The sequence below is a fragment of the Geotrypetes seraphini genome, chromosome 1, assembly GCF_902459505.1.
Source record: "Geotrypetes seraphini chromosome 1, aGeoSer1.1, whole genome shotgun sequence".
Lineage (NCBI taxonomy): Eukaryota > Metazoa > Chordata > Amphibia > Gymnophiona > Dermophiidae > Geotrypetes > Geotrypetes seraphini.
In genome coordinates this window covers 267,965,383-268,037,471 of record NC_047084.1, presented here as the reverse complement: position 1 = coordinate 268,037,471, position 72,089 = coordinate 267,965,383, and positions in this window count along the sequence as shown.

Below are 72,089 nucleotides of genomic sequence, written 5' to 3'. Positions count from 1 at the left end.
TACATGAAGTGGACTTTTGCAACATCATTTCACAAAAATATACTTTGCAGTAAAAATTTTCTTCCAAAATCCATTGCATGATAAAGTTCATTTAACCTTGCCATTTATGAGCTGCTGTTATATAAATTTATACAAAGCAGTCAATTATTGATGCTAATTTAATAGGGGTTATACCTTGAGAATGTATTTGGTGAAACATATCGGTGCAATATCCCTAGCCAGAGACCACAAGCTAAGTACCTGCTTTAAAGCTACTATGTATATATAAGATAATTTAAATGCAATTCTCACACTTATAATAATGATATGAGATCCAGTGTCGACAAGACAAATAAAGCTTTGGGCAGTGAAAGATTTTGAGCCCAAAGTGGTGCTGCTGAGGATCTGCTGGAAGTAATTTGTAAGTGGTATTGGTTGTGACAGGAGAGTTTTTGGGTACTGTCACATGAAATATACTATATGAGATTAATACCCTCTTAAAGTATTTTGGTGCATACCTATATAATGGTGTAATTGCAATATATTTTACATTGCATACAAATCATCATAGCTTCAGAGAAAATAATTACCGTATAAAACCCAATAACATAGAACAATTTTCCCAGTGCGGCCTTTTCCCAATGCACAGCATCTAGTCAGTACCAAACTAGCATTGTTCAAAGATACATATGGTATTTACCATCTATCACCCTCAACAGGACCCACTGGGCCACACTTGTACTCATGGCAGCAGTGCTCAAAAACAATCTATTCCAACCCACTTATTTTTCAAATTCCCCATTATCATAGCCACATCTATTCTGGGCCCAATACCCCAATTTTCCCACAATACATCCAGAGGATGTAATAAGAGCAGTTAATATAGCTGGTTTAAAAGAAGGTTTGGACAAGTTCCTGGAGAAAAAGTCCATAGTCTGCTGTTGAGAAGACATGGGGGAAGCCACTGCTTGCCCTGGATCAGTGGAATGGAATGCTTCTACTAATTTGGTTTTTGCTAGATACTTCTGACTTGGATTGGCCTCCGTGAAGATGGGATACTGGGCTAGATGGACCATTGGTCTGACCCAGTTAGGCTATTCTTGTGATGTTATGTTATGTTCTTAAAGTTGTGACTGTCCTACCCCTTCACCGCTAGACAAAAAGAGAAAGGAAACTGACCCCTTTACCCATTCCCCAGCATACAGAGAAGAATCACTCACTCACAAAGAAACTGAGGAGGAAAAATAGCATTGTGATTAGTGGATGGGATTTGATGTACTGCCTTTCTATGGTTACAATCAAAGCAGTTATATATTATATACAGATACTTATTTTGTACCTGGGGAAATGAAGGGTTTAGTTGCTTAAAGTCACAAGGAGCTGTAAGAGTCTTGAACCAGGTTCCCCTGCTTCTCAGACCACTGCACTAACCACTAGGCTACTGCTCAGATACTGTCCTTCACTAACCCACTCCCTTCCTGCCACCTCCTAATCAATAATACTCCAAAAGCTTGCCAATTCTAAACTAAATCTTGGACTTATATACTGAGTCATCCCTGAGAAACAAGGCTCGACTCGGTTAACACAAAAATTCACCTCACATCGACTCCACCCACCACACTAGCCATTCAGCCAATCCTTATTTTCACTAGGGTCTGTCGCTAATTACCTAAATTACCTCCCAGTCTCACCTTCCTCTTCTAGTCCCCCATCCTGTCTATCCAACCCCTTTCCCCCCAGTCTGATTCCCTGCCTCACAGCAAAGGTTGGGGGTCAGCTGACCATTTAAACTAAGGGGCCACCCATATTGTCCACTGATACTCATAATTGACACTGAGGAAGGGATATCAGAAAAGATTTGTGCATTTGAAGATGGCATCAAAATCTTGGAACGATAAAAACAAAAAACTGTGGATGATGATGTTCTAAACAATGATTTATTTATCACTTCTTCCAAAAGAATGAATACAAATAAATACAAATATAATAGTCTACATATGTAGTCCTACCAGACCCTACATGCTCCATGTTTTGGTGAACACACCTTCCTCAGCGGTCCAGCTGGATACAATGGTCTCAGAAAACAAATGTAGACTAAAAACAGTAAGTGTCTTTAAAGAACTCTCCAAATAACGGCACACCCCTAGTAATCCACAGTTAATTAGGCAGGTGATCTTCTGGTAACAAATCCTAAGGAGAAGAATATGATGTCTGTTTTAGAGTAGGCGAAAGACCATCAGATATAGAATCATTACCTAAAGTATTTATTATCCATATGAAACTCTCTACTTGAATGTTTATAAATGAATTAAACAAGTTCAACACTTTGGTAGACAAAAAATTGGCAAGGTCCTCTGCTGTAAATATAGCCCAACAATATATATTACACCTCACCATGGTGTGCAAAAGTTCTTTAGATGGACAAGTATTATAAATATATTGTGAAAAATAAGCTGGTTTAGCAAGTTTTAATATACACACCTGAAAATGTTTAATCTTTTCTTTGTGTTGTCTAAGAGCATCTTTTGTTATAGATCTCATCCAAAGGAGTTCCACTCTACATGCTTGTCTCTTCAGAAGGGCCAAGCCTTTGTGAAACCAAATATTATGGTGTCTGCCTTGAGAAACAAGATTCCCAAGGTCGGCAAACATTAGATGAGGCTGTACAAGTGAAGAGTTCCACATTGTCGCCTGGTTGTCAACTGGTATTGAAGGGATCCCTTCAGGAAGGCGGCATTTAGAAATTAAAGAGGTTCTTCTACTTAAAGGTGTTAAGTTTGGGCTGCATGAAGGAGGAGCACTCCCACTATTTTGTATTGCAGGTCATTCAGATTAATGCAAGATACCTGAACCCAGTTGATGTGGACTAGATTCAATTGATCCATATTGGCAGTGAAGTCGTAATGGGTATATAACATGCTGTAGAACTGAGAGGGAAATTCTACAACTAGGTGCCCTGAGGCTGCACAGTAGGGGCCTATTCTAGACCAGCATCTGGGCGCCCAGTTTCCATTATGTAATATCAGAATATCCTGGTATTGATCCACCTAACTTAACATGCCCACAGTTACACCATCCATAAATTTGGAATAACTGTTGTCACATCATTGTGGTTCGGGTTACCAGATTTTTGGGAACAAAAATCTGGACTCATGGCCCCGCCCCCCAGGATCGCCCCGTCTCACCCGGCCACGCCCCATTCTGCCTGAGTTATGCACCCCCAGCCCCGCCCCCGCCCCCTCAACCTGTTTGCTCATTGGAATGGCATCTGCGCATGTGCTGGTGTGATGCGATGACAACACATGCATACGTGTGACATCACCACATTGCATCCGCACATGCGCAGATGCCATCCCGACGTCACTTTTTGATAGAAGCTTTTCAAAAACCGGACAAAGTGCCCGGACAAAGAAAAGGAGGACACGTCTGGGAAAATCCAGACGTCTGGTAACCCTAAATATGGTGAGCCATGTGCAAAACGTGCAATATCCAGTATATTATTCAATACAAAACAATAAATCAGTTTATAGACCGCATAACCAAATAGTTCTATGCAGTTAACAAAAAAGTTATAAAAAAAATACAAATGGATCTGAGAGCAGAGAATCTAATTGCCTATGAATTTATCAAAAAGATACGTCTTCAGTTGCCTTCTAAACTGAAGCTAAGAATGGGAAGTCAGGCACAAATGTCTGAAATCATCATCGTGCAGAACAGCTTGAAAGGATAGTTGTCGTTCATGAAATCTTTTAAACTTACAGCCATTGGCTGGAGGAAAGACAAGAAGAACATGGGTTTTTCTCAAGTGCTTCTGGGATGAAAAGACAAATAAATCTATCAGATATTGTGGGGCCTTACCAGTGATAACTTTAAAATACAAACAACCCAATTTAAAGACAATATACGCCTCCATAGGGAGTCATTGCATCTCGCGGTACAATGAGGTAACATGATCGTATTGTCCTTGATTGCATATAGGTTTAATTGCGGTGTTCTGAATAATACGCAACCTTGAGATGTTCTTTTTGAATCCCGCAAGATAAACTATATTACAATAATCAAGCTGACTTAGCACTAAGGACTGGACCAAGATTCTAAATGCTGAGGCATCGAATTAAGATCTAAGCGTACGCAACTTCCACAACATGAAAAAAACACTTATGTACCACATTATCAACTTGATATTTCATGGTTAAATTGCAGTCCAGGGTAACACCTAATATTTTTATTGTAGAGTGAATCGTATATTGCGTAGAATTTATAGATATTGTTGAATCTGAACGTAACTGTTGTGGAGAAGCAAAGAAGAATTTTGTTTTATCCATATTGAGCTTCAACTTGAAGTCCAACATTCAAGCCTCGATGGTATCAAAGATAGCTTCAACAATAGAATTATATTACTCAGCGATGTTTTACAAGGAAGTTTAAGAGTAATATCATCGGCGTAACTAAACAATTTTGCTCCGAAGTTGGAAAGTCTATGGGCTCCTTTTACGAATGAGCGTTAGGGCCTTAACGCGTGGAATAGCGCACGCTAAAATTCCACACGCACTAGCTGCTATTCCTCCTCTTGAGCAGGCGGTAGTTTTCGGCTAGCGTGCACTAATCCGGTGCGTGCACTAAAAACGCTAGTGCACCTTCATAAAAGGAGCCCTTTGTCTTACCCATGCACTGTGCAAGTATACGCCCTTTGCATTTACACCCTATGTAAGTTACACATGTTCTTGTACACTATAGAACAGCATTTAGGTGCCCTGTTGGTACTTTCGCAATTAAAGGTTGTATGAATGCAGGCGTCTAGTTTATAGAATTGCTCTTAAATTGGGCACTAGTCTGTGTGATGCTACTTTCATTGCTTCCAAATATGACTGGGAAATTTCAAGAGAATCCTAAAAGAACTTTCTGTGATGACAATCTTAAATTATTACACTTGATTTTAATATTTTCAAGGGGCCTGAGTTTCTTGTAAACACTTCAATTTCTATTAAACACTTACATCTTACTACTGACCTAATGCAATGTTCCTTGTGAAGTGACGGCAAACCTTTCACCTAGAAAGGTGATGCCCATTGATTTAGAGCACTATTTCAGCACTCCTCACTCTCCTTCTTCACACATTTCTCTTACTGTTGTTCGTTGCAGCGGAAGATTCTAACATCTCACTCTCTCTGCTCTCCAAAACTCTGACTCTAAAATTCTGGCACGTCTGACTGTACAAGAAAATTTTAAAAAGCATGACTGAGCAATTCTCAATCAAAACAACTTGGCATTCTTACTGGATCTAAAGGGAAAGGCTCAAAAAAAAAAAAAAAAAAAACCCACAGATTGAAAAGAAAAACTGCTGAAGTCAGACATCTATGTGAAAATGAACATGAAGGACCTGCTTTGCTAAGCTTTTCCCGTACCAAGTCAAACACCCAAAAAAGGAGGAAAAACTAAGGGGGGTCTTTTACCCAATTAATGGACTACATTGATCAGTTCTCTCTTTTACATGAAACCCAATCTGGCTTCAGACCTCTGTTTAGCACCGAAACAGTGATAGCAGCGATCCTGGATTACTTACGCTCCCTATTCAGCAAGGGCCATAACGCCCTGATAATGCAATTTGACATGAGTTCAGCCTTTGACCTAGTCGATCACGAGAAATTGTTACAATGCTTAGACGCAATTGGCATCAGAGGTGAGGTTCTAAACTGGTTCCAAGGTTTCCTTATGTCCCACACCTATCAAGTACGTTTCAATTCCAACCTCTCTAATACCTGGAGAAACCTATTCCACAGGGTCACCACTATCCCCACTGCTCTTCAATGTTTACATGTCATCACTAGGCGCACAGATGGTCCAGCGAGGTATAAAAGTATTCAGTTACGCAGACGACTTTACAATCATTTTCCCGTTCACCACTTCTCTCTCTGAAGTTACCCCCATGGCTACAGAAATACTAAACTTGATGGAACAATGGACAACAGAATTCAGACTGAAGCTCAATCCAGAAAAAACTAAATTCTTCGGGACCTCGCCACACCCACTTGTCACCACAACACCACTATGCATCAACAAACTCAGCTACCCTATTCAACCTACAATGAAGGTTCTGGGGATAATACTGGACCAAGGCCTAACCAAGTGAGCTCCCTAGTCAGAAAGGGTTTTTTTACTCTCTGGAAGCTTAGGTCTATTAGAGCATACTTTAACGCTTCATCATTCAGAATTCTCGTACAATCCCTAATACTAAGCCATCTCGATTATTGTAACATCGCCCATCTGGCAATCTCCCAGAAGAACATGCAGAGACTGAAACTGGTGCAGAATGCGTCAGTCAGGTTGATCTTTGGGTTGAAGAAGTCAGATCATATAACCCCTTCCTACCGACTCCTGCACTGGCTGCCAATGGAGGCACATGCGAAGTTCAAGCTGGGATGCTTTTGCTTTAAGGTACTAACTGGTTTAGCCCCTCAATATATAAATGACCTCTTCCACTTCAAGTTTCAAGTTTATTATAAAATTTGATTAATCGCCTATTCAAAGTTCTAGGCGATGTACATCAGTATTTACAAAATTAGATAAATTTATAGTTATTTAACATACATTAAAGTATCCGAAGTATACATGACATAACGATACAAACTTGAAAACAATGGGTAAAATGAGGTATAGAAATACATTTTAATATAATAGAGACATTTAAGGATAAAAACAATGGGGAAGGTAGGTGAATTTAAAATAATTAAAAAGTTAAAATATAAAATTAATTAATCATTAAATGCATCTTTAAAAAGAAATCCTTTAAGATTACTCTTAAATTTATCTAAAATTCTTTCTTCTCTCAAATAAATCGGCAAAGAGTTCCAGGCTAGAGGGGCTGTAACAGAAAAAATGGTCTGTCGTCGTGTGCCTATAATTTTTAATGATGGGACAACTAATAAATGTTGATCAGTTGATCGTAATATTCTTGACGTTTTATAAGGAATTAAAAATTTATAAATAAAAGCTGGAGACTTTGATGTTATTGATTTAAAGGTGAGCAGGTTTAATTTATATATAATTCGATGTGCAACTGGCAACCAATGAGCTTTCCGGAGTAATGGTGTAACATGATCATATTTCTTAGCGTTTTCAATCAGTTTAATTGAGGTATTTTGAACGATCTGCAGGCGCTTGATTTCTTTTTGTGCTATTCCGTTAAATAGGGCATTACAATAGTCTAACTTTGAAATTACTAAAGAATGTATCAAAATATTCAAAGATTTTGGACAGAGAAATTTTTTCATTGAACGTATTTGGCGGAGACTGTAGAAAGTAGATTTCACGACTTGACTGATATGATCATGATATGTCAGTTTATCATCTAAAATTACACCGAGGATTCTAATTCTGCGAATGATTTTCAGAGAAATACCTTTGATAGTAATTGGATTAATAAGAGTGGGAGTATCTTTCCAAGGAAATAGTAGAACATTTGTTTTATCAATGTTTAGAGCAAGTCTATTTGTTTCCAACCAGTGATGGATCTGGTTGAGTTTGGAGTTAATATGTGCTATTTCATTAGAATTATTAGGATCCAAAGAGTGTAAAAGTTGTATATCATCCGCATAAGCGAATACTGTAAAACCTATAGATTGACAGAGTGTCATGAGAGGTGCAAGAAAGATATTAAATAAAAGAGGAGAGAGGATAGAACCTTGTGGAATTCCATATGGCACTGAGATACCTTCTGAGATGGTATTATTAAACTTAACTGTAGAACAACGATTGTCAAAGTAAGAGTGGAACCAAGTAAGTACCTGATCGGAAATGCCAATAGATTTGAGTCTATTAAGCAAAAGAGCGTGATCAATGGTGTCAAAAGCTGATGAAAGGTCAATTGATATCAGAAGGACAGATGAGTGATGGTCAAGGTAATATAGTATGGCAGAGGTCATGCCAATCAAAGAGTGTTCAGTGGAGTGATGCTGTCTGAAGCCTGTTTGGTTGGGATGTAAGATATTTGTCATTTCTACAAATTCCGAAATCTGATTATATACTTCTCAACCAATAGACACAAGAAAGGTACGCACCCGAAGTTCATCTCCCCACCGGTTAGAGGATGTAAATTTAAAAGACACCATCAACATCTTCTCTCTTACCAGGCGGCATTATGGGGAAAAGACTTGGAAAAATGGTGAATTTAGGAAACACCTAAAGACATACCTGTTCTTGAAATACCTAGGTAGCTAATCTGCACAATCTCTCCCATCACAATCTTCCACCTCAATCCCCCCCATCACAACTGTTCCCTTAAACTGCTAAGCAAAAAACCAAATCCAAGGAGGAAAACAAGGTTCAACTGTCTGCAGTGTAAAACAATCCAGAACAAACAAAGCAAAAAACTGCAGACCTTGTACACGATGCAGGCAGGCTTTATTATGACAAGTAAATTTTAGATTAAAAACCTTTTACCAGGTGAGGGACCCAACACGGTCCGTGTTTCGGACTAACCTTCGTCAGGGGTCCAATTTTGATAAAGCAGAAAATTATCAAAAGAAAAAAGCCTTGGGTAAATAGCCGATGGGTAACACGCTGAAAAAACCGCCTGGTAAAAGGTTTTTAATCTAAAATTTACTTATCATAATAAAGCCTGCCTGCATCGTGTACAAGGTCTGCAGTTTTTTGCTTTGTTTGCCCTTAAACTGCTAGCCACTATTCTTCAACTATGTAAGTTCTACTCTATTTGTAGCACCTTTCTAATCATTGTAAACCGCATAGAACTTCACGGTCCTCCGGTATATAAACTGTTATTGTTATTATTATTATTATTATTATTATTACTAAGGCGCGCTAGCCCATTTAGCGCACGCTGAATGCTAACGCGTCCATAGAATATAATAGTCGCGTTAGCATTTAGCGCGCATTAAATCAGTTAGCACATCTTAGTAAAAGACCTCCTAAATGCTTGGAAAAATGGAAGCATGAAAAATTAAAACTCGAAATAATAATCAACACTCTTGCCAGAAAAATTTGATATATAATTCACTACTTCTAATAAACTTTCCATATGAAGAATTTGTGCTCAGAGACATGGAGGAAAAAGGGGAATAAAATTCCCCCAAAGAACCTCACCATTACATCTCTTCAAAAAAATACAATAAGGCTAAAGCTATATTGGAGCTTGTAATAAGTAAAAAGCACTTATCTTATGTTATTATTTCTTTGGCTCCGAAGTGCCATGTTTCGATCCTTCCTCAGGAAGCCAAATGATAAGGCTGTTCAGACTATAAGTCTTATACTCTGGGTGTCAGTCTCTTAGAAAGTTGATAAAACCTTGCATAGAAAAATCTTCCTTCATTGCTCTTATAGAAGCTTATTCCATAGACACAAAGGTGGCAGTTCTATAAACTGGCATCACAAATTAGGTACCGTATAAATCAACTCCAAAAAAGGAGGGCTCACCGACTATAGCTTCTCCTTTACAAAGCCACGATAGCATTTTTAGCACCTGCCGCTGTGGTAACTGCTCTGACGTTCATAGAATTCCTATGAGCGTCCAAGCTGTTACCGCCATGGCCGTAGCCAAAAACGCTAGCGCCGGCTTTGTAAAGGAGGGCCATAGCAATCGACAATGTTTCATTAACCAATTAACAGATTTATCATTGCCTTCGAACAAGAGCAAAACCCGAGGGTAGAAAAAGATTTTCAACAGGAGTCACATTGAGAATTTCTCCAAGCTCCCTATTGTTCTTTCACAGGTACAAAAACCTACCCTCAGGCGCTCAGTTTCAAAACTTGAACCTATGTGCTGCATTAATCAAACAAACTTGCAAAAAGTATAGAAAGGTTTAGGAAAAATACTTGCTGTGTTCCTTTAGATATTCAAAGCCACGTTAGCTATAAATTAGATGCCACAAAAAGTCATACTTAGCACAATTCCAGCTCATAGTTCAGTCCTTAATACTAGGCCTACTTGACTACTATAATATCCTCTACCTCCCATGCCCTACAACCATAACAAAACAACTACAAACTATCCAAAACACAGCACTAAGACTCATCTATTCATTAAAGAAACATGATCACATTACAGAAGCATATCTCCAATCGCACTGGCTTCCGATCCCAGCAAGAATACAATTTAAATTCTACTGCCTATTATTTAAGACTTTATACGGAGACAGTCCAAACTATCTGAATAACCGCCTCATCCACAACACCGCAACTAGACATAGGAAAACTCACACCCCATTCTCATACCCCCCAATTAAGGAGGTCAAACAGAAAAAACTATATGATGGCCTCCTGGCCACTCAAGCAGCCAAACTAGACAACCAAATCGCCAATCTACTGATGGCATCCCTCGACTACAAGACTTTTAGAAAAGAAATAAAGACCATACTCTTCAAGAAAACTCTGAAAAAAGAAATAATACCGCAAGTCTCAAACTCCACCTCTCACTAAAGCCAACTACCCCAAACAAATAACCTTACCCATTTCTTACTCTTTTTGAAAATGACCAATTTTTTTTTTTTTTTTGTAAGTTCTTGTTGTAATACATCTTGGATAATTCTTTTGTAATCCACCTTGAACTGCAAGGTAATGGCGGAATAGAAATCCGTAATGTAATGTAATGGTACTTAGGCACACCTAAGCTGTGCAAGGCAGATTTGTATACCACAATTTAGGCATGGCTACTTATATTAACTCAATGGCATGTGTAAGCGGTTGTGTTTAAGTGTAGCATATATCATGTGTGCAACTTATGCAGGGCTTTTTATATGCCAGTACATGCTGGTACAGTTTACTGACACCTGTTTTATTTGCTAGCCCTCCTTGATCTGCCGCAGTCTGGCGACTCCCCCTTCTGTCCTCAACTCCCATCCCCAAGCCTAATCTTCCATTTGGCTTTCCTAAAGTCGGTGGAAGCAGCAATTCCCAGCCTCTTCTCTCTACTGCAGCCCGCCTCTGAGGAAACAGGAAGTACGTGAGAAAGGTGAGCCAGACTGAGGCTGGTGACAGGGCAGCGTTTGAGAATCGCTACCAGCACTGACTTTTGAAAATCCAAAAGGAAGGTTAAACTCGGAAATGGGGTTGAGGATAGAAGGGAGAAGATGCCAGACTGCAACCGGGAGAAGTAGGGGGAAGGGGAAAGAGAGTGAGATTGTGTGTGTGTGTGTGTGAGTGAGGAAAACAGGAGGCAGAGGAGATAAATATTGGATTCTGTGGAGGGGGAGGACTAGAAAGAAGGGAGTGAGGGAGAGATGTCGATGAGGATAGGGGAATGAAAGAGAAGGAAGAGGAGATGTCAGATTAGGGGAGGGCAGAGGGTGAAATGGATTCAAGAGTGGGAGGGAGAGAGGAAGAGAGTGTGGCTATTGTAGGGGCGGAGTCATAGATAGGGACCCCACCCTTAAGGTTGCCCTGCATGAGTACCAGAACCTTTCTTTCCTACAAAAAAATTCCTACAAAAAAAATCACTGAACTTATGTTATTTTATAAGTCAAGTTCATCACTAAGTAAAATGCCCATGACATGCCTATGCTTCACCCAAGTTAACGACTCCCATGCAGTTGCATGCTAAGGGACTTTATGTGCACATTTTATAGAATAGTGTCTAGTTGCTGGCATTAATCACATGAGTTGCTCTATATTGTCAAAACATGTTCAGGTTATTGATGCCTAAATTTCACCATGTAGAACTGCCCTCTACAAGACTGATAAGCAAGAGGTTGATTTTCTAAGGAGTTATCAGGGTAGACGTGTCCTGCTTACTCCCTCTCACTGGGTCCAATAATAGCGTTTCCCTGGATAGTTCCTCCGAACATCTGGGAAGACTGCTGCAGCACTATCCAAGTTATTGTTGTGACAATCTGGAGACAGACTCGAAGCAGAGCCAGGAGTCTTATTGAGAAAGACATGGGGGAAGCCACTGCTTGCCCTGTATTGGTAGCATGGAATATGGCTATACATTGGGTTTTGCAGCACAACAAAGGAAAATGGGGAGACCCAATAATCTACAGTGAAAACAATCCACCGATGAAAACAGAAACAAAAAACTGTGGATACAGATGTTCTGGAGATAATTTATTATACACTGACATATAAAAACATGAAAATTCAATTTAAAAAGTACAGTGATAAAAAATACAGTGATAAAAATCCAACCGGACCCTACATGGTCCATGTTTCGGCGAACACGTCTTCCTCAAGGGTCCAATGGTTTGCAAACTCACATATAAAGAATTGGACTGAAAACAGTCTATTGTCTTTAAACATGTGAGCAAAGAACACCACAGACAAGCTGAAGTAGCAAAAAAAAAAAAAACCCAAAACAAAACGCTATGGGGTTTTGGCCAAGTACTAGGGACCTGGATTGGCCACCGTGAGAACGGGCTACTGGGCTTGATGGACCCAGTAAGGCTATTCTTATGTTCTTATCAAAAAAAAATAAAAACCCCACAGATTGAAAAGAAAAACTGCTGAAGTCAGACATCTATGTGAAAATGAACATGAAGGACCTGCTTTGCTAAGCTTTTCCCGTACCAAGTCAAACACCCAAAAAAGGAGGAAAAACTAAGGGGGGTCTTTTACCCAATTAATGGAATACATTGATCAGTTCTCTCTTTTACATGAAACCCAATCTGGCTTCAGACCTCTGTTTAGCACCGAAACAGTGATAGCAGCGATCCTGGATTACTTACGCTCCCTATTCAGCAAGGGCCATAACGCCCTGATAATGCAATTTGACATGAGTTCAGCCTTTGACCTAGTCGATCACGAGAAATTGTTACAATGCTTAGACGCAATTGGCATCAGAGGTGAGGTTCTAAACTGGTTCCAAGGTTTCCTTATGTCCCACACCTATCAAGTACGTTTCAATTCCAACCTCTCTAATACCTGGAGAAACCTATAGCATTCCACAGGGTCACCACTATCCCCACTGCTCTTCAATGTTTACATGTCATCACTAGGCGCACAGATGGTCCAGCGAGGTATAAAAGTATTCAGTTACGCAGACGACTTTACAATCATTTTCCCGTTCACCACTTCTCTCTCTGAAGTTACCCCCATGGCTACAGAAGTACTAAACTTGATGGAACAATGGACAACAGAATTCAGACTGAAGCTCAATCCAGAAAAAACTAAATTCTTCGGGACCTCGCCACACCCACTTGTCACCACAACACCACTATGCATCAACAAACTCAGCTACCCTATTCAACCTACAATGAAGGTTCTGGGGATAATACTGGACCAAGGCCTAACCAAGTGAGCTCCCTAGTCAGAAAGGGTTTTTTTACTCTCTGGAAGCTTAGGTCTATTAGAGCATACTTTAACGCTTCATCATTCAGAATTCTCGTACAATCCCTAATACTAAGCCATCTCGATTATTGTAACATCGCCCATCTGGCAATCTCCCAGAAGAACATGCAGAGACTGAAACTGGTGCAGAATGCGTCAGTCAGGTTGATCTTTGGGTTGAAGAAGTCAGATCATATAACCCCTTCCTACCGACTCCTGCACTGGCTGCCAATGGAGGCACATGCGAAGTTCAAGCTGGGATGCTTTTGCTTTAAGGTACTAACTGGTTTAGCCCCTCAATATATAAATGACTTCTTCCACTTCTCAACCAATAGACACAAGAAAGGTACGCACCCGAAGTTCATCTCCCCACCGGTTAGAGGATGTAAATTTAAAAGACACCATCAACATCTTCTCTCTTACCAGGCGGCATTATGGGAAAAAGACTTGGAAAAATTAATTATAAACGTAAATAACTATGGTGAATTTAGGAAACACCTAAAGACATACCTGTTCTTGAAATACCTAGGTAGCTAATCTGCACAATCTCTCCCATCACAATCTTCCACCTCAATCCCCCCCATCACAACTGTTCCCTTAAACTGCTAGCCACTATTCTTCAACTATGTAAGTTCTACTCTATTTGTAGCACTTTTCTAATCATTGTAAACCGCATAGAACTTCACGGTCCTCCGGTATATAAACTGTTATTGTTATTATTATTATTATTACTAAGGCGCGCTAGCCCATTTAGCGCACGCTGAATGCTAACGCGTCCATAGAATATAATAGTCGCGTTAGCATTTAGCGCGCATTAAATCAGTTAGCACATCTTAGTAAAAGACCTCCTAAATGCTTGGAAAAATGGAAGCATGAAAAATTAAAACTCGAAATAATAATCAACACTCTTGCCAGAAAAATTTGATATATAATTCACTACTTCTAATAAACTTTCCATATGAAGAATTTGTGCTCAGAGACATGAAGGAAAAAGGGGAATAAAATTCCCCCAAAGAACCTCACCATTACATCTCTTCAAAAAATACAATAAGGCTAAAGCTATATTGGAGCTTGTAATAAGTAAAAAGCACTTATCTTATGTTATTATTTCTTTGGCTCCGAAGTGCCATGTTTCGATCCTTCCTCAGGAAGCCAAATGATAAGGCTGTTCAGACTATAAGTCTTATACTCTGGGTGTCAGTCTCTTAGAAAGTTGATAAAACCTTGCATAGAAAAATCTTCCTTCATTGCTCTTATAGAAGCTTATTCCATAGACACAAAGGTGGCAGTTCTATAAACTGGCATCACAAATTAGGTACCGTATAAATCAACTCCAAAAAAGGAGGGCTCACCGACTAAAGCTCCTCCTTTACAAAGCCACGATAGCATTTTTAGCACCTGCCGCTGTGGTAACTGCTCTGACGTTCATAGAATTCCTATGAGCGTCCAAGCTGTTACCGCCATGGCCGTAGCCAAAAACGCTAGCGCCGGCTTTGTAAAGGAGGGCCATAGCAATCGACAATGTTTCATTAACCAATTAACAGATTTATCATTGCCTTCGAACAAGAGCAAAACCCGAGGGTAGAAAAAGATTTTCAACAGGAGTCACATTGAGAATTTCTCCAAGCTCCCTATTGTTCTTTCACAGGTACAAAAACCTACCCTCAGGCGCTCAGTTTCAAAACTTGAACCTATGTGCTGCATTAATCAAACAAACTTGCAAAAAGTATAGAAAGGTTTAGGAAAAATACTTGCTGTGTTCCTTTAGATATTCAAAGCCACGTTAGCTATAAATTAGATGCCACAAAAAGTCATACTTAGCACAATTCCAGCTCATAGTTCAGTCCTTAATACTAGGCCTACTTGACTACTATAATATCCTCTACCTCCCATGCCCTACAACCATAACAAAACAACTACAAACTATCCAAAACACAGCACTAAGACTCATCTATTCATTAAAGAAACATGATCACATTACAGAAGCATATCTCCAATCGCACTGGCTTCCGATCCCAGCAAGAATACAATTTAAATTCTACTGCCTATTATTTAAGACTTTATACGGAGACAGTCCAAACTATCTGAATAACCGCCTCATCCACAACACCGCAACTAGACATAGGAAAACTCACACCCCATTCTCATACCCCCCAATTAAGGAGGTCAAACAGAAAAAACTATATGATGGCCTCCTGGCCACTCAAGCAGCCAAACTAGACAACCAAATCGCCAATCTACTGATGGCATCCCTCGACTACAAGACTTTTAGAAAAGAAATAAAGACCATACTCTTCAAGAAAACTCTGAAAAAAGAAATAATACCGCAAGTCTCAAACTCCACCTCTCACTAAAGCCAACTACCCCAAACAAATAACCTTACCCATTTCTTACTCTTTTTGAAAATGACCAATTTTTTTTTTTTTTTTTGTAAGTTCTTGTTGTAATACATCTTGGATAATTCTTTTGTAATCCACCTTGAACTGCAAGGTAATGGCGGAATAGAAATCCGTAATGTAATGTAATGGTACTTAGGCACACCTAAGCTGTGCAAGGCAGATTTGTATACCACAATTTAGGCATGGCTACTTATATTAACTCAATGGCATGTGTAAGCGGTTGTGTTTAAGTGTAGCATATATCATGTGTGCAACTTATGCAGGGCTTTTTATATGCCAGTACATGCTGGTACAGTTTACTGACACCTGTTTTATTTGCTAGCCCTCCTTGATCTGCCGCAGTCTGGCGACTCCCCCTTCTGTCCTCAACTCCCATCCCCAAGCCTAATCTTCCATTTGGCTTTCCTAAAGTCGGTGGAAGCAGCAATTCCCAGCCTCTTCTCTCTACTGCAGCCCGCCTCTGAGGAAACAGGAAGTACGTGAGAAAGGTGAGCCAGACTGAGGCTGGTGACAGGGCAGCGTTTGAGAATCGCTACCAGCACTGACTTTTGAAAATCCAAAAGGAAGGTTAAACTCGGAAATGGGGTTGAGGATAGAAGGGAGAAGATGCCAGACTGCAACCGGGAGAAGTAGGGGGAAGGGGAAAGAGAGTGAGATTGTGTGTGTGTGTGTGTGAGTGAGGAAAACAGGAGGCAGAGGAGATAAATATTGGATTCTGTGGAGGGGGAGGACTAGAAAGAAGGGAGTGAGGGAGAGATGTCAATGAGGATAGGGGAATGAAAGAGAAGGAAGAGGAGATGTCAGATTAGGGGAGGGCAGAGGGTGAAATGGATTCAAGAGTGGGAGGGAGAGAGGAAGAGAGTGTGGCTATTGTAGGGGCGGAGTCATAGATAGGGACCCCACCCTTAAGGTTGCCCTGCATGAGTACCAGAACCTTTCTTTCCTACAAAAAAATTCCTACAAAAAAAATCACTGAACTTATGTTATTTTATAAGTCAAGTGCATCACTAAGTAAAATGCCCATGACATGCCTATGCTTCACCCAAGTTAACGACTCCCATGCAGTTGCATGCTAAGGGACTTTATGTGCACATTTTATAGAATAGTGTCTAGTTGCTGGCATTAATCACATGAGTTGCTCTATATTGTCAAAACATGTTCAGGTTATTGATGCCTAAATTTCACCATGTAGAACTGCCCTCTACAAGACTGATAAGCAAGAGGTTGATTTTCTAAGGAGTTATCAGGGTAGACGTGTCCTGCTTACTCCCTCTCACTGGGTCCAATAATAGCGTTTCCCTGGATAGTTCCTCCGAACATCTGGGAAGACTGCTGCAGCACTATCCAAGTTATTGTTGTGACAATCTGGAGACAGACTCGAAGCAGAGCCAGGAGTCTTATTGAGAAAGACATGGGGGAAGCCACTGCTTGCCCTGTATTGGTAGCATGGAATATGGCTATACATTGGGTTTTGCAGCACAACAAAGGAAAATGGGGAGACCCAATAATCTACAGTGAAAACAATCCACCGATGAAAACAGAAACAAAAAACTGTGGATACAGATGTTCTGGAGATAATTTATTATACACTGACATATAAAAACATGAAAATTCAATTTAAAAAGTACAGTGATAAAAAATACAGTGATAAAAATCCAACCGGACCCTACATGGTCCATGTTTCGGCGAACACGTCTTCCTCAAGGGTCCAATGGTTTGCAAACTCACATATAAAGAATTGGACTGAAAACAGTCTATTGTCTTTAAACATGTGAGCAAAGAACACCACAGACAAGCTGAAGTAGCAAAAAAAAAAAAACCCAAAACAAAACGCTATGGGGTTTTGGCCAAGTACTAGGGACCTGGATTGGCCACCGTGAGAACGGGCTACTGGGCTTGATGGACCCAGTAAGGCTATTCTTATGTTCTTATCAGGGACAGAGAAAGGGCTGTCCCAAGTTAACCATATAGCTCTCCAGATGCCTCTTCTGCATTTTGGCAATACTCAGGTGATTCCTAGAGGAGACTCTAGACCCAGACATACAGGGCCAGATTATGTAATGGGCGCCTGAAAAAAAAGATAGCCACCTAAAGTTAGGCACCTATTACCCAACTTAAAACTTAGGCACCTGTAATGTAGGCCAGGGTTTTAAATACCTACATTATAGGCGCATAAGTCCTTTAGAGAATCGCGCCTAACATCACCTAAATCTTTCTCCGTCCCCAAACGTGCCTGTTTTGGTGTTAGGCACCATGCGATAGGCGCCAATCTTTTGTCAAATCGCGCTTTAAGAAGATAGGCGCCCATCTCCCAATTAAATTTTTTTTTTCAATTGTGCGCTTGTCAAAGCCCATTATTGAAGCCACTTAACTAATTAAACCCCGTTATACAAAACCGTAGTACAGTTTTTAGCGTCGGCCATGGCAGTAACAGCTCTGACGCTCATAGGAATTCTATGAGCGCCGGAGCTGTTACCGCCGCGGCCTGTGCTAAAAACTGCGCTATGGTTTTGTAATGGGGGGGTAAGTTAGGTGCCTAAATTCAGGCACCTATTTATATAGGTGCCTATCTTTAGATGCCTCTTATAGAATTTCCCCCAACAGTGCTAGCACTTGGATAAAGGCTGCAGCCAGCATTAAAAAAAACCAAACAAAAAAAACTGACTATTACTGGCTCAATAACAACTGGCAAATGATTTGTCCAGTTAACTTCAGTAGCTAATTGAATAAATCATATTTTTTCAATTTCCCCAGGCTGACAAATAGATAACTTTTGTTAAGTAGGCTGTCCCTGGAAGGAAGGGGGCTTGGCCAAGAGAGGAAAAATATACACATGGATTCGATTACCTAGCAGGTATTTTTCAACACGCAGCGACCTGCAGATATTGTACGTATAAGGTTCACAGGTGCTTTTGTATCCACATACTTTGCAGCTAATTTTCACAGACACGTCCTGTGGACCTTGGATCAGCATGGGTATTCAAAAGAGCCACCAGATTGGGGGAAAAAAATGCCTAAAGCAAATCAGACTTTATTGAACCATTCTGACAGAGCTCTTTGAAAAGTGAATCTCCCTTTCTGTGTAGAAAAAAAAAATTTGAAAATGATGCCTGCAATGTTCGCATAGGCCAAAATCATCTGAGCAGGTGCAGTGGAGCATTTTTCTGATCGGAAAAGCTAAACAGTGCAATCTTAGGCCTCAGCCCTGATTCCTCTAATTGCTAATGCTTGTTGAACAAGATACATAGGGTAGGGTTACCAGACGTCTGGATTATCCCAGACATGTCCTTTTGAGGCCATGTCCGGGGGTCCGGTCAGCTTTTCAGAACCCGGCACTTTGTCCAGGTTTTGAAAATCCTCCTCAAATCGCGTCGTGCAGGGAGGAAGACCACGCATGCGCGAACTTCTTCCCTGCCCGACACGATTTGCAGACAAGAGCGAGCAGCGGGGAGCGGCAGACAAGAGCAGGCAATGGGGGATGGGGCTAGGGCAGGACTGGGGGTGGGATTGGGGAGGGATTAGGGCAGAGATGGGCAGAACTGGGCGGGACTGGGGGCCTGATTTCCAGATTGGAAAATCTGACAACCCTAATGTCTTAGGAGTCCTTTTACTGAGCTGCGGGAAATGCATCCTGCAGCTTTATTTATTTATTTTTATTTTAAAAAAAATATATAATCCACTTACAAACCTAAGCGGCTAACAAGCAAACATACAAAATTATGAGCAAAGATATTCAATAATCTTAACAAAGAGACTTCTTCTGGTTGTACTTGCGCATCCTGCCATAAGTTCCTGATCTGCGCACGCAAATCATACACTAAAAATATTTTAAAATTTATCATGGAGGAGTGTATCCAGGTGGTCAGAGAGTGGGTGTTTCTACGCTAACTAGTTAATGTCGCTACATTGCTGCATGCTGGTTAGTGTAGGATTAGTACGTGAGCTCACACCACCCACAAAATGTTAATATTTCTTATGGCAAAATAAAAGTGGAATTGACCCAATCAGAATGGTGCGCACACAACAAAAGTGTCCTTCAACTCATCTGATAAATCCAAATGCCTTTATTCATCCAAAGCCTCAGAAAATTCATCCAATGACTCATATGACTTGACATGCACGTTTCGGCCCAACCAGCCTGCATCAGGAGTCTTGTGAGTCTTCACCAGGTTTATGTGAGAAACCTTAAAGAATACACAGATACACGCACCCTCTAAAGCAAGGTCGCAGCAATTTTCACTGCTTCACTACTTTTCACTTTAGCAGCCGGATTTAGAGAGTGCGTGTATCTGTGTATTCTTTATGGTTTCTCACATAAACCCGGTGAAGACTCACAAGACTCCTGATGCAGGCCGGTTGGGCCGAAACGTGCATGTCAAGTCATATGAGTCATTGGATGAATTTTCTGAGGCTTTGGATGAATAAAGGCATTTGGATTTATCAGATGAGTTGAAGGACACTTTTGTTGAGTGCGCACCATTCTGATTGGGTCAATTCCACTTTTATTTTGTTCTTTGGTGTTTGTGGTTTTGTTTCCCCTGTTCTATTTTGTAATATTTCTTATGGCAGCATTATCACATGACCTGCTATTGCATATTTATGTGGTGGTTAGTGTCCCATTCTTTTGATTCTGAACATTTGCACAGGTTCCATTAAAAGGGAAATTCGGAAAATTGGCCAATTTATTTCAGTGGTAAAAATGGTCTTAGGGCGTGGGAAAAGCCATGCAAGGGCATTGTAATGCCCTATTTTTACTGCAATTAAGTAAAAGGACTCTTAGAAGCCAGATTCTGTAAATGCACCTACATCGGCGGCGACTACAAAAATGGATGCCGGTCCGTGTGTCAGTTATGCATAGACGCCATTAACAGAATCATGGCTAACGAAGCCTAAGAAAAAACTTAAGATGCCTGCAATGTAGGCCAGCATTTTACTGGACTACATTAGAAGTGTTTAAGTTTTTTAGTGAATTGTGCCTATCGGCACCTAAGTCTTTATCTGCTCCTAATCACACCTACTTAGGCATAAGACGCCATGAGGCACCTGATGGAGACGTGTTAATGGCACCTACACTATAGACACCTACAAGTACCTAGGGGTAGCCTTTTTAGCGTGCACTAAACGCTAATGCATCCATTATAGTCTATGGACGCATTAGCGTTTAGCGTGCGCTAATATTTAGCATGCACTAAAACAGCTAGCGCACCTTAGTAAAAGGACCCCCCTAATTTTTTTTAATGAGTTTCTAATCAGTTTTAAATGACACAGTCAATTACTGTGCCAATTATAGCCAATTAAAACAATTAAGTTAGGCAGCGGTAGGGCACATACCACCGCTTAGTTAACGGCGCCATTTATAGAATATGACCCTTAGAGACCAATGTTTTCCCCCTGTTACTCAGCAGACTGACCTGTGGGAAATGTCAACTCGAGCCGAATAAGCACAAAAACCAGTGCAGTGGCCCGCAGATGGAACTGAAGAGAAGACCAAATTGGTTTTTACCATTTTGTCACTAGCGATGAGAGAGGCTTTACCTGTGGAAGCACTGCAGGAAAGCTTTGTAGTTCTGAGACGACCATCTGACCCCTGACGCAGGCAACACACCAAAACATGGACTGTGTCAGGTCCCTCATTAAAATTTGCTTTCCTTGAGTTTGGTCTCTGCTTCAGTTCTAGCTGCAAGGCACTTCCTTCTTCTGACTGTAAATCCAATATTTATTTATTTCTGCCTTTCTTTCTTTCTGCCTCCAGACCTCATTCCATTCCCCAACCAACATTTCTCTCTGTCCCTCCATGAGTCCAACTTTTTCTTTCTCTCTCCCTGCCCCTCCCCTTTCTTTCTTTCTCGCTCTCTGCCCCCTTTCTTTCTTTCTGTCTTTCTTTCTCTCTCCCTGCCCCCTCCCCTTTCTTTCTTTTATTTTTATTTTAACAAATTTTATTGAATTTTCACAATGGCAAATACACCAGATAGCCAAATCGCCACCCCAAAACATAAACAGTCATACTGATGACTGATGGTACTTTTCAATATAAGGCAATATTATACAACCCAAAATTTCCCCCCTCCCTCTCTTTCTTTCTTCCTGCCCCCTCTCTGTCTTTCTTTCTCTCTCCCTGCCCCCCTTTCTTTCTTTCCTTGCCTCCCCTTTCTTTATGTCTGTCTTTTGCTCTCCCTGCACCCCCCAAGCCACCGCCACCAATTTCTCCCTGCTTCCCCAACGCGTCAGGCCCACAGCCTTCACCCCCCCCCTCCCCAACGTTAATTCTGATGTTGGAAAGTAAGTTCCAGGTCAACCAGGCAGCGATTGGCTGGCTCAGAACTTCCTATCTGATGTAAGAATTGACATCGGGGGGGGGGGGAGGCTATGCTCCTGGTGCTTGTATGTGCCTGGCCTGGCATTGGGGAAGCAGGGAGAACAGAAAGCAAAGGCAACGTGAGTCAATCATGGAGCCCAGGAGGGGCTCCGTGATCGAGTTGCATTGCCTTTGTGATCTACTGGTCGATCGCGATCGACCTTTTGGGCACCCCTGGTATATAGTATTAACAGATTAACACTGTAGTAGGTGGAATAGACCTGGATGTTGCATATTATTAATGGGAAAGGGAATGGGACTTAATATACCACCTTTCTGAGCTTACAATCAAAGCGGTTTACATTTTATCTACAAAAAATCTTATTTTGTACCTGGAGCAATAAAGGGTTAAGTGACTTGCCCATAGTCGCAAGGAGAGAATGGCAGATAATAAGCAATAGAGTTAGCTAAACCTATTGAGCTGGTATTAACTCTATTGCGTTATTGTGGCACTCTAAAGTTCTGTCATGAGCCAGAAGAGAGAGCCTGAGCAGTGGTGTGTGGGAGAAAGAAAGAAAGGGGGCAGGCAGGGAGACAGAAAGAAGGTGGGGCAGGGAGACAAAGAAAGAAGGGAAACAGAAAGAAAGGGGGAACAGGGAGACAGAAAGAAAAGGGGCATGGAGAGAGAGAGAAAGAAAGAAAGAGAGGCATGGAGACAGAAAGAAAAAGTTGGTGGAGAGAATAAGGTCTGGAGAAGAGGAAGCATTCAGGAGGCTGAAAGAAGGGAAGAAATATTGGATGCACAATCAGACGAATAAAATGCAACCAGAGACTGATGAAATTACCAGACATCAAAGGTAGGAAAAATGATTTTATTTTCAATTTAGTGATCAAAATGTGTCCGTTTTGAGAATTTATATCTGCTGTCTATATTTTGCACTATGGCTCCCTTTTACTAAACCGCAATAGCAGTTTATAGTGCAGGAAGCCTATGAGCGTCGAGAGCAGCGCAGGGCATTCAGCGCAGCTCCCTGCGCTATAAACTGCTATTGCTGTTTAGTAAAAAGGGAGGGGTATATTTGTCTATTTTTGTATGGTTGTTACTGAGGTGACATTGCATAGAGTCATCTGCCTTGACCTCTTTGAAAAAAACCGGGAATATGAATGATAATTAACATTTTCTCTGCCTTTCAGTGTGCTTTGTGGTTTGTTTGTTTTTTATTTTATTGTTGGTAGATCATTTTGACTTGGTTATTTTAAAAGTAGGTCACAAGCCAAAAAGTGTGGGCACCACTGGGTTACACTCTCTCAGCTCTATATTACAGGCTGGTCCTGATTGTTAGTTGAATAAACTGAGGACTCATTATCACAAATTTTTAATGTATTTTAATATTTTGATAGTGATCGCCCAGTGTATTTGTTATTTTTAGGAGGAATTTTTCTAGTTCCAAACTAACACTAGCAGCAGCTGTGTGGGGAAGTTAAAAGCATACAGTGTGCTGCTACTAGGGAGATGAGAGGTACTGCTGGACATGGGAAATGGAGAAGGGGTACTGCTGGACATGGGGAGAGCCAGAGTTACTGATGGACAATGGGGAGGGAATGGAAAGGGAAGGGAGAAGAGGTGTTGCTGAACCTGGTAAAAGGGAAGGGGAAGGGAAGGGAAAGGCGCTGCTGGATTTGAAGGTGAAGAAGAGGGAAAGGAAAGGTGCTGCATGCTGGAGGGGAAGGTGAGATGGTGCATGGGGAGAGAGCATATTAGTTGTGAGGGGTTGGGGGAGGGAAGGAAGAAAGGAAAATTTTTGTAGGATGAGTAAGAGTGATGAGAGAGAGAGAGAGAGAAATGGACATGGTGTAGAGGAGAGGGAGAAATGGTGTATGGGGAGAGATGGACTGGGGGGTGGAAAAGAGGAATGTCACACTTGAGGGAAGGGGTGAGGAGAAAGAAAGCATGCAGAAGGCAGAAAGTGTTGGACTCATGGAGAGAGAGAAAGAGAGGGAAGGATGGATGGGGAGGGCAGAAAGGAAGGAAGGAGAAATGTCACTCAAAGGGGAGAGGGCAGAGAGTAAAAAAGTTGGACTCATGGAGGGAGGGAGAGAGAGAGATGTTGGTTGGGGAAGGGAATGAGGACTGGAGGAGAGGAAGTGTGCAGGAGGCAGAGAAAAATAAATGTTAGACTGGTATAAAGGAGGGGCAAATGCTGGATGTGGCAATAGAGGGAGTGGGAGAGATACACCCTGGATCTCTCTCTCTTTCCCCATTCCCTTTGCACAAGGAGGGAATGAGAGAAGCTCAGTGAGAGAGAGAGGGAGATGTAACCAATGGGAGTTGAGGATAGAGAAAGAAAACTTGGAGGGACAGAGAAAGAGATGTTGGTTGGGGAAGGGAACGAGGTCTGGAGGAGAGGAAGTGTGCAGGATTCAGAAAGAAAGAAATATTGGATGCTCAGTCAGAAGGAAGTGCAACCAGAGACTCATGAAATCACCAGACAACAAAGATAAGAAAAATGATTTTATTTTCAATTTAGTGATCGAAATGTGTCAGTTTTGAGAATTTATATCTGCTGTCTATATTTGTCTATTTTTCTATATTTGTTACTGAGTTGACATTGCATATTTTAAAGTCATCTGCCTTGACTTCTTTGAAGAAAAAAAAAAATATATATATATATATATATATAAATGATAATTAACATTTTTTTCTGCAGTGTGCTTTGTATTTTTTTTTTTAATTTTGTGGTTACCATTATATATTAATAAGATTATATTGTGTGTATATGAAAAATGGATGGAGGAAATTACATTATAATTAGTACTATTATTATGGGGGTGGAGCTTGGAGGTACTCAGTTGATATTTGTTAGATTTAGGGCTCCTTTTACGAAGCCGTGTTAGCGGTTTAACGCATGTAATAGCACGCTAATTTTCCAGCCACGCTAGCCGCTACCACATCCTCTTGAGCAGGCGGTAGTTTTTCGTCTAGCGGGGGGGTTAGTGCGCGCTAAAAAGTTGCGTGCAATAAAGCCGCTAACGCGGCTTTGTAAAAGGAGCCCTTAGTGGGTACTGGTAAAATATCACTTTAAATCTCTATGTATTTATTTATCTAATTAAAACATTTATATCCCACATATCCCAAAAATCTATGCCGGTTACCACAAACATCTACACTGTTTTGTGAGTTGTTGTCTGGTAGCTGTGTCCATTGAGTATAATTCTGTGCAAATATTACCATTTTCTTCTTTTTCTTCACTTAGGGCCTGATTCTAAAACCAGTGCTGGTCGGCACGGTTGTCAATCAACCGTACAGTATCGTTTTAGTGGGGAGAGGGACCTTGGAGTGATATTGTCCGAAGATCTAAAGGCGAAAAAACAGTGTGACAAGGCGATGGCTGCTGCCAGAAGGATGCTGGGCTGTATAAAGAGAGGCGTAACCAGCAGAAGAACGAAGGTGTTGATGCCTCTCTACAGGTCGTTGGTGAGGCCCCACTTGGAGTATTGTGTTCAGTTTTGGAGACCTTATCTGGCGAAGGACACAAAAAGGCTTAAAGTAGTCCAGAGGAGGGTGACGAAAATGATAGGAGGTTTGCGACAAAAGACATATGAGGAGAGACTAGAAGCCCTGAATATGTATACCTTAGAGCAGGGGTAGGCAATTCCAGTCCTCGAGAGCCAGAGCCAGGTCAGGTTTTCAGGATATACACAATAAATATGCATGAGATAGATTTGCATCTCAAGGAGGCAGTGCATGCAAATCCATCTCATACATATTCATTGTGGATATCCTGAAAACTTGACCTGGCACCGGCTCTCAAGGACCGGAATTTCCTACCCCTGCCTTAGAGGAAAGGAGGGACAGGGGAGATATGATTCAGATGTTCAAATACTTGAAAGGTATTAACGTAGAACAAAATATTTTCCAGAGAAAGGAAAATGGTAAAACCAGAGAACATAATTTGAGGTTGAGGGGTGGGAGACTAAAGAGCAATGTACGGAGAGGGTGGTGAATACCTGGAATGCGCTCCTGAGAAAGGTGGTGGAGAGGAAAATGGTGACGGAGTTCAAAAAAGCTTGGGATGAACACAGAGGATCTAGAATCAGAAAATAATAGTAAATATTGAAGAACTAAGGCCAGTCTGTGTCTGTTTATGGCCGTTTGGGGAAGAATGGGCTGGGGAGGGCTTCAATGACTGGGAGGGTGTGATGGACTGGAGTGAGCTTTGATGGAGACTTTAGTAGCTGGAACCTAAGAACAGTACCGGGCAGAGCTTTAGATCCTTGCCCAGAAATAGCTAAAGAGAAGAAGAATAAACCCAAAATTTTTTTAGATTGAATCAGGTTGGGCAGACTAGATGGACCATTCAGGTCTTTATCTGCCGTCATCTACTATGTTACTATATTACTATGCATACCTAGTAAAGCCTAAGTGAACTTTCATGTCACTAGGCATTCTAGAGGTAGGCAACAGTATATTAGGCCAGGTTGTACCTGGCCTAATTTCCCAGCATCTACTTCAGACACCTATGTAAACCACGCCTATTCTCCGCCCCTAAACACACCTATTTTTCAGGTAGGCATCGTTAGGTGTCAAAGGGCGCCTCAACTTAGGGCTCCTTTTACGAAGGCATGCTAGGGTTTTTAGCGCAAGCACAAAATTACCGCTACCGCATCCTAAAAAGGAGGAGATAGTGGCTAGCGCGCTCGGGAATTTGTATTCCATGTGGAGCCCAAATAAACAATTAAAATAATTACTAACAGGTTTTTAATGGCGTGGTCAAATACCATGCCATTTAACCCTTTAATAAACAATTATCTTAGGTGAGAATTTTAGTTAGGCGTCACTAGGAATCTGTGATTAGGGCACCTTGCAGTGCGTAACCTAGGTGCCTTTTACAGAATTTTCTCCTTACTTAACTGTTATTGAACAGTAGCAGTAATATAGGTTTATGGCAGAAAAAGGAGGGCTATTCCATGCTTTTATAACATGTTTATAGCATGCAATAAGATGGAGCTCTAAAACATGTTTATATTTAGGGATAGGCAAGTATGTTTAGACTGAATTTGAACCGCATCTGAACCGGGGAAATCCACTTGAACGCTTTAAGTTGCATCAAATTTAACCCGATACCATTTTCCGATTAAATCCAAAGATATGCAGTTTAACCTATGAAAACCCAAGCCAGTCCATTTGGCTTTCATTTCCTTTTGTGGCTCAGCTTGTCAAATCAGCCCAAGAGTGACATTGATGCAAATAATTGACAACAAGCATTTAGTTAAATTGAAATTTGTAGAAATCAAGTTGTTTCTGAATATTCCAATTTGGAAGCGTCCTTACATTTTTGGAAGTCAAACTAACCATAATGCCATAATATTTAAAGAAAAATGAGCTCAATTTGGAAGTCAAGTGGTTCCATCTGTTTATATTGTGTAGCCTGTTCTCCTTATTTTTAAGCAAAATAAAACTCCAAGTGAAGTTAACTGAAACCATAACTGCTACAATGTTCTTTAAACACATTTATAATTAGGTGTTATGGTGGCTCAAGTAAGAGAAATCTTTCTGCTGGCACTCTTCCTAAGGAGCCTGGAAACTCTGAGCCCCTTAAATCTCCATGTAAGAGGATCATAAATTCTCCTGTGTGGCTTCAGAGATTACTCGGTCAGAGTAAGTCCAAATGAACACATCTACTACCTACTGCTATCAATAGGAGATGTTAGATATGTATATACAGATATTCCTGCTCTAAGTGGGAAGGAGTGAGGATGAAAAATGTTAATAAGCCTATCTTTTTCAGGAGGCTTTTAGTAATATCTGAGAAGAGGTGAGGGTTTATAATTGTGCATTATAGTTTAATTTTGCATTGTTTGATGTTGGTATGAGTTTGGTTTTTTAATTTATTTGTGTGTACATAAGAACATAAGAATTGCCACTGCTGGGTCGTGCCCAGCAGTCTGCTCACGCGGCGGCCCTTTGGTCAAAGACCAGTATCCTAACTGAGATTAGCTTTACCTGCATACGTTCTGGTTCAGCAGGAACTTGTGTAACTTTATCTTGAATCCCTAGAGGGTGTTTTTCCCTATAACAGCCTCTGGAAGAGCGTTCCAGTTTTCCACAACTCTCTGGGTGAAGAAGAATTTCCTTATGTTTGTACGGAATCTATCCCCTTTTAACTTTAGAGAGTGCCCTCTCGTCCTCTCTACCTTGGAGAGGGTGAACAACCTGTCTTTATCTACTAAGTCTATTCCCTTCATTATCTTAAATGTTTCTATCATGTCCCCTCTCAGCCTCCTCTTTTTCAAGGGAGAAGAGGTCCAGTTTCTCTAATTTCTCACTGTACGGCAACTCCTCCAGCCCCTTAATCTATATAGATTGTTGTGATATGTGGGATATAAGCTTTTTAAATAAAATAAATAAGAATTCTTTATCCCCTTTTCCCTTGAGAGTGGCCAGGGCCAGTGCAAGGCTATAAGGGACCCAAGGAACCCTTCAGTCTTGGGTCTCACCCCCTCCCCACTTCTGATTAACCTTTAGGCTGCTTGGATCCCACAGTAATCAAGATGACTCTAATCCTATCCCTCCCAGAATAATCTGGGTAAATAAGCAGTTTGAAATCAGTTGTTTATTTTAATTTGTGTGGTTGTCAGGATCTATTGTTTTACTCTGACTGCATCTGCTCTTTCGTGCACCTAGAAGCTGCTGACCTAGGCATTTGCCTTGTCCTGCCTAATTTGTTGGGCTAGTCCTGGGAGTGACTTAGGCGCAGAGGAAACTGCTGGACTCTGAGAAATGTGATCCCTGTGCCAAGAGTTTTGGGGTCTGACAAGGGTGCACCACTATTTTGAAGTTTATTCTCTGAAGATTCCCTGAGGAGGGCTTGAGGAACCAGAAAGAGAGTAAGGAATAAAGGAAGATTTTGGTTGGAGTACAGCTACTACAGATCAGGACTGAAGTCTGCTACTGATCATCAGAGAAGATAAGAGATTGGAGTAAAGAAGAAAGATGATTGAGGCCAGGATTCTCAAAAACCCACGTTAAAAAGCGACGGTCTGCTGTATCACAACACAGGGCTTTCTAGCAGTCTCTGACACTGACCGGCCCCCCTTGGACCAGTCGCTTTTTTTGTTGCCAAAAGCCAACGCCGCTTTTTGAAAATGGCTTGGCATTTTTAAGAATCCACCCAAGGACTCATTTCAATGTTGAAGAGCCCATTTGCATATCAGTGTCGGAGACTACTAGAGACCTTGCTAAAGGCAGTGATAATCCCTTTTGATAATCCGCCGCTAAACTGTGAACAGGCTAAACCGCTGGAAAACAGTTTAGTGACGGCGTTAAACTTTTGAGAATCTTACTCTGAGAGTTTCAAAGATTTCACTACAGTTTCTCAATTCTTCTATATGTATTTTGGTCTCAGTTCTATAAATGATGGCCAAATTTGGGCATCGATAAAAATGAGCTCTAAGCATTCTTCTATAAATAACCCTAAGAGTTGGTGCTCTTTATAGAATAGCATTTGCTGCTGGAATCCATGCTCAATTGTAGGTGTAAGAATTTATACCAAGTAAAACCTAGTGTACATTCTTGCATCTAAATTAGATACAGATCTCCCTTATTCTATAAAAGTATGCATAAATTCCAGGAATGCCCCGATCTGCCCAAGCCTCTCCCAAAGTCATATCCCGTTTTCAAATCCATGCATAAAATTTATGCACTGATCCCAGTGAATGTCAATTGGTGCTAATCGAGTTATTAAACAATTAAATTGCATGTGCAAATTGGGTATATGCACATATTTGCATATACATTTTTGAGCACCATGTATAGGGAACTGGGGAGCTTATATGTTTCTTATCTTGGTTAAATATTGACCTCAAGGACAACAAGGTTCAGTCCAAGATGGTTTACAAAACACAAAAATAATAACCAGCAAATACCGGTACATTGATATACAATACATTTTTAAAAATACAAATGCAATAATACATTAAAGCTCCTATGTGCTAACACTTATCACACAACAGCTGGGAACCACTAAAGGAACCCAATCAATTAAGAAAGCAATCTACTGGTGTCCCCTCAATGCATCAATAATATCAATACTATCAGCTCTTGAGCCAGGCCTTGCTACAGAAGGTCATTTTCAGAGTTCAGCATGTCAGATAGCATTGTGGGTGGGAAGAAGACCCTAGTTCTCAGTGTAGGAGGAGGAGGAGTGTGTGGCGCAGTGGTTGGATCTACAGCCTCAGCACCCTGGGGTTGTGGGTTCAAAACCCCACGCTGCTCCTTGTGACCCTGGGCAAGTCACTTAATCCTCTATAGCCCCAGGTACGTTAGATAGATTGTGAGCCCACCGGGACAGATAGGGAAAATGCTTGAGTACCTGATTGTAAAAACCACTTAGATAACCTTGATAGGTGGTATATAAAATCCTAATAAACTTGAAACTAGAGTATACCTCGGCTGTTTTGAATGAGGTGTTTGTTTTCGACTACAACATGAAAAATTACTCCCAACAAGGGAAGGTCTGGGGACAGATGTTATCCTTAAGCGATCATAAAATCAGCGTCTTTCAGCTGCTCTGTTTCCATGAGGCACATTGCCTTTACACAATATGTCAACAGGATACGGACTATAATCAGCCCAGCATGCGTTTATTTTAGGGGTTTTCCTGACTGTGACCTGTTTTTATTAAAAAAAACTAAGGCATCATAAAGTTCACCTTTCCTAATCCTGCCCCTAAGGAGTACCTGGCTATTGCATGTTCTCCCTGTTATTTATGATTTGTGATCATTCCACATCCAATAGTTCACCATGAGATTCTATAAACAACGCTCAGTACATAAGTGAATAGTTAATCTCATATTTCACTGCTATTCATGAGATTCTAAAAGCAGCAGAAATTTTCCCTTCTTTTTTTAAAAAGAAACAGGGTTGTGTTTTTTGGTTGTTTTTTTACCTTGTTAATGGAAGAAAAACCATACAAGGGGACATTTTATAACTCCGTACATACTTAAAAGTACAGTATAATCTCAATATAACAGACTCGCTTATAACGGAACCTCGTCTATAGCGGACGAGTTCCGCTGGGCCCGACCGTGTGCCTTTATAAACATGCAGAAAATCATTGCATATAGCGGACTCGCTTATAACGTACTTTGGGATATAATGGACAACTAATTTGGTCCCCAGAGCCGCTTTTAGCTGTAGTTTTGTTCGACTATAACGGACATGCAGGCTCCACCTACAAGGTGCGTGGCATGCCGGTGATATAGTATCAAATTGCAGCCCAGAAGAAAATGACAGATTATTTTTCTTTCCAGTACAGTATGACATAATGCTTTAGAACAGTGTTTTTCAACCTTTTTACACCTATGGACCGGCAGAAATAAAATAATTATTCTGTGGACCGGCATCGGTCCGTGGACCGGCGGTTGAAGAACACTGGGCTAAGACGTGGGCCAGACCCCACCCATCTAAACCCATTCTCCACCCCAGACCCCGCCCCCATAATAGTACTAATTGCACCTTGCACGTCCCGTGCCTCATCTGGAAGCCTTCCCTATGACGTTGCGACGTCAGAGAGAAGGTTTCCGGTTCAGGCGCAGGATGCATGTTGGAGCCACTGCTCATGGCTTTGTGCACTGAATCAGTTAGGAAGAGGGAGCTGGCTCGAAGATAACGCCGCATCGATTGCACCGTAGACCGGCGGTTGAAGAACACTGTTTTGGGCCTGATGCACGTGCTGGCCCTGTGGACCGGCAAGAAATTTCTGTGGACCGACACTGGTCCATGGACCGGTGATTGAAGAACACTGCTTTAGAACATCTTTCAGTGTTTTGGTTTTGCAATCATTTTGTGCCATATCAATGTTTTGCTATTGATGTTGCTGACATGCTTGTGTAGTGACTGTTCATTGATTGTACGTTGTTTCAGTTGACCTAAATAAAGTTTTTTTTAAAACGCAACTCTGGATATAATGGACTGTTTTTCCAGGTCCCTTGAAGTCCGTTATAACAAGATTATACATATTACCAAACCTTTCCCTGTACACACAGACATATCTAAGAGAAATGTGCATGCAGAAGATGGCATTCATATATTTACATGCTGCTTCATAAGAACATAAGAACATAAGCAGTGCCTCCGCCGGGTCAGACCATAGGTCCATCCTGCCCGGCAGTCTGCTCCCGCTGCGGCCCGAACAGGTCACGGCCTGTCTGAGTCACCAGAAGGGGCCCCCTTGCCACCTTGGTTTCCCATTGAGTTCTATCTTCCCATCGAAGTCCTAACCCTCCGGTCTTGCACATGCACGACCAGAGCAGGCCGCGACCCCTGGTTAGCTTTCTATACCTGTGTTACATCTCAGCACCTCTCTCAGTATCCCACGATCCCCCTATGGGGGATCCCTATGGGGGATCGTGGGATACTGAGAGAGGTGCTGAGATGTAACACAGGTATAGAAAGCTAACCAGGGGTCGCGGCCTGCTCTGGTCGTGCATGTGCAAGACCGGAGGGTTAGGACTTCGATGGGAAGATAGAACTCAATGGGAAACCAAGGTGGCAAGGGGGCCCCTTCTGGTGACTCAGACAGGCCGTGACTTCATCACACACAAAGTTTCTGCGTTATTGTACATTGTATATGTACATGCCTGTGTATTTTCAAAGTTGGTGCAGAAGAAAGACCTCTACTCAGCCTGGGTAAAGTTAACATGTGCGCAAATTATTCATGTATGTTTATCTGAATATCAGAGTTCCTATGAGCATCGGAGCAGCATAGAGCATTCAACGTGCCGGACGGCGCTAAAAACCTCTTGCGCGGTTTTGTAAAAAGAGGAGGGAGGTAAATAAATTAAATTCTGGGCCTTCTGCTTTTGTTCTTGCTTTAAAGTATAAAACTTTGACCTCGTGGGGGTGTAATTACGTAAAGACAGTGCCAATATTTACATGTCCAAGAAAGCAACAGGGCAAATAGTTTGCAAGAGCCAATGTGGTAATCAAGACAAGAGCAGAGCATGTAGAAGATGCAGTTTTTGTTCACTACTTTAGCTCATCTTTCACCAAAATGGCTACCTTGAAGGAGAATGCAGTGACTTAGTAAGGGGGCAGGGGGCAGAGTGCAATGGGCACCATCTTGGCAGGGGCACTGGCTTCTCTCCCCTCCTCCCCCTTCAATGCACCCCTCCACCTCTTCAAATCTTCACTGGCAGTGAGCAGCATCTCCTACCTCGTGCCCGTGCTGACCTTGTTCCTCCCTCTGTTATCACTTTCTGTTCTTGGGACCAGGAAGTAACACTAGAAGAAAGGCTCAGTCAGTGTAAGCAGTGGAGAGGAGATGCTGCTTGCTGCCAGCAAAACTTTGAAGAGGTACGGGGTGGGAGTGAGAAGGCAATGCTGAGCACCTCTACCCCAGGCAGAAACTTCCTTTGCTACACCACTGGGCAAATGAACACCTACTTGTCTGACTTACTACATGAAAGTACAAGAAAAAATGAGAAGATCTTCTTGGCTGTTTTGCTTCTTTATTTGATGGTCACCCCTGTCTTTTCATCACTACATGAAATTCCTGCTCAAAAAAAAGATTTTTACCCGTTTAGTGAAGTTTGGATTTTATACCAGCTGGTGTTCATTCACCAGAGCATGGGTGGGCTCACACTTAACACATAACTTAAAAAACACTTTAATTTATGCAAATTTCACCAGCATATAGATGCAAGCATTTATATTAGCTCTATGGCTGGCATAAGTGCTTATGTATATAGGCACATACAGTATATGCCTAGTTATGCTTTTAATCAACAAGATAGCTCAAAACAAGAGAAAATATTATTTTGGGACCATCAGATGATAAAGCATAAAAGCTTGCAGATCAAATCACAATGTACTCAGTAGAGTGAACTCTGAGGACTATCTTAGCGATCAGACTCCACAGGTGACCCTTGAGGGAAGGAATGCTGGCCTAGTGCCTAACCCTCAGTAAGCCTGGTTCTAAGAGAGAGATTGTGGAGGCTCAGCATTAACGATAGTTTTCACAGCAACCTATGAACTATTGTCAGCCTTTGCCCACCCACCCTCCCCACAGCCCCCCATTCCTAGGCTCAAACTACTTTTTAATTACTCCCCACATTTCCCCAGCTGATATTAACAGAGACAAACTCTACAAACCAGAAACACCTAAACCCCAAATCCTCTCACCAGATCTGGAAACTCGCCCTTTCCCCATGCCTGAATAGGTACTGAGGTCGGATCTGCTCTGCTAAGGAGAAGAAACATCTATTGGAATATCTTGCCTGCTGGCATTCAAACTTGGAAAAGGTAAACTTAGGTTTCAGTAGGTTATAAGTGGGAGCAAATCCATACAAAACTTTATATAATAAACAATAAAATTTAAATAAAATCCATGACTGCATAGGGAGCCAATTAAGGCCATCTTTAAAACTCTAAGATGTCCCAAACAAGATGTCCCATAAAATGGCATAAATTGGCACTTGAACGTCCTAAACACCAGGACGTCCAAGTGCCAATTTTTTTTTTTTAAAAAAAAGGATGTCTTGCAATGTTACCTAGTTTGAAAAAGGCAATTTTTCTACCTCTGACTCTGGGCATCTTGTGGGAAATGTCCAAAGTTGGAGTTAGATGTCCTATTGAAAATGCCCCTCCACGTATCTTAAAATAAACAGAAGATATGTGATCATATTTATCCAAGAAAAAGATCAATCATAAGGCAGTGTTTTGAACAGTCTGTAACTGTTTTATCAGAGATGCCGAACATGGCAAATAGAAAACATTACAGTAGTATAACATTCCAGGGATCAAAGCCTGTACCAAAAGATGAAATTAAGCCTCTTCGAAATATTCACAGATACTTCGTAAATTTTGCATCAACATGGAGGATTTTTGAATCAACTTGTTGACCTGTAACTGAAGGGTGCAGTATCTATCCACCATAACACCTAACGATCTTAACGATGACACCAATGGGTAAGTTACATTATTAATCTTAATACTAGTTGTGGTGGGCTGTCTATCCACCTCCATTCATAAAATCCTTGTCTTGTCTATAATAAGTTTTAATCTAGGAGCACTCATCCAGACTTCCGTTGTCTCAAAAACCTCCTGCAATGCCTTAACTACCGTACCTTATCTAAAGAATGTATAACAGGCAGGAGGTGAATAGTATCATTTGCATAGCTATACAGTGTTATCCCTAGTTTATCCAAAATACAACCAAGGGAAGCAAGATGCAGGTTAAATAACATTGGGGATAATGGGGAGCCCTGGGGAACACCACAAGGGTTAGTCCAACTCTCTGATATAGAGAATGACACGGTGACAAAATTCATCACCGTTCCCGTCCCCGTGGATAACCGCGGGAAACCATCTTCATGTCATTCTTTAAGGAGAGAGGGAAGAATCAGAGTATAATTGGACACAACCACTGACCCGCAAGCTTTGCTTTGAAGAATGCTGGTGTAGAAGGGCTGAGGTTGAAATAGACACTAGAAAATGACATGGGATTATTTCCCACGGTTATCCGCGGGGACAGGAACGGTGATGAATTTTGTCACCGTGTCATTCTCTACTCTGATACTCCTCCCTGGGCTTTAACTCTATACTTTCTAGTTTGTAAGAACCCCAGAAACCATGTGTAAACCCTACCCGTCATACTCACTGCCCCCAAAATCTGCAAAAGTATGGCATGATCTACCAAATCAAAGGCAGAGGATAGATTGAACTGCAGGATCAATACCTTCTTACCTCACAACCATTGGCAGGCAGTATCTTTTAAGCTACAGTTCATTTTCTCTTAGATGAGTGTATTCCAATGTGATTTTCTTACTGAAACACTTTTGACTGCAATTCACTAGAAAGGGACAGAATAAACAATATAGAAGATACCATAAATACATTTCTAAGGGCTCCTTTTACTAAGGTGTGCTAGCGTTTTTAGCGCACGTACACGATTAGCATGCGCTATAGCGTGTGCTAGCCGAAAAATTACCGCCTGCTTAAAAGGAGGTGGTAGTGGCATTTTAGCATGCGCTAAGCGTGCGCTAAAACCACTAGCGCGCCTTTGTAAAAGGAGCCCTAACTCTCAATGCTTGGGTATCTTCTTGCAGCTATTTTCCAATTAATAAACTTCACTTTAGTGTTCAGTGGAAAAGTACCCGTACCTGCTATACACATATATTTGTGTATTTTTAATGGCATTTCTTTTCTTTTCTTTTTTTCCATTCTGGAAGCAACTTCCATTAAATTTCAGATTTTGACAAGTGAATTTCAGGTAGGTCAGACTGAATCAATTTCGGTGCACATGGTTAATGAAGAAGTGGTCTTCTTGCTGTTGAAATCACTCATATCTGGGTGGTCTTCCTCAAAGAGCAAGAAAGAAATCTTTCTAGGATAATAACTCCCATGTATTGCATAGCTTATTGTATACACTGTAGATTACAGACTGAGAGTGTACCACAGTCTCTCCCTATTTCTTCCTGATAGAAACATCTATTTACACTTGAAGAGCTCCACAAACTCTAAATTAAAACTTGCTGTCTGGAGCCTAAGGACTATATCCAATAAAGATTTTTTTATTTTTTATTTCTTTTTAGCAGGCACAGAATGGGGAAAAAGTCACATGAAGCCCCCAAATGTTATGCTTTTGAGATGAGACTGCAAATTTCATTATGTCACATTCTCCTCTTACTTTTTATTAAGTGTAATGTTGTCAGAAGTAAATCTATCTGTACCAGTGATATCTAATTTAAAGTCATCTATTGCTAATCTATGGAGCTAATTTTGCTTTAATTGACTTTAGTTTGAAAGAATGCCAGCCACTTTAAAACTGGAGAGTGTTTCTGCTTCAAGTCAGTCTTTTTCTTCTGAGATCTAATTATAACACTACTAAATCAATCCCCTTCTGCTAAGAAGCTTTGGGATTTGCAGGCTCCCTTCCAGGACAGTTTAAAAAGTATTTCTTTCCTCACAATTGGGTTAAGCTCAGGAGGTGACGCACTTCTTTCTCTCCTCTGGAGAGATCAACGCTGAAGAACCATTTGTGTTAGGATATTTGGATTTCTGACATTGCACCCGGGATAGCAGGAATGAATTTCTCTGCCAGTGAAAGCTGAGAGACTGAGGGGGGAATTATCAACATGGACTACCGTTAAGATATGTTATTTTGCTGTTGACACCACTTATCAGTAATTAGGTCTCAATGTATAAAATGGGGCCTGTGTTAAAATAGCGTGAGCATGTGGTAAAATAACACATCTTAATGGTAGCCCACATTGATAACTTCCCCCTTAAGATAGCAATTCTATAAAGTGGTGCCCAAATTAAAGCTCAAAAGGCAACAGTGAAAGACAAGAAAGCAACAATGAAGGAGACCAGATGGTATTCAATCCTTTAATTATAAAACAGGTTCGACACAATCATGTTTCGAGTCTTGATATTGAATGATAAAACCATAGATATGTAAATCCATTATACCCAAATATTGCAATTAGATTCTTTTAAACACCAAGATAAAAACTGGCGGCAAGTACATTTTCAGTTTTATGCATTTTCGCTGTACTCGCTGCTAGTTTTTATCTTGGTGTTTTAAGAGTCTAAGTCATGTAATTACTCTGGTTATGTTTTTATTTTTGTGATTGTGTTCTATAAAAGCCAATAAACAGTTTGTACTTAAAAAAAAAAGAGTCTAATTGCAATATTTGGAAATAATGCTATGGTTTTATCATTCAATATCAAGACTCCTGAGGCAGGCCTTTTGAGGCCGAAACACGATCGTGTTGAGTCTGTTTTATAATTAAAGGATTGAATACCATCTGGTCTCCTTTGTTGTTGTTTTCGCACCCAAATTAAAGCACCAGAAAGGGGCAAATCCAGTCTGATACACTGAAATTTAGGTGCGTCCGCTTATACCAGGTGAATTGCATGAACTGTATGCATTGCTAGGTGAAGGCCTGAGATGCCTGTTTACCACCCATGGGTACCGGCCACTTGGGACTACACACTAAAGAGCCCTGTTACTAAACATCAGGAAAATATGGGCTTAAGTTGTACTAACACAGGACCAGTGGCATAGCGAGGATGAGAAGCACCGGGGCGGTGGCACCCCTCCCCCCACCTTCCCCGATTCCCGAACCCCCCTTCCCTCCCTTCCCTCCCTCTTCCCTCTAGTTGCTCACCGCCACAAGCAACAAGAACTTCAATGTGCTCCTTGTGACCCCGTCATCTCTCCCACTGACGTCACTTCCTATATGTGGCACCCAGAAGTGACGTCAGTGGGAAAGATGACGCGGTCGCAAGGAGCACATTAAAGTTGTTTCTCACAGCGGTGAACAACTAGAGGCACGGGGAAGGGAAGGGGGCATGCGTGTGTGAGGGGAGGAGTGGGAAGAGGCGGGGCAGAGAGGAAGAGAGATGCTGGCGCCCCCCACCAACATGGCGCCTGGGACGGACCGCCCCCACCCCTTATTACGCCACTGCATGGGACTTTGCTACACATAAGCCCAAAGCTACTGCAGCAATATATTAAGAGCATTTACTCTTTTGTGAGGGGCCACTGAAAAGCTCTCAGCCCAGCGAAGAAGAGAATGATGTTGAGCCATGAAACTTACAAGTTATTCCACGCTTTTCACTTCATATCATTGAAATGAAAAGAGTCAAAAGTGTGGAATAACTTGTAAGTTTCATGACTCCACATCATGCTCTCCTTGGGCTGAGAACTTTTCAGTGGTTCCTCGTACATTGCAGTTTCTACCCTAGTTTTTCCAATAAATCACTTTGCATGAGCCACATTCTTTACAGATCGTTCTTCCAAGGTAATTTTCAAAAAAACTTCATCAGACCCATTTATAACTGATTATGGTATCCCACAGGATTCGATTTTATCTCCCTTACTTTTTAATATTTTCCTTGCACCCCTTCTAACTTTAGGACAATCCATTGGTTTTAAAATGTTTACCTATGCAGATGATGTGCAATTAATTCATCCAATAGATTTAAACAATTTAACAGAAATAAATCTTATAAACAAAAAATTGGAAAAAATCAACTCCTGGTTAGATTTACACATGCTCTCTTTGAACATCGAAAAGTCCAAATTAATGATTTTTCCCAACAAGGAAGGACTTTCTCTATTAACTCCCATTACATTTAAAACTCAATCTCTTCAAGTTGTGCCCTCTTTAAAATTATTAGGATTCACCTTCGATAGTAAGCTCAATTATCATCTTCATATCAGCACAGTTGTTCAGTGCTGTTTTTACCAGCTACAAATTGTTAGAGCCTACTTCTCTGAATATCCTGATCCACTCTCTCGTGATTTCCTGTATTGATTACTGCAATGCTCTCTATAAGGGCATAACTAAAAAAGAAATAAGAAGACTCCAAATTATACAGAACACTACAGTGAAGATCATATATAATGCAAAGAAGTTAGACTATGTTACTCCCCTCCTTTATAAAGCTCATTGGTTGTCGGTAGAACATAGAATCACATACAAAATTATTTTACTAACATTCAAGACTAGACAAAATAGTCAACCTTCTTATTCCCTATAGTTCTTCTAAGACTTTAAGATCTTCTTCTAAAAATCTTTTATATGTTCCATCTCTGAAGTTTATCAACATAATGAGGTCTACTATTTTCTCTGTCAGCGCTCCATCTCTTTGGAATAATATTCCGGTCCACTTATGGGAAGAATCAACTCTTCACCATTTTAAGACGAATTTAAAAACATTTCTTTTTCTTGATGCTTTTGAGACCTAAATGCCCTTTTTAGGGCTACATAGTTTTATTTTACTTTTACACACCCTCCCTTTTGAATTTTCCCTAAATGTTCTCTCTTTTTACTTGATAAATTGTAGTTCTACCCTTCTTCCTTTTTTTGTTTCTGTTTGCTTTTGTATTATTTTTAAATGTTTTTAATAAAAAGAACATAAGAACATAAGAAGTTGCCTCCGCTGAGGTCCATCTTGCCCAGCGGTCCGCTCCCGCGGCGGCCCATCAGGCCTATTGCCTGAAACAGTGGTCCCTAACTAATTTTGTAATTTACCTCTAATCCTCTAATCCTATCCCTATAACCTACCTCTACTCCTATCTGTACCCCTCAATCCCTTTGGTTATTGTTTTAAAGGATGTTTTGTTATTCCACATATGTTTTTAAGATAATGTTCACTGCCTAGAAGGCCGATTGGGCGGTATGTAAAATTTTTAAATAAACTTGAAACTTAAAAATGCAGGGTCAAACTAACACAAAAGTTCAGAATTGTAACACTCAGCAAACAAGCTTAAAGCACACACAAGGCATAAGCACAAATCAATCAACCATCAACAAACATTTGTAACTGAGACCATCTGTAGTGAATTATAAGGAATACGATATATATATATATATTTTAAATCTTTATTAATTTTGTAATAAATACAAAGTGCAATATAATATTCAAACAAATGATACAATAAAACAGCACTTTTATCTCATACATATGTTATAAGTATATTTCCCCCACCACACACACACCCTCGATGTGTGTAAACTTCCTTTTAGAAATTAAAGGCTATATGCTAGTGATCAATTTTTTACAAATGTCTCCAATGGCCCTCAAGTCTCAGTAATTTTTTTATAATGTCCCATCTGCTCCAAATTCATCTGCTCAAATCTATAGATTTGGCATAGGGATTCCTACCAGAAATTAAAATTCAACCTATCCCAGTTCTTCCAGTTTATTGTAATTAATTGCATTGCAATCCCAGTCATTATGAAAAGTAATCTGTTCTGACTTGCATTGATTGGACTCTTATTTTGGAACGGGGTTGGAGTACGATATATTTATGCACTCATTGCTACAATTGTCATCATTGGCCTCCCATAGTTTCTTTTTTTTAAGCATTGCTTTGTTTTTACAATAAAACTGTTCAGTCTTATTCAAACAACTGCTATCTTCTTTTCTATTCTTTATTTTCATTAAATTCCAAAAGTTAATAGTGACCAACACTTAACTTGCAGTGTGCTGTTCCTCTGGACCCACTACCAGTATGGACAGTGTTTCAATTTCTTCACCAGGGAAGTGGTCGATATTGGCATGCCAATCCAGGTGCCCAACTTCAATAGGTTTGCTAGATTTTACTGTAGTAAAATCCGGACCTCTAGACCTGCCCCCAGGCCCGCCTACTTCCACCCATCCCAGTCCTGTCCCCCCGCTGCCTGCTCTCGTCGTATTATGCATGTGATTTAAAGGAGGATTTTCAAAACCCAGACAAAGTGCTGGGTTTTGAAAAGCCGTCCAAACCCCCAGACATGTCCTCAAAAAGGAGGATATGTCCGAAGAAATCAAGACATCTGGTTACCCTAAACTTCAGATGCCATTTATAGAATTTGGTCTTTAGTGCACACTAAATCCATTAGCGCATCTTAATAAAAGGATCCCTAAGAGAATAACACATTACCTGTAATTTTACTGTATACACTAAAAAAAAACCAAAAATGCAGCATGCTTTGCTAAAAGATTTTTGGCATGAATGTTACTGACTTGGCCTCTTCGGGCCTGATTCTGGAAATGTTGCCTGCTGTGGTAGGCGCCTGCAAAACAGGCGCCTACTGCATGTCAATCACCGGTAGGTGTCACACCCAGAATTGCGCCTATTTTCTTCTACAGATGCCTTAAATGTAGGCCAGCATTTCACAGGCCTCCATTTAAGGCATCTGACTCAACCTACGAGAAGTGCCTAAGCTCACCTACGGACGCCTAAGGCATAAACCATGCCTACGCTGGCATAAACCATGCCTACGCTGGCTTTAGGCTCCCATAGGCATGCCTAGACATCTACGTACAAGCATGAACAATGTCTACATTGTAGGTGTCCTTTGCCCCATAGATCTTATTTTATTTTAATGTGTATCCCGATTTGTCAATTAGATGGTGGTAGGATGCCTATTGCCACCTGCAGTCAGGACGCCATTTTTAGCATCAAGCCCTTCATGTCTATGACAAAGACATGGGGCCTGATATTAAGACTGCAGGAGTCTGGATATTCAGTGTCAGTCTATTTTTGGCCACTCGACTTAGCCAAACAGCAGTCTGAAATTCCTGCATAGCTGGCTAAGTCGTGCGACATAGCTGGCTAGCTGCTAAGTGCTACTAATCAGCTGTGATCTCATGCTGAATATTAGCATTTAGGTAGCCATATGCTCTTTAGCCAGCCAGGAGCTGTTCCTGGTCAGCTAAATACCACTGAATAATGGGCAGCTGCAAATTAGAGTCCTTAAGGTCTAAAAGCATATGTATTTATGGGGAAATTCTATAACCAGCACCTCAGTAGCCGCCCTACTGACACCTAAGCTAATTGACAAAAGCTGTTAGAAATGGTGAAAAACTCCAATGTTCAGGCACCAAAGTCTAATCTAATGCCACTTTGGGCATGGCTAACACCAGAAGTGGCATTAAGCGTTGGAAAGCGCCAACGTAGGCATGATTCACGGCAGAGATAGGCACCGGAAATGTAGGCCCAGAAAACCCTAGACTAAATTTCCGGTGTCTATCTTGCCTGGAGTTGCAATTCTACATATGGCGCCATTGCATGATTGACATGCGATTGGTGGCCACCGATAGCATCACTGTATACAGAATCCGTCCGTTAGTGTTCAGACAGGTGAAAATTAAATCAGTTTCATTTTATTCACTAGAAGATTTTCAGGAGGGGGATTGGGTCTGTACAGAAGCATTGAAGCATGCAGTGATGGGTTAAAGCGCGTTCCTTCCCTGTGTTTGATGTTTTGTAAGTTGGCAGCTCTGAAACAAGTAGCCTAGAAAGGAATGCATGGAGATCATATATTTTTTTTTTCTAACTGAAATAAATGAGGGAAGCATATTGCAACCAATAAGAAAAGAAAAAGTAATCTTGGTTCTCAGGTCCAATATAATTAAATACCTGGTCTGAATTTAATAGAACTTGTCAAGTTTGTAAGGAGAAAAATGACTGACCAGCATACCAAGATTCAGTCTGACGCACATCTAATGGCTTTTCCTATAGTGTTGCCTAAGATTAGCAATTTTACACGAGGCCCCCCAGAGCCCCACACACTGTAAAATGACTAACTGTGCAGTTAAACAATAGGTGACTGTCAGGTAAAATGAAGACTTATTGTGGGGTAATTCTACACATAAAGGGATGAGTTTCTGCCAAGCCTTCAAAAAAAGCAAGTCATTAGTTTCAAGCACACAACAACCTCAGATCCAGGTCCCTGAGCTGCTGGGAGTCTCTGAATCTTGATTTCCACAAGTTATTAGAACACAGCTACGTTACCACAGTCAGCCATCCATCTTGGTTTTCACCTCTGCTGTGGAAATAAACAGATATAAGATATCAGACATTTTAGCATCTAAGAATGCAAATATTTAATATAGAAATAGAGAAAATTATGTCAGTTAAAGACCATATGGCCTACAGTAACAAGTTTGCCCACCCGCACCATCTCCTAACCCTTCCTCTCCCTTAGAGGTAATACATGCTTGTCACATGTTGCCTTGAATTCAGATACAGAGAATGACATGGAGACAAATTTGTCCTTGTCACCTTGGGATTGCAATATCCCTGTCCTGTCCCCACGAGTTCTGTCTCTGTCCCATTCCTGCAAGCTCTGCCTTAATCTCACAAGCCTCGAACACTTGATTTTAAAGTGTTTGAGGCTTGTGCAGTTGAAGACAGAGCTTGTGGGAATGGTGCAGGGACAGGGCTCGTAGGGATGGGATGGGGATAGAGAGATCCTGTGGGGATAGAGAGATCCTGTGGGGATGGGGAAAATTTGCACTCTCCACTTTCTCTATTGGGAAGACATTCCACACATCCACAACCTTTTCCTAATGAAGTATTTTGGTGAAGGGCAATTTTACAACTGTGCACCAGGGGTATGTACCACATGTCCACATGAAAGATGCCTTAATTGCCACTTGCCCTAAGTGCTAATCTATAAGGACCCATATAAGGGATATCACATGTATCTACAAGGGGCACGTAGGACATGAGAAGAGTTTAGGTGGGTCTTGGGCATGTCTCTTACTGACCCGCCCATCTTACGGAATACTTTAAGATGCATGATAGTGTGAAATATTTATATACCCATTTATTCCAGCCATTGACCTGCCACAAGTGGGTACGCGTACATTTTGGTGCACTAGTGTCAGCTTGCTCTAGTATTCTATAACAGAATCTAGGCTTCCAGGTATCATTATAGAGCATTTTTGCATTCAGGTTCCAGTGCCAATTTATAGAATTGACAACTTAGATCACTTTTGATTGTATCACATGTCATGCTAGACTCCCTTGTTCCTGACCTTCCTTTTAATTGTAAGAGTCACCTCCTGGGCATTTATGCCATGGAGGTATTTAAATGTCTCTCAATAACAATCGTAGTAATAGCAAAAAAAACCTCAAAAAATCACAAATGCTACAGCCCAGAGGTGGGCTGGCCTGGAGAGATATCAATTAATACCAAAGTGGAGAAAAAGCCTCAAATATCACATATATGGACAGCAGTCCATAAGGACATTAAGCTGCCACACTGTTTGTCATTGGCATAAAAAACTCCACCCAATTAAATACTTTATCTCAAAACAGTCAACTGCCTACAGATGGAAAAAGGAAAAGTTTAACTTAGCTGAAGTAGAAGAATGGTCGCGCTGTCCACCAGTATTCTAGTTGTTCAGGAAGAACACAAGCTTAATTGCTTGAATTCACCAAACATTTTTTGCTCGCCTCCAACAAGAGCCTTGTTTCACCGTTAACCAGCTGCCTCAGGGATTTAAAACCAGCTAGCTTTCCTCCATTGGGCACAAATGGCAAAGACAGCACAGCTGTTTTAAACAGAAATGAAGAGAGAGGCTTCCGGGACACTCAGACGTTGCAATTCAGAAACCAATCATAAGGCAGATCACAAGCACGTCACTAAGCTGTCAAAACTATTCAGAACAATTCAAAATTTTTCTGAATGCATTAAAGTACTTCTTAAGTAGCCAATCTCTATCAAATCTGCTTCCCAAAGATAATACCAAAGTAATAAATTCATGCCCTCCCACAGAAGAAGTTTCTATTTTGATATCTCCAAGGCCTATCTGTAGTCCTCGTTTATTGAACTGGAGATAATATGCAGCCCAAATCTTTGATATCTGTTCTTTACAAAGCTGTAGCACTTCTTTAAAATATAATGTAACCTTATCTTGAGGAAAGTTCACCAAATCTCAAGTTTATACTTTGGGCCAAATTCTATAAATGGTACTTAATGGTGCCTAAATTGTAGACACTGTTAGGTGTGGTTATCAATCAACCACTAGGCACCATTTATAGAATCCTGCCTAGCAATGCCTAGGCATTCTTAGGCATCCTGGAGGTAGGCACCAGTATTAGGCCAGGTTTTATCAGGCCTAACTTAACAGCGCCTAACTCAATTACCTAGTGATGCCTGTCAACCACACCTATTCTCTGCCCCTAACCATACCTACTTTTCAGGTAGACATGAGAAAGCACCTCCATGTAGGCACCGCTAGGCGCCATGTAGACTGTGCCTAACTTTTAATTTTTTTAATTATTTATTCAATTAACTTCAATGGTGTGGTCAATTACCATACTATTTAATTTAAGTTAGGTGCAGATTTTAGCACCCTCAATTGCAGCACCTAAAGGCATTTAACTAGGGCACAGTTTATAGAATTTGGCCCTCTGTGTCAGATTTTCCAAATTTTACAGTCATGTCCATATTCTAGAAATATATTTTAATACAATTCTCTTAACATGTTGAACTTGGGTTATAGACTGTTCTGGAACAGATACCTTACCCAAACCAAATTTAATTTTACGTACATTGCCACTTGCTTTTCACATTTCTCAGTTCCTCGCACTAAATCAGCTATTTAACAAGTTTATGAATAGCTGGTGTAATACTTTTTGCTAGATATGCAATAGTCATCCAAATCATATCTAGAGTCATTTGTTTTGGTTTACTCACAAGTGTTATGGGGAAAAGGTTGTGAAATTTCCCAATATCTACAATGGTACTCCACCTTCAGTATCTCTAGGACTACATAGGGTTCCTTTTACAAAGGCGCGCTAGCAGTTTGAGCGCGTGCTTAGTGCACGCTAAAATGTCCCGCGCACTAGCCACTACCACCTCCTCTTGAGCAAGCGGTAGTTTTCCAGGTAGAGCGCGCTATATCATGCGCTAATCTGGTGCATGCACTAAAAATGCTAGAGCACCTTTGTAAAAGGAGCCCATAGTAACAAGTAACATAGTAAATGAGGGCAGATAAAGACCTGTGTGGTCCATCCAGTCAGCTCAACAGTCACATTCATTTCTGGGGCAATGTTAAACCAACAACGCTGTAATTCTATGAGCACTGGAGCATTTACCTTGCCGGCCCTCAATAAAAACCTTTCCTGCGGCTTTGTAAAAGCCAGCGTTTACTTGCTAAATTCCATTTATTTGCTAAGTTCCAATATTAGATATTATTTCTTTCTCCCCTGAGATAGGCAAGATCTGTATGAATGTGGTAAAAGTGTGCATTCTTGCTCCTGATCCATGTTGCCGCACACAGGACACAGGCTAGTGTTGATTTCAAGTATAGATCCTTAATAAATGCATTTAACGGAACCTCAATATCTGATCACCAGACTACACAAATGCTCACCATCATGGGCCCTAAGCTCTGGACAAGATCTCTTGCTGGAAATCCCTTCCCACAAAGACATTAAATATTAATGCAACAGGGCAAGAAATGGATCTAGTGGGCTGGAATGTCCTACCTAAGGAATGTTCTACCTAAGGAATTACAGATGGAAAGAGATGTCAGTAAATTTAAAAGAAAGCTGGAGACACTACTCTTCACAGAAAACTTTGGTTGACATGATTCTGCTAGTAGCCATAAGACGCTCTGGGATGGGAATGTTGGAAAATTAATCAATGTTCTATGTGAATCTGTATGTTCCTAAAGTTATTGTAACTTTGATTGTTCATTGTAAACCACTTTGAATTGACTACTTACAGTCATTTAAATGAAATGCTAATAAAGATAAAAGATAAAGATAACATTCACAGATCTTGTCTCATGTTTTCTTCTCCCTCCGGCATGTTCACTCCGTTGCTAATCTAATCTAATCTAATCCTTAGGTTTGTATACCGCATCATCTCCATGTTCGTAGAGCTCGACGCGGTTTACAGTAGGAGAAATAGGAAGGAACTACAACAGAGGGTTAGAGGTAGAAGTGCGAAGAAAATTTAGAGGACTTGGGATGCCAAGATATAAGAGTTTCCTTGATTCCTAAGTTGGAGGGAGACTTACATTTTTTGAGAAAAGCCAGGTTTTCAGATGTTTGCGGAAAACTTGGAGAGAGCTCAAGTTCCGAAGAGGGGAGGTAAGGTTGTTCCAGAGCTCAGTGATTTTGCTAATCGTGGTGACTGCGATACAAAATAACACTCTCCTGTCACACGGCTTCTTCCACACTAAAATTATGTACCTATGCTGAGGTTGCGGTAGCAGCTACCTGAGCTTTCAAATCTTGTTACAGGGTAGCGTCTTGCCAAAACATCTGCTCCCTTTGCTGTGACACCATGAGTGAAGAGCTCATCACACAAAGCTGGGGAGATAGAGTTCTTTGATATGTACTAAATGATGGACCATACTCAGGAGATATCAGTGGCAATTGCTCCCATGAACTACAAACACATCACTAGGGCCTTCAGTAGGGACAACCACTGGATTCCAGAAACGTCATTGTAAAATAAACTTAAGGGTCTGGACAATGAAAACATTCTACCAAAAGCCATTACAAAAGCCAGAAGAAGTCAATAAAATCCAGAATAACTGAGTCCTTAAAGGGTTCAGATCTGAATTCATTCTTGAGCCTTATAGCTGTATAAGCTTCAGGATCAGAGATTGGTTCCAGAAGGCTTAAATCCATTTCTAAAAGAATCATTGAGCCATGACCTTTGATACTGTAATTGTCAGATACAGGTGAAAGTCAGGTCAAAATAATAGGTTGTCCAAATGACACAGGGTTCTAATCTAATCTAAACTAAACCTTAAGTTTATATACCGCATCATCTCCACGGATGTTGTGGAGCTCGGCACGATTTACAAGAACTTAAAATATAGGAAGAGAAGGAAAAAAAAGGTTTACATGAACTTATATATAGAAGAGAAGAGTAAGGGGGGGGATAGAATTACATTTTAGTGAAAAGCCAGGTTTTCAGTTGCTTGCGAAATAATTGGAGGGAGCCCAGGTTCCACAGCGGGGTAGTAAGGTCGTTCCAAAGACCTCTAGGTGACTAAGGAGTAAACAGGAAAGGAAGGGGGGGAGGTAAGACAGGTAGGAGGATAGGAGGGATGGCAGATATCACTTAGTTGTCAAAGAGGTAAGTTTTCAGTTTTTTCAGAAGAATGTGTAGTTGGTTCTGACTTCTGAGGACTCTGTTGAATGCATCTAGAAGATCTGAGCTGGGTCAATGATTGCTAATTTAAAACTTCAGCCTTCTTTTTCTCACCTGGCATTCAACCAAGCAACTTCCTGAAGGCAGCAAGCAGTGCTCATATTCTCCGGAGCCCATACAAGTGAGGCTTGTGCAAAAGAAATGTTTGCACATTACATCAACACACAGTAGTTTTAGTATTTCAGCTCTGAACTATTAGAGAACTGATATCCATGCCACCCATATGAATGTAATTATATTGAAAAAGAAACAAAGTGGAACTCATAAAAGCGGTTCAGCTTCTGTATGAAAAGAGCAGTGTGTGGGAGAGCTGGATGCTCTGGCTGGGTCATGCTCCTATAGTCAGTCTTAAACACAACAAGCATTACAGATTCAAGGCTTCCCTCAACACCCAGCACACTGTTTTCATAAATGTTAGACACAGAACTATTAATGTAACTAATTTTAAATATAGGGGTTGATTTTGAGCTGGTGCAGTGATCAGATTAGGTTAAGTGCCGGATGCACTGTTTAACTTAATCCATATATTCAGAGTTACTATCCATATATGGATGATAGTTAGTTTAGGCTGGTTATTTGGGATGATAATGAATAAGATCAAATTAAATCAAGACACAATTGAGATTTTTTTTTGGGGGGGGGGGTTGTTAGCATCGGATGCCTGTTAGCTGGGGAGATAGTCAACCACTCAAAATGTTAATAATTTTGATTCACTGGCATTCTCTGTTGTTTCTTTTTGTTGGCTGACTGACTCCTCAGCTGGCAACACAGTGATTGGTTGCTTTCTGTGACATTGTTTTATCTTACTGACAATACAGAGGCTCTGGATGACACCGTTAGATACTGTGCTGCATGTTTTAAGTACAGTACAGACTTTGAAATTTTGAAAGGTATTTTTATCCTGGCACTCGTAGTGATTTTGAAGGTCTACCAGTGTGCTTAAGTAGGGAACGGTGGAGAATCAGCAACTGGAAGCAAAGGGAAAGTGAGGAACTTGGCTACTAGGTGGGAGAGAAGAGAAATGATTTGGTATTCTGCCCTCAGCAGCCTTATACTACAGTAGTTTTATGACATGGTCCTACGAGGTATTAATGTTATCCTCACTGCATAGAACTTTAATGTTGCAGTCATTTCCTGCCATGATGTGTGAGCAATGCATTGTGTGTAATATAGTCTCATGCATGCTGCAGCCACTATTGCTTACCTGTATAAGCTTCACTGCCAGTGGTCTTTTCTGCTGAGAAAGACCATTCTTTTCTCTCAACTGAGCTTGGATCGTTTGTCTCCCTACTGTATGTCCTAGTCTCTTCTACAGTCTTTGCCTTTGTGGGTCAGCAAAGGTTTGAGCTTTCTCTGCAACTTGTTGCCAGGGTATATTGTAGATTATCTCAGTCTCTCAGATTCACTGCTAAATGTTCACCCCCCTTCTGGAGTTTATGTGAAAGTGTAATATATATAGACGACATATCAAAATGCACTTGGAAAATCTTTTTAATCAGAATGGTAGTATCCAATTCAATAGGAACAATGCCTGTATATTTTCACTATACTTTCTTGGTCTTTGATTGCATTTCTGGGTACTTCAGACTAGAGAGTTGCGCAGGGACAGAAATGCCACCCATCCCCGCCAGGATCCTCTCCGTCCCCACCCATCCCCGCAAGGATCCTCTCCGTCCCCACCCATCCCCGCAAGGAATTACCTCCATCCCCGCCCGTCCCCATAAAAAGCAGCAATTACTTCTGACAGGATCATCAATTCCACAGTTTCTGTTGTGTTTGCGCTGCTATTTTCCTTGTGGAATCTCTTTGGTGGAACCCTTTTTTTGTTTTCTGTTCAGGTAATTAACTTATAAACCCCCTCTTTTACTAAGGCTGATGTGTCCATTATATTATATGGACGAACCCTGCTTCCAAAGCCTTCGATCCCCGTGGGAGTCCCGTTGGCTAGAGGGGGGTCCCCGTGGGAGTCCTGTGGATTAGGGGGGGGATTCCTGCGGGACCCCCGCGGGAATTGCAGGATTCCCGCGATCCCCGTTCCCGTGCAGACCTCTACTTCAGACTCCTTTTTTTTGCACACATATTACTGAATAGCCATTTTATATTGACACTTCTGTTAGTAATGTGTTCCTATAGCCAACGTCACGCCCATCTTTAAAAAGGGATCAAGAGGTGACCCGGGAAACTACAGACCAGTGAGTCTGACCTCGGTTCTGGGGAAAATGGCGGAAGCACTGATAAAAGAAAACATTGATGAACATTTGGATAGAAACGAACTTCTGAAAACAAGCCAACATGGTTTCTGCAGGGGGAGATCGTGCCTAACTAACTTATTGCACTTCTTCGAAGGAATTAACAAAAGGATGGACAGGGGAGACCCCATAGACATCATATACCTTGATTTCCAAAAAGCCTTTGACAAAGTGCCTCACGAACGTCTACTCCGGAAACTGAAGAATCATGGGGTGGATGGAGACGTACATAGATGGATCAGAAACTGGTTGGCAGGTAGGAAACAGAGGGTAGGAGTGAAAGGCCACTACTCGGACTGGATGAGGGTCACGAGTGGTGTTCCGCAGGGCTCGGTGCTCGGGCCACTGCTATTTAATATATTCATAAATGATCTAGAAACAGGGACGAAGTGTGAGATAATAAAATTTGCGGACGATACAAAAATATTTAGTGGAGCTGGAACTAAAGAGGAATGCGAAGAATTGCAAAGGGACTTGAACAAACTGGGGGAATGGGCGGCGAGATGGCAGATGAAGTTCAACGTTGAGAAATGTAAAGTATTGCATGTGGGAAGCAGAAACCCAAGGTACAACTATACGATGGGAGGGATGTTATTGAATGAGAGTACCCAAGAAAGGGACTTGGGGGTAATGGTGAACATGACAATGAAGCCGACGGCACAGTGCGCAGCGGCCACTAAGAAAGCAAATAGAATGCTAGGTATAATCAAGAAGGGTATTACAACCAGGACAAAAGAAGTTATCCTGCCGTTGTATCGGGCGATGGTGCGCCCGCATCTGGAATACTGCGTCCAATATTGGTCGCCGTACCTTAAGAAGGATATGGCGTTACTCGAGAGGGTTCAGAGGAGAGCGACACGTCTGATAAAAGGGATGGAAAACCTTTCATACGCTGAGAGATTGGAGAAACTGGGTCTCTTTTCCCTGGAGAAGAGGAGACTTAGAGGGGATATGATAGAGACTTATAAGATCATGAAGGGCATAGAGAGAGTAGAGAGGGACAGATTCTTCAAACTTTCTAAAAATAAAAGAACAAGAGGGCACTCGGAAAAGTTGAAAGGGGACAGATTCAAAACGAATGCTAGGAAGTTCTTCTTTACCCAACGAGTGGTGGACTACTGGAATGTGCTTCCAGAGGGCGTAATAGGGCAGAGTACAGTACTGGGGTTTAAGAAAGGATTGGACAATTTCCTGCTGGAAAAGGGGATAGAAGGGTATAAATAGAGGATTACTGCACAGGTCCTGGACCTGTTGTGCCGCCGCGTGAGGGGACTTCTGGGCATGATGGACCTCAGGTCTGACCCAGGAGAGGCATTGCTTATGTTCTTATGTTCTTATGTTCTATACTTGCAGAAAGGTTATCCAGTAAGGTATGCCTCTTTATAAATAATAGGGTAAAGGGAGATGGGACTTTTATACTGCTTTTTCTATGGGCTCCCTTTACTAAGGTGCGCTAGCGTTTTTAACGCATGCATGAAATTACCGCACACTACACCATTCTAGAATGATGCCAGCTCAATGCTGGCGTTAAAGTCTAGCGTGCACGGCAATTTAGCGCGTGCTATTCCGCGCATTAAGGCCCTAAAGCACCTTAGTAAAAGCCCTATATGTTACTCGATCAAAGTGGTTTACATATTTTAGTTTATTTTTTTCCATTAAATCTTATTAATTTTAGTAAAATACAACAATAAAACTAAACTAGAATGGAAAACTTCCAACAAAAGGATGGAGACAGCTTGATACAATAACAGCAAAATCAAGGATACAAAAAAGAATTCTCCAAACTATTCAAAATATCATCAGGTAAGAACCATATTAGGGGAGGGGGAGAGAAGAAAGAAAAGTGGATAAAACGAGAAGAGAAGAAGAAAGTCCCTCAGAGGCCAGAGATAAAAGAAGGAGCAAGAGAGAGAATAATAAGATTAAACATATATATGGATAACAACATAGTAAAATATATAATTACCGGTATATAGAATTCAAGTAAGTTTCAAAGATGGCCCATTTCTTTTTTTTGTATATCTTTATTGAATTTTCAAACTACAATTGTGCAACAAGTAATTCATATACATAATAGATGGCCCATTTTTTAATAGTTAGACAAGTACTTTATTATGTACCTGAGACAATGACGTGTTGGGTGACATGCCCAGAGTCACAAGGAGCTGCAGTGGGAATTGAACACACAACCTCAGGGTACTGAAGTAGCTTTCTAACCACTAGGCCACCTCTCCACTCAGGTGAAATATGCAGTGGGGTAGCTAACATGAGGAAAGATCTAATGAAACTTAACAAATGGTCTAGAATTTAGCATATGTTCTCTTAGGCTTGATTGTAGCAGGGTCATGCATTTGGGCTATTAATGTACCAATTTATCTTTTTTTTTTCCTTTGTGTATGCATTATTCCCCCTTTTACTAAGCTGTGGTAGAGGTTTCTACTGCAACCTGTAGCACTAAATGGTCTGACGCTGCTCTGACGCTCATAGAACTCCTATGAGCGTCAGAGCAGTGTTGAAGCAGTTAGTGCTCCGGGCCACGGTAGAAATCTCTACTGCGGGTTAGTAAAAGAGGGCCTATATATGCATATAGTTAAAATACACAACTATATATATGTTCCTTATGCTATAGTAAGGTGTATGCAGAATTCCATGCTAGAGTTCTTATTACCCCAGCAACAGCATGAAAGTACAGTAGAAATCCAATAATCCAGACGGCTCGGTGATCAGGTCAGTCCAGAATTTTGGATTTTCTGGATTCTCAGGCAGTACTCATAAATTAAAATTTAAGGAAGAATGAAGAGATGAAAAGACAAATTTAGTTGATTTATTTATTAACAAATACAGAATGCTTCATTTATCAAAGCATTATACTGTATGCCCAAACCTTTCCCTGTACACACAGACACATCTAAAAGAAAAGTGCATGCAGAAGATGACATTCCTATATTTACATGCTGCTTCATCACACACAAAGTTTCTGCGTTATTGTACATTGTGTATGTACATGCCTGTGTATTAGACCACATTAGGAGAGTCATAGAAAACATAAGTATTTTCCCTATCCAGTGTTTCTCCACATCTCTCTTCACTATTTAGCCTCTCTCTCTCACTATGGCTCTGCAGTTGTAGATAGCCCTAAGGAGGGAGTCTGGGCCTAAAGGAGGGGGTCCCTGTACCTCTACCGCACGGTCCAGCATCTTTGTGTAATGCTAGTGGCAGCCTTACTCACAGGCTGCCTCATGCCTGTACAGCCCCTTTCCCTCTGTACATTTTTTCCTTGTGTACATGTATACATGCAAAGAAAATTTACATATGTCATAGCCACATACTGTTTTGTGGCTATGCTTAAAGAATCATGATAAACACAAGAACATAAGAGTTGCCATACTGTTTCCAACAGTAGCCAACCCAGGCCACAAGTACCTGGCAAGCAGGGGGGTGCCAGGGGGGTGGTTTGCCCCAGATGCTGTATTGGGAGGGACGCTGGCACCTCTCATCAAACACCAAGCACCCCCCTGCCTTCTGATCTCCCCAAGCCCTCCCACAAAATCCTGGTGGTCTAGTGGGCTGGGGGGTTCAGATCAGACCCCCTCCCCCAGCTTATGAACCCTCCACCCAACACCACCCCCATACCTTTCTTTGAAAATCAGGCAGGAGGGATGCCCATTCCCTCCTGCCTTGAAGGGTCACCTCTTCATAATGGCAGCCCTTCCCCCTCCTGGTGCATCCTGAATGCACTGGAAAGGACCTAAGGTTCTGATTGGCTCAGGCACCTAAGGCCCCTTCATCAATCGGGGCCTTAGCCTCATCCTAATGCATCACCAGCATGCACTGGGAGGGGGCATAAGGCCCTGATTAACTTGCCCCTAATTGGCTCAAACCTAAGCTAATCAGGATCTTAGGCCACCCCAGTAATGTACTAGGAGGATCCTAAGGCCCTGATTGGCCAAGAGGAGGGGTCTTAGATGCCTGAGCCAATCAGGACATTAGTCCTCTTCCAGTACATCCAGAGGTGGCCTTTCAAGGAAGGAGGGAATGGGCATTCTCCCTGCCTGATTTTTGATAAAAGATACAGGGGCAGGGAGGTTTTGGGAGTGGAGGCTTCTGGAGCTGGTAGGGGTCTGATCTGAACCCCCTAGCACACTAGAACACCAGGATTTTGTGGGAGAGAGGAATGATCAGAAGTGGGGGGCACTTGGTGTTGGTGGGGATATCAGGGGATCCTGGTTTTTGTGGCAGGGGAGGGGGTGCGCGTGCAGCAGAGGGGGCATGGAAGTGCGCCTTCACTGCGGGCACCAACTACCCTTGCTACGCCACTGCTGGCAAGATCCAAAGGAGAAAAACAGATTTTAAGCTGCTTATAATAGGAATAACCAGTGGATTTCCCCAAGTCATCTCAATAATGGCCTATGTAGTGTACTTCTCTTTTAGGAAATTATCCAAACCTTTTTTAAACCCTGCTAAGCTAACTGCCTTCGCCACATTCTCTGGATGGACTGTTGGGTGCTATGCTGAAGAAAGGACTAGTGCATTTATCTGTATAAGATAATAAAACATTAAAAAGCTGCCTAAATTATCCGGTGACACACTTTCCTACAGTGAACACTATTCAGTTATCACCAAGAAATGCCAATCTTTCTGCAAAATTTTTTAGCCCTTCTCCTCCCCCCTCCTTCCACACACATACAAGAAAGAAGAAAACAAGCTATGAATACAAACAGTGCTGATGAAGCTTTTGGCAAGTATATTTTAAACCCTTCCATTCAATCCTGTCAAAACATACTGCTGGAAAGGGAGTTCCTTGATACTTAGCAATGTGGAATTTTAACATCATCGGGACAGCATGACACAGAAAGACTTTCATCTTATAGAGAAAGCTCCTGTTCAGCACATCACATGATTCTTTTTCCCACTGAGCTTTCACTCTGGGGTTAATGTGGGTGCAACATGCATGATTAGGAAAGAAAATGGTACAGGAATGCCTGTGGGCATGTGGATGGAATTAAGGTACTGCTGAGAGCTCAGAGACCTGCAAAACGTTTCCTTTGTCCTTGAGAAATCATGAAAGTATCAGGAGCTAAAAAGAAATTATACCCCCCCCTCCAAAAAAACAAAACAAAACAGTGAACCTGTTGTCTTGCTGCAAAGCCAACAGTAGTAACAACAAAAAAGCCCACTGGTATATCAAAGTGCTTTATGTTTTTCTTTTATTCATAGTTTTAATTTCTCACAAACATATCTGATGGTCACTTCTGTGTTCATATTTTGAGGCCATTAAAAAAGTTAATAGCAGAAATATTACTGCGTCAAAATTATTAACTTCAGAAAAATGCAACTGATTTTTAGCCTTAAATGTTTTAAGCCATAATCACTCTGGAAAAGACTGGCAGTTCAATATTCAAAAGCATTTATCCATAGAGCAGCAGCCATTATCCCCCCTATGTCTATAAACTGGCGCACACAATGTTGCATGCAAAAATTATAGAATATTGTCAGGCATGCAACGTGATTGAATAATGGGCTGTTAATTGGCAGTTACAGTCAATCATTGGTTATAATTGGTGTTAATTCATACTAATTAACTGTTACAAGGGTAACTGCCTTCATGGGCCGATGCTCAAAACTCCAGCACTGTACAGAACAGTGCCGGGAAATACCGCCACAACAGTGCAGCAAAATCTTCTAGATATGCTTGGCACAGCTTGTTGTATCACGTGAATATTATTGTATGAATCTTTTTCTTTTTATATATATATATATATGTACAACTTGTCTGCATCTTGCCTCGTTAACATTTCTCTTTTTGTACTTATTGTATATTAAAATCAATAAAATCTTCTAACTTAAAAAAAATAAAATAAAAGATAACTTCCCAATGCACTTCCCATGCACTAATGGCATGCAAATTATATATGCACTGTTAAGGGGGAGGGGGTGTGTCTGGTGATTTCAATTACCCCAACATTGACTGGTTAAATGTTACATCTGTGAGTGCTAGACAGGTAAAATTCCTAGTCGCCATAAATGACTGCTTCTTGGAGCAACTGGTCCAGGAACCTATAAGAGAGGGGGAATTATTTTAGATTTGGTCCTTAGTGGAATGCAGCTTTAGTGACGATCGCTTTTACTGACCTGATGCACGAAACGGCTCACTGCGAGTCTTTCCCCTCGATCGCCCATTTTCCGATCCAGCCAAGCAAATTAGCTGAAACCCCATACAAAATAGCCAAGCGATTGATGCACTAACATTGCTTGGCTTTGCAAAAAAATCAAAAACAAAAAACAACCCAGGTCTGATTGATTTGGGGTTTTTTTTTTTCTTTTTTTTTCAATGGCACAGATATTTTGCATGTGTTACACACATCTTCGGGACGCTGTGTCTGAAAATGGGACATTTCAGTGTCCCGAAGCTGTGTGTAGTGACAATGGGACAGGGGATCTAAAATTGGGACAGTCCCGTTCAAAACGGAACGTATAGTCACCTTATGTATAGGTCTCTATCGGTTTAATTAGGACATCATAGTTCATCTATGTGAGCAAGTACAAGAGGACCTGGAGTCCCCCACTTTGAGGGGACAGGCCCCGCCAGTTCATGTGTGAGTTACCACAGCCCTGGCGTTTCTGGCCACTGGAAAATTCCAGTGACCTCTGGGAGCTTCAGCTGGCATGAGCCAGCCATCTGCCTCACGCATCATTTCTAACTTTCAGGATGTCTTTCTTAGACGTATCTCTATGTACATTAATATCCTGATATGAGACAGACCAGCATCAGCCAATGAGGGATTTTTATGAGCTAGCCCACTTCCCCTCGGTCCTGGGAGCAATCGATTACACACATGTGGCACTCAGACCACCTGCATATAAGGAGAGGCCATATGTCTTTAATGCCTCCATGGAGATCACAACGTGTGTGCAAATTTCCCAGGATCCTGCCATGATGCCTACATTCTGACACATTTGGGCATCTCCAGAGGGGAGAGATCCGAGGTAGATGGCTAGTCAGTGAGTACCATCTTACTACTACAAAGAAAGCTTTTGATCATTGACCACTTTTCTGTCCTGTTAGCACAGTGCCATGAGCAGCTTTGGTTCAGTGTTCTAAGGGATGATGCAGGACACACCGGTGGAAGCGGACAATATGCAACAGATGTATGTTCCTTTTCTAACATGTTCTGTCCTCTCTTGTTCTGAATGCAGGTGACCATGATTATCCCCTCAGAGATTGGCTCATGACCCCCATTGTGCATCCTCAGAGGCCAAAGCATGTCTGCTATAGCAGGGCACACTGCACTACCCGGGCACCTTTGGACTACTGAAATCAGGGTTCAGATGCCTGGATCAGTCCAGGGGCGAGCTCTTTTACAACCCAGAAAAGATGTGCCAGATCTTTGCCGCATGTTGAATGATTCATAACCTGTCTGTTAGACAGCAGATGCCAAAGCCCCTGGACCAGACAACAGACAGCAAGGATGACATCCAACCATGACAGCAGCTGCTACCTCAACAAAGGAGATGTTTAAATACCTACATGATGTAAATGTAAATGCGTCTAGTCTCTTTCATTTGAAAGGAAGCTCTAGAATGAGAGGGCATAGGATGAAGTTAAGAGGTGATAGCATAAGGAGTAATCTAAGGAAATACTTTTTTTCAGAAAGGATGGTAGATGCGTGGAACAGTTTCCCAGAAGAGGTGGTAGAGACTGAGACTGTGTCTGAATTCAAGAGGGCCTGGAGAGAGAGAGAGAGAAAAAGATAATGGTTACTGTGGATGGGCAGACTGGATGGGCCATTTGGCCTTTACCTGCCATCATATTTCTATGACAAAGAGGCCAGGAGGTCTAGGACAACCTCATATGGACAAATTTTTTGTGATCGTAGTGACAATTTTAGAACTAATGTACACTTAACTGTGATTCTCCACAACCATTCTCCCTTCTGTTGTAATTCTTTTGTAATCCGTCTTGAACCACAAGGCAATGGTGGAATAGAAATCTCTAATGTAATGTAATGTTGTCACACCTCATTATGCAGTAGTAATAACATCCATGTAACTACATGTGATCCCCCATTATGCACTACTAATAACATCCGTGTGACTGCATATAATCCCCCATCCCCTGCCCTGTCATTCCTGATGGCTGCTATCTCCCAGCCTGCTCTGGATGGATGACCCCTAATTCCTCTTGCATGCCAGTGCCTCTCTCTTCCCTAAGCAGCTCTTGTGATCACTGATCTGCATTCCCAATGTGCTCACAGGCTCCCACTCTTCTCCCTGCTCAAATGTCCCAGACCTTCATGGGCCTATACAAACAGTTCAGGATGGCAGCTCCTGGGAAAGAGGACAGATGAAAATGGGCTCAGAACTGCCAGAAGGACCTGCTCATCATCTTATGTTCTTATGAGAAAGACTCAACCTGCAATGGAAGGGACCTGTTTCCCAGATTCATTCTTTTTTTCTTTTTTTTTTAACTTTATTAATTTTCAAAACTTCAATAATGCAATATAACAAATGTAACGTATAATTATACAATAAAAGTACATTCAACTTACACATGTTCATAATCAACCATTTCCCCCCACCCACCCAAATGATTATTCAATAAAACACAAAAACATATATTACCGCAAAAACCTAATCCCATTCAAAATACTGATATTTTCCCACCCACCCCAAGTGTAAATATTTAAAAATCAATTTATAACAGAAATAACCCTTCCTCCCTCTCCCACCCTTCCCTGGATATGTACCAAAATATCAAAAACTGACTCACATTCAATAATCAATTATAATGAGGTAACATACGATGTCAGTGGGCTCCATATCAATTTAGATATATAACCATGCCCCAAATTCTCAGCGTTCATCATTTCAAAGACTTGCCCACCAGAACGAAAAATTTAAACTATCATAGTTCTTCCAGTTTCGGGTGATCATATGGATGGCTATCCCAGTCATTAGAAGGAAAAGACGGCCTCTATATTGATCTATAGAGAGCTTAACATGTAATATTGTACCACAAATGACTGCCTCATACGATAGAGGAATTGATGATTCCAAAATGTTATTAATTCCCAGGTTCATTCTTCATTTCCAAGTCAATGAGTTTATTTTTTTTATTTGTAGTCTTGGTGATGAGACTAGAGAACAAGTCCCCTAGTCCTTATCATCACCTAGTTTAGTGGTTTATAGTTCAGAGCACCATTACCCTGGGATATTTATGTTAGGTACATTAACCATGTCAGGGAATGCTATAATCTATTACAAAGCAAGATACAAAATGTTTGGAGAAGAGGAGAATCCAAAAGAAGAGCTTTAAAGGAGTTTCTCAAGCCCAAGGACTTTGAGTTACCTTTTTTTTTCACTCTGTGTTGGTTTTTTTTTTTTTTTTTGAAGCGGTGCAGATATTTTATTTAGGGGGATCACATAATAGGATAAGCGTAAAGTATCCTCATGTCTATGTTTGCCTGTCTAGTCTTAATTTTCTTTAGTTTAGGCCTGCAGTTCTGTCTCCCTCCGTCCTCCAAGATCCGTTGTGCTATATTAGGTGCACTGGTTTTCCTGTTTTCTCTCTATTTAAAGTGAGAGTCACCCGCACAAACGTATTTGTGTAGGATTTCTGAGGCTCCCCTTATTGGTTGGCTTTGCTCCATATGGTCCGAAGTGTTACAGTAGCAGGGAGAATGTGCAGATTACCTGCATGGCTGGCTCTAGTGCAGGGATCTCAAAGTCCCTCCTTGAGGGCCGCAATCCAGTCAGGTTTTCAGGATTTCCCCAATGAATATGCATTGAAAGCAGTGCATGCACATAGATCTCATGTATATTCATTAGGGAAATCATGAAAACCCGACTGGATTGCGGCCCTCAAGGATAAACTTTGAGACCCTTGCTCTAGATGGTGTCCTACATGGAAGTGATTCCTGATCCTTCTCTGGGAAAAATCCTGCTACATCACCCTTTTTGGAGGGTGCGGGTCTGGTCTGGACCATTACTCAGGCAGGCTCTGTTGGGGCTGTTCTTCTTCTCCCTGAATAAAAGGGGCAGGTTGGGTTGGCAGAAAGGTTCTACATGTGCAGAACTCTCAATTTCACCCCTTCCTGGGGAACACCCCAAGTGACTCCTCTGCTTACCCTCCCCTAAAACTGGCCCAGAGCTCATGGGCTCTGAGCAGTGGTGTTGCAAGGGTGAGAGACGCCTGGGGCAGTGATGCCTCTCCCTGCCCTCTTCTCCACCCCCACTACCTCCACACGCTCCTTCCCTACCCCCTCCAGCCGTGTGCGTGGCGATTCCCTTCCCCCATACCTCTGTAATGTTCTTGGCGCTCACAGCAGCCCCTATTGTGCCAATATTAGCTCTTCCTCTGATGTCACTTCCTAGGCACAGGTCAAGGAAGTGATGTCAGAGGAAGAGCCGATGATGGTGCGTCAGCAGGTTGGGGATTGCTGCTCACGCCAGGAACGTTACAGAGATACAGGGGAAAGGAAACAGTGCACATGTGCATAAGGGGTGGAGGGGGTGGGGAGGAGGCCGGTGTCTGCGCCTGCACCAAAATGGTGCCCATAGCAGACCATTCCCCCTGTCTGCCCCTCCCCCCTTACTACACCACTGGCTCTGAGGTATTTCACTATGTAGTGCATTCTCTTTTCCTTATTCTAGTTTCAGCTGTACAATGTCTCCACTGTATTGAAAAGGAGGTACTTCTGATCAGAACACAGCAATAAAAGAATGCCAATTATACCTTAGTGACAATTGCATGACAAATTACTTGACATAAGCTTAGTGTGGTTTAAATATTTACAGCCACTCCAAGAGATAATTTATGGCTGTATGCCAGGGGTACGAGCTGAAACATGATTTGCACAGAGTAGGCTCACTATCTGTTCAGAGTGAAACAAAGGATTTCATTTGACTGGAACAAAATGTGACTGGTTAGTTATTAGGAACCCGAGTTTAAAATACATAGGCTGGTGAACCACAGTGCTGCAGGTATTAATTTCTAATTAAAGCAAGAGAACTCAGTTATTGTTAAGGGCCTAGAGGTGGCAATGATTAATTGTTCTTTAATATCCGTAGATGGCAAAATATCCTGCACAGCATTCTCATTTATTTTGCAGTGAACTGCTATGAAATTTTGAGGGTTTAATTTTTTGAATAATAATAATAAATCAACCAGAAAGCAGTCAGTCCCCTAGGTACATGTTTTCATGTAACATAACATAATATTGTGCTTATTGACTACATAACCAGAAGTTCAACGTGGTTTATAAAAAGTTATAAAAGTAAACATGTTACATGAAATAAGATGATTCATTAAAGAGTCAAATATTTAGAAAAAAGATAGGTCTTCAATTGTTTTCTAAAATAGCCATAAGAATGGGTAGTAAGCAACAATATTCGGAATTCGTTGTCATGAAGAGCTGCCTGAGATGCCAAAGTATGATTCAGAAACTTCTTACTCCTGCAACCCTGGATAGATGGAAAATTAAACAAAGGATGAGTTCTTCTACTATGTCTGTATGATGCTAAAGAAAAATCTGTTGACTAAGTAAGAAGGAGCTGTACCATAAATCGCCTTGTAACAGAAACAGCCTAGTTTAAACAATACCCGGGCCTCCATTGGCAGCCAATGTATTTCGCAATAAATGATCAAATTTCTTCAGGCCATAAATCATTCTGACCGCTGTATTCTGTATTATTGTAAGTCTTGCTAATTCTTTCTTGGTGACTGTCAGCTAGATAATATTACAATAATCGAGAAGACTCAGTAGTAACGATTGAACCAGTAATCTAACAGCAGTAAATTCAAAATAAGATCCAATTGTTCACAATTTCCATAACGTGAAGTGGCATTTACGCACTACAGCATCTATCTGAGCATGCATTGTAAGATTCTGGTCTAAAATAACTCCCCAAATTTTAATCGTTGGATGAATTATATACGAGTTGAATTTATACTAATAGAAGGTTCAGAAGAAATATTACTAGCAGTCGCCACAAAAAACTTTGTTTTGCCAGAGTTTAGTTTGAGTTTAAATTTTTGCATCTAGGAATCTATCTGTTTCATTACGATTTCAACTTTAGTGGTAATCTGGGATAGGGTTGAAGTAAAAGGTATGACAATAGTAATGTCGTCAGCGTAACTAAACAGTTCTACATCCAGGTTACTCAAACATGAGCTCAGTGATGAAAGATAAACATTGAATACTGTAGGTGAAAGTGGAGAACCCTGAGGAACACCATATGGGTTATTCCAGATTGAAGAGAGGTGGGTCCTAATACATGTAGGAAAGCTTAAGTCTAAACTCTCCCTTCCGGACCTGGATAATTTGGCTGCTCTGAAAATCTCAGTATAAACCCTGAACCTCTAGTTTTCTAGCACATACCACAGTCCCCAGCAGCTCTAACAACAGATCAAGGATCATACAAAAAATTTTCAAATTACAAAATATAAAGAAATCAGATGTACCATATGCACTCGAATATAAACTGGGATTTTGGGGCCCAAAAATGGGGGTCCCAGTTTATATTCGGGTCAATGCCCCCTCTCAGAATTTTTTTAAGGCCGCCGCCGCCAGGCTTTGCCCCCCTCCTCCTCCTCCCTGCCCTATCTTCATACCTCTGCCGATCTGGTGGAGGTGCAGCAGATCCTCTGCCGATCGCTGGTGGAGGTACAGCGGGCAGGAGCAAGTTTTCTGAACTTCTGCCCCGCTGCTAACCGGCTGCGCGGATCCAGTCTGTTCATCTCAGCGGTGCGAGAATTCGTGGGAGCCAGTATGGAAGCCGCTCAGTGCCGAGAAGCAGCGCCAAGTCGCGCTGCTGTTTGTGCCGCTGAGATGAACAGAGTGGATCCACACAGCTGGTTAGCAGCAGGGCAGGAGTTCAGAAAGCTTGCTCCTGCCCGCTGCACCTCAACCAGAGATCGGCAGAGGACCCGCTGCACCTCCACCACATCGGCAGAGGTATGAAGATAGAGCAGGAATGGGGGGATAGAGGGCAGAGCCTGGGAGGGAGAGTGCAGTGCCTGACAGGGGAGGGGAGGATGGAAGGGTGCTGGGCGCAGAGCCTGAAAGGGGAGGAAGGAAGGGTGATGGGTGCAGTGCCTGACAGGGGAGGGGGCTGGTGCATAGCCTGACAGGGCAGGGCACTTGAATATTAAGCCACCCGACTTATATTCAAGTCAACCATTTTTCCTCCTTTTGGGGGAGAAAAGGGGGGTCTCGACTTATATTCGGATCGGCTTATATTCGAGTATATATGGTAAATTCCTACTGTAAACTGATAGTTTCTATTCCCTACATCAAAAAATAAAATGTTTTGTTCTACCTTTGTTTTCTGGCCATTTTATTCATATTTATCAAAGTCTGCTTTCCTGTCTTGTCTTAATTTTCTTTCAAAGATTTCCAGTCCATCTGCTATGTTTTCCCTTCCTTTCTGTCTTCTTCATTCCTCTCCTACATATATCTGTGATTTCAATCTTTTCCTTTCAACTTTTTCCATTTAGTGTTCTGCCAATCTGCTCAAATTTCGTTTATTCTTACTAGTCAATCTTCAGTCTTCCTCTGTTATTACATCTACCTGCAGCTTTCCAGCTCCCTCAGCCTGATTCTTCTGTTTTTATGCTAACACTCCCCTCTCTCTCTCTCTCTCTCTCTCTCTCTCTCCTTCCTCCCAGCTTCTCCTCTTCTCTGTCCAGTACTTCCTCTCTTTCTGTCTCTCTTCCCCTCTGAACAGCACCCCCTCTCTCTTTCCTTCCTCTGCTCAGCATCTTAACTCTTCCCCTTCTATCCAGTATCTCAACTCTCTCTTTCCATCTCCATCCAGCTTTTCTCTATCACCCTACTTTGTGCCCCTCTGTTTCCAGCTTCTTCCTCTTTCTCCTTATCCTCCCATATCCAGTATCCCACTCTTTGTTCCTATTCCCCTCCAAATGTTCAGCACACACACCATATCCAACATGCCCCCTTCTGTGTCCATATATCCTCAATGTCCCTTTTTACTTCCTACCTACTCTAGTCTCTCCTTCCTCTTCCCCTTCCTCTAAGCTAACATCTTCCCTGATCCAGTTCTGGTACCCCTTCTCTTCCCCATCTCAATTCAGCATCTCCTGTCACCCTATGTCAGGGGTAGGCAATTCCGGTCATCGAGAGCTGGAGCCAGGTCAGGTTTTCAGGATATCCACAATGAATATGTATGAGATGGATTTTCATGCACTGCCTCCTTGAGATGCAAGTCTATCTCAAGCATATTTATTGAGGATATCCTGAAAACCTGACCTGGCTCCGGCTCTCGGGGACCGGAATTGCCTACCCCTGCCCTACACCCACTAATTCCATAATCAATCCTTCTCCCCTGCGCAAGCATACTCCTTTTCTTTCCATCCTTCCTTGATCCAACATCTTCTGACTTCCCTACCAACTTTTGTCCAACATCTTCCTTCTTTTTACCCCCTCTAACTAGCATCTTTCCATTTTCTCTCTACTTCCCTTTTCCATGTTCAGCATCATGCCTCTGTCTGTCTTCTCTGCACCACAAATTCAGTATCTCCCTTATGTCCTTCTACTGCACACAGAGTCCAGCATGCCCCTCTGTGCTCTTATTACCTTCCCCTCATCCATAATTCCACCCTCATCTTATCCAATATCTTCCTTCTCCCTCCATAGGCTAGCATCTTCCTTCCCCATCCCAATTCATCATCTCTCTTCACCTACTGTCCAGCCCCCCCTTCAGTAAACATAACCCTATCTTTCCCCTTATCTAGCATATGTACTTTCCTCCACAGCCTTGATCCAAAATTGCGCCTCTCTTCTTTTACCCACCGCTCCCTCTGCCACCGCTGCTTCCCGCAATATGTAGCAGCAACAATAAAACAGAGAGAAGCCGCGGGACCATCCATAATGCTGCACTGCTATACACTCTACTAATGTGAATTCTGATCCCGCCCTCTTCTGAAGTCACTTCCTGTTTTCGAGGACAGGCCCAGAATTGGCATTGGCAGACTATGTAGCAGCTCTGCATTATAGAAAGTTCTGCGTCTTTTCTCTGCTTTATTGCCGCTGCTGCATTCCATGACATGCAGCAGAAATAGAGAAAGCAGCATGTAGAAGAAAAGAGGTGTGATTTTGAATCTTTAACTGATCTGCTCTTGATTGTCTAGTTCCATTTGCTCCAGAAAATAATCCACATAAAAACGGAAACCAAAATATAGCTCCCATATGTGCAGAACATCACCAGGAAAACAATTCTCCAGCCAAAACATGTACTTCAAAAAATATGAAACTAAGAATTACTTATTTAGAAAAAATTTTGTAAGAGAGGAGGTATCAGTGATTGCAAGAGCACACCAGGCACTAGTATTGAGACAAATGTGAGTCTCAGCAGACTCGATTGTCACTAGCAACTCACATCATTTCACTCCTCCTCCTCTCTTACAAAATGCTATATATATATATATACTTTATGTCTTGTAAGAAATGTGAAAAATAACAATGAAATATTTATGAAAAAGGAGAACAGTGTCCCAGGCGAAAAATTGCCGCTACCCACTGGCACGAAGCGTCAAACAAAAGCTTGAAAACTTATCTTGTTTCATACTCCGGAATGAATGGACCCCATTTCACATCTTCCTTCAGGTACCTATCGCATTTGACTTCCAGAACATCAATAGTTTATTGGATTGTCCTTTTACACCTCCATCATCAAATGATCCAGCTGACTCCACCACAAGCTTCCTGTTTCAAATGTACTTGAAAAAAAGATTTCATTATGAAGTTAATTTGAATCTATGACAAGCTTCTTTTCAAATTCTCTTTTGCATCTACTTCTAGCACTTCTATTATGACTTATCATTTTTATAGTGCTGCTAGACATGCGCAGCGTTGTACAATACATTAAAACATTCAAAAGACAGTCCCTGCTCGGTAGAGCTTACAATCTAATCAAACAAATAGGATATCAGCTATTTGGCCCTGATCTAGAGAAGTGTACTGAGCACAAAGCAAGAGATTGAACACCACTTCAGAGGAGGCATAGAAGGGTTAGCTCAATCTTCTGCAGTATCTGTGAGGAGTTATGCTTTTTTGATCCAAATGCTCCCATGCAGCTCATCCTGCTACACTATAAAGCATTGTTTGCAAATGTAAATAACTTTGAAAGCTGACCTCTCCTCTTAGGAAACAGGAGATCAGAAAAAGAACAAAATAAAAGGTGAACACTCAGAACAAGACTCCTAGAACCTAGGGATGTGCGTTTTCATGTTGTCTGTTTGGTTCATTTTAACAAACACAATTTCATTTAGTGTGTACTGAAGCATGTGCTAAAATGAAATACAGTACTCCCCCGAAATTTGTGGAGGGTTCTGTTCCAGGAACCCCCGCAAATTTTGAAAAACCGCAAATACAGTTTTTCGCCTGTCAAAAGGCAAGAGAGGCAGAAGAGGCAGGTGCAAAAAAACACTTGCGGTATGCTCTGACTGCCTCTTCCTGTTACTAAAGTCAGGCTACACCAATCAGGAGCTGATTTGATATGCCAGATAGCATGTCAAAGCAGCTCCTGATTGGTGTAACCATGATTTTAGTATAAGGAAGTGGGGGATCAGAAAATACCGCAAATTACTGAGTCTGTGATTCGCGAACCGTAAAATTGCAGGGGGTTTACTATAATGCACATTAACCATGAAATAATGCTTGCTATTTTATCTTAGTGTGTTCGGGAGGAAGCATACTCTGACCCAGGGAAAATTCCATCCTCCAACCGCTGCCATTGTGACCTCAGCTGAAAATTGCTGCATTGGGTCAGGGTAGGGCTGAATCCCAGAGGGAGCTGTGGGGGTTCTCAAATGCCTCACTACACATGGGCTCTGTACCTACAAGCTGGAAATCGGCAACCATTAGACCATTCATGAAGAAACCCACACTTGGCCCGGACACACCCAGCAACTTTAGACCTATCTCCAAACTACCTTTCATTTCAACCAACTACACTCCTTTATTAATAACAAAAGAGCCCTTTCCACTTTCCAATCAGGTTTCCGGAAATATCATAGCACTGAAACTGTCCTCCTTGATATCATCGATAACTTCTGAAAACTCATGGACAAAGGAAACAATGTCCTACTGGTGCTAATAGACCTCAGCGTGCCACTCAACACCATTGACCATGACCTCCTCTTCACCTGACTCGCTAAGCTTGGCGTCCAAGATACGGCGCTACTCTGGTTCGCATCCTTCATAAGCAACAGATCCCAATGTGTACTACTAGATACTACCCTATTAAAAGCAAAAACCAATCAAGTATGGGATACCACAAGGAGCGCTACTATCCCCTCTGCTGTTTAATCTCTACATTACATCTGTCCTGGATAAAGCCCACAAACACCAAATCAAGATTCACTCCTTTGCTGACAACATCCAACTATACCTACCGCTAGAAGAGAACCGTGACTCCTAGATTGCAAAATTTCAAAACTGTCTCTCAGAAATCATAACTTGGATGTTCACAAACAAGCTCCAACTAAACACTTCAAAAACTGAACTCCCTTGGATTCGCAAAGAACATTGTACCTACACCTGCCAATATCTCCTCTGGGAATCAACTACCACAACCGCCAAAGACCAAGTCCGCAGCCTAGGAGTACTTCTCAACTCTAACTTATCACTTATTGACCAGATCTCACAAGTGGTCTCAACTTGGTTCTACTATCTAAGACAACAATGGAAAATAAGAAACTACTTCTTTGAACTGGACCTCACACAACTTCTCTATACCTTTGTCCTCTCCCGCATGGACTACTGCAACGTATTATTCATTGGACTGATGGCAAAATATATAAAGCTCTCCAGCATGTACAAAATGCAGCAATTAGACTACTGAAGAACCTTTGCACCCATGATTCAGTATTTCAAGCGCTAGCATCAGCGCACTGGCTACCCATAACCAAACACTGCATCATCAATGGCTTAGTATTTGCGTTCAAGTCCTTACACGACATGGTGCCCGGCTACATATCAGCCAAACTCCCACCCTATATACCAAATAGACCCCTCCGCTCCCAGGAGAAAAAGTGTCTTCAAATACCCCCTGGTTGGAACCTCCAACTAGAAAGTGCCAGGCGAAGGTCATACTCTCACTTCTTACCAAAGTACTGGAATCAGCTGCCTCCTAACATCAGATCCATTGATGGTCTTTTGAGCTTTAGAAAACCAATAAAAGCCTACCTCTTCACCTGACTCCTCAGGACAAACTAGCATTCAGACTGTTACTCCCAAACCACTGTATTCTTAATAGATATTCAACTGACTCTCTCTCTCTTTGCATAAACTGACTCTTTCCCTGTGCATGCTTCAGGCTCCAAGTGTCTGCTAATCCAGAACAACTGAACTAGACACATCTCATTGTACTCTATTGCCTCAGTCTTCTGTTCTTTGTTAACTGTTATGTGTCTTGTTTGCTAAGTGTTATTACAGTATGTTGCCATGTAACCCACTCTGGACTCCTTGGGGAGGAAAGAATACAAATCAAAATCAATCAATCCATAAATATATTAAATCTATGGCCCTTTTTACTGTTAAAGAATTATCCCTGGTACATTCTCTACAGCTCATTTAGGAAAGATGTTGTACAAACCTCAGAAAGTCAGTTTTAGTCCCCAAGGCTGCATTCTGCCAGCTGTTCTCAAATCCATACCTACTCAAAATCAGTGAAGGATGGGGAGCCCCTTCCTCTGAGGAGTTAAAAGTGTCCTTGTAACCAGTAGCACTGCATCAGGCACTTTAATGCTCCGTTCAGATCTGAAATCAGGTGTGAGACACAGCACTGACACAGATCTGGACAGGCAGAAGATTTTTATTTAAGGCACGCCAAGACTGCTTGTCTGCAGTTGCTCGTGTATGGTAATCCTCCTCGTGTTTATTGAATGTGTCATGTAAGCTTAGGAGCAAGTCGTTCACCCAGGATTTGCTGTTATAGTCATGCTGGAAGTCAATTCCTTTTTGTGTTTTTGGCCACGTTTGTATCAGGCAGAATTCCAAAGTCTGTCATTCCTTAAATATCATTATATAAAAAGTAGTTATTGAAAAGTTAGCATGGCATCACATTGCACGTATGGTGGATATTCAATACTCATTAGGTCTCACGAGGATGGATTGTTCTTTTTCAGATGCTTCAACAACATACTTAATTAACTGGGCCTCCCTGTGGATGTTCTCAGATTTTAGCAAACCCATCAGTCAGCTGCTAATGACTCTCTTGGTAATGGGCCTTACATCTTGAAATGCTGATTACTCTTCCGAATTTAGTAAACAAGAGAAATGCTCTGTATTGTGCATTGAAAAGTCAGTATTAAAATAGCTTTCTTGTCTGCAGTATATCCATATGGCCCTACTTTTCGTCTGGTCACACAGCTCTCAGAACCTGTGGTGCTGGTTTTGGTGAATATATTTTGACCCACAATGCCTTATATATTCACAATAGGTTAAAAAAAAAAAGATTCTTGGTATCACTCTTCTATCTGGCTTACATTTTCAGACTTTCTTCCATAAAACTCAGGGGTTTCCTTCCCCCATAGTCCTAAAACAAGAAAAAGTGCTTTGTTCATTATTTGTGCAAAAGTGCTTGGAACCTTCCAGAAAGAAACCATTGAACTGTTAGCCAAGACACTTTCAGTTGGGTTCCAGTGGATGTTTGCCAAATACCACCAGATAGGGAGAATGACAATACAAAGACTTAACATATAGACAAAGCCCACCTTACATTGTACTTTAAAGCAAATAGCTCGTTAAAGCATTGCACTTAAATTATTTTTCTTTCTAACTGTATGATGATAAGGGAGATCACATGAAATCTGTAAAGTGAATGCTCTACAGTAGAAATAGAGAAACTGATGGAATATAAAAGACTCATTCTGATCATTTCAGCAAAGGAACCTTTTCCCATTCCTGGTGTAATCCCTGCGGAGTCCCACAGGGCTCCCCTCTCTCCCCTTCTCTGTTCAATGTCTACATGGCACCATTGGGACATATGTTATCTGATTTAAAACTGAAATCGTACATATATGCAGATGACATTACAGTCATCATTCCCATAACGTCACTGACACAAGAGACAGAACAATTCACCTCATCTATCCTCACCAGGGTAGACTACACAATTCAAACTAAAATTGAACCCAGAAAAAACGAAGCTCTTCCTGGCAAGTCCCAACCACAAACTAACGAATACCTCCTTGAATTTAAACGGGTTAACTTACTCAATCAACTCTACCATCAAAATCCTTGGAATCATCCTAGACCGATGCCTGTCTTTTGAAGACCATACTAACGCTCAAGTTAAAAAAATGTTTTGGCACCCTCTTGAAACTTCGGACCATCAAACACTATTTCAAATTCTTCTCTTTTCGATTGCTGGTTCAATCTCTAATCTTAAGCACCTTAGACTATTGCAATATCATATACTTGGGTTCCTTTAAGAAAACCATCAAACGACTGAGAATCATTCAGAATACTGCCATTCGTCTCATCTATGGTCTCAAAAAAACCGATCACGTAAGCCCGTATTACAGAAAACTACACTGATTACCGATGGAGGCAAGAGTCATCTTCAAGTTTGCCTGCCTCTGTTTCAAAACCATAACTGGTTTATCCCCAATCTACCTCTCGCACCATTTTGAATTTCCAGGCACCACTTGCACACGTATTGCCTCTCTGTTCGCCTTCCCCTCCCCAAAGGGCTGTATCTACAAGAGATTCCTTGATAGATCCCTGTCATTTCAAGCAGGCAAATGGAATAAATGTCTAACCACCCTCATTTCTAATTCACTCTCCTACCAATTCTTCAGGAAATCAATTAAAACCTATCTCTTTGATAAATTCCTCTGACTCCTCCCTGCCTTGTAACTTCTCTGAAACACTTCCAGATATACCTAACTACTTCCGACTTACCAATGTAATTTGAAATTTTTCTCTGTAATATCGCTGTCTGTGTACAGTCTCTTCCTCTGTAAACCGCTCTGAACTGCTTGTGGTATTGCGGTATACAAAAATAAAGTTATTATTATTATTATTGCCATTCTGCAAATCCTACCTGATCTCTGGACATATTTATGATTTTTCATTATCAAAGAACCTCTATGCTCAGATTCAAATAACTTTATTGACATGACAATTTTGCATGTTATGCCAGTGCTTTCCTGGATTCTTTTATCATTTGTTTCTCCTTTTGCTGGCCTACCTGACTGTGCTTTGATAAACAAACTAAGGAAGGCCTTTTGAGGTGTTTTGTGAATTTGCTCAGTTGTTTACATATGCTATTAATATTGTTCTATGCCTTCCTGTTAGTCTAGGGTAGAAAGTCTGCTGCTTCAAATTTATTGAATTAAGAAACACATGCCTTAAAAATATTACCTATAGCTCCCAATCGATGATGTATAATTTT